The 72,089-nt window shown below is 37.7% G+C and overlaps 1 protein-coding gene across 3 annotated transcripts; it reads left to right on the plus strand.

Annotated features, from left to right (window-relative positions):
• Positions 1-15,983: 15,983 nt before the first annotated feature.
• On the plus strand, positions 15,984-59,043 carry Pwwp3b (PWWP domain containing 3B). 3 transcript variants are annotated; one of them, XR_007830179.1, is made up of 4 exons: positions 15,984-16,142; positions 33,394-33,522; positions 35,750-35,888; positions 58,898-59,043. XR_007830179.1 is itself a non-coding variant. In XM_051141603.1 (4 exons), the coding sequence occupies exon 4, from the start codon at positions 36,739-36,741 to the stop codon at positions 38,746-38,748; it is 2,010 nt and encodes a 669-aa protein (XP_050997560.1). In that variant the 5' UTR covers positions 15,984-16,142; positions 33,394-33,522; positions 35,750-35,888; positions 36,521-36,738; the 3' UTR covers positions 38,749-40,234. The 3 variants fall into 3 exon arrangements, 2 of the variants coding, with proteins under 2 accessions (XP_050997560.1, XP_050997561.1); XM_051141603.1 differs by lacking the exon at positions 58,898-59,043 and adding an exon at positions 36,521-40,234; XM_051141604.1 differs by lacking the exons at positions 15,984-16,142; positions 58,898-59,043 and adding exons at positions 19,945-20,018; positions 36,521-40,234.
• The last annotated feature ends 13,046 nt before the right edge of the window (positions 59,044-72,089 follow it).

Raw genomic sequence — 72,089 nt, forward strand, 5'->3', positions numbered from 1 at the left:
GCTGGAACCTGAGGATTAAAATGGTTGCCAAATGCGAGGGTTCCTGTGGTTAAAGCCCAGAGTAATAAACCTCCAACCTTCTTGCCTAGAGTCGTAAATCCCTGCCTGCTAAAGCCTAGAACAACAGGCCCCAGGATCTCCTTGCTTGGAGCCGTAAATAATTAGACTTTGTGTACTCAAAAGCCTGGGATTGCCAACACTAGAAGAGCTTGTCCTCGCTTACTTGTGATTGCTATCACAGGTGAGCAGAAGGACTCCAGCCAGCTGACTTCTCATTCCATTGTTTCTGGTGCTTTCCATTTTTATCTCAGCCTTCTATATTGTAAGTGACAAAGACTGCCTTGCGCGGCTTGCCAGGTCTATGTTAGCTTATTTTAATGGGAGATTTTAATCATTAAGAGCTTGGAAGTTGGCAGAAAGAGAAAAGCTAGTATTTCTGCTTTACTTCCATCCTTCTCTTCCTGTCTTTTTCTGTCTGTCTGTCTTTCCCTGTAGTCTTCTCATCTTTCAATGATTTTTTTTTTTTTTAGAACTGTGGCAGCAGGGATCAGGAAGAATTGGCTCTTCAGCAGAGTGTGATTTCCTCTGTGAAAACATGATCTCCTGTGTCCCTACTCAGAGAGAAAGGCACTCGCTGTGATGGGAAGTCACACATGCGTTGGCATCTGCATAGTCCTGACTCCCAGAGAAGCAGTGGAAGTTCACTGTTTATATTCCCACAGCTTTAGGATACTTGTCAGCTTTGGAGGACAGTAATATCTGTATTTCCTCACACGTGTGACTGTAGATGTATGTGTGCACATGTCTTAAAACATATTAGCAATAAGGAGACTACCTTGGACTTAGGGTATACCCCTCACAGCTCCTTTTTAAGCACAGTCTGAATTTGGGGTCTGTATAATCCTGTTCTTTTCTAAGTATTGTCGTTTGTACTGCATTCTCCCTGACCATTCCCTCCTTTAACATACAGCATTGTTTTGTGAGTTCTTCCTTTGCGCTTTACTCTGACATCTTCAAGTAGTGAGCATTCAAAATTCCATGTTTTAGGATGAAAAGATGAGGTAACTTCTGATGAGATTGAAAAGTAAGGAATAAACCAAAAGGCATTATGAAAAATACTCTGCTTTAGTAGAGAATTAGGAATTCAAACCAGACCAATGATACAAGGATTACACCAGATTGAAGATTGAATGGGGAAAAAGAAAAGAAAAGAAACAGAAATGAAAAAGAACATGGCTGGCCCTAGGTTCTGGCATCAGATGAATGGAAAAGAAGCAATAAAAAGAAATGGACACTGCTGCTCCTAGGTATGGTGGGGGAGAAAGTTTATTATAGATGTGGTGGAGAGCATAGGCAGAGGCAAGGATGCCTGGGAGAGTCCAGAGCAGACATGACCCTGAGCCATGGGAGGAGATATAGGAAGGGGAAGGGAGAAGGGAGAGAGGGGAAACAGGTGGAACAACCAGGAGACCCAAAAAAGAGTAGATGAAAATGCCAGCTAACCAAAATGGCTGGATTATATAGGGAAGGGCATCTGGGGGAAAGGAAGCCCCACCCTGGGCTGGATAAGTTTAGGGTAGGGGCAGAATATGCCAGCCAGGAGGAACCTGTAACAGGTAGGGACTGAGGAATGATGAGAGAACCTGGCGGCCAGCATCAGCTTTGATACATTAAATACACACCCCAGCCATTTGTCCCAGGTTTGAAACCTAACATACACACCAGTGGGCCATGACCAATCTCAAATTACCTAATGATTTATTTGGGCTTCATTATCTTTTTCTCCCATCTGTGCAAAGCCTTCAGTAGTTTCTTGTACATACCTAAGTAAGTTAGTAGTCCATACCCCTTTTAAATGTCTTTTAAGCATGACTTCATATATGGTAGAATTAGTTCTCTTAGATGTCCTTTGCAGAAGTTTCCTTGACATTCATACATGACTGATTTTTATGTATTAATTGCTCTGTCAACTCTAAGAAATGTGTTAAGGTGAGTCACGCATTAAAGAGGATGAAAACTTAAGACTGTAAATCTCATGGACCTTAAGCTGTTACAAGTAGGGTCAGAGTGAGAAGTTGTGACGGTAAGATTGTGTGTCATATGAAGGAGAGCATGTATGTAATATCTAAATAGAAGGCCTTATGAAAAGGGTCTTATACATCCTCACCAGAAAATAATGGCTGCGTCTATTCAAAGAAAGAAAGAAAATAAATGCTGTAGACTGCCTGCCCCTTCTGTTATGAGTCCTCTAGGGAATAGCATATGGTTCCTTCTTACTTTAGAATCTCCAAGATGAGCAACATGGCATGCTATGTACCTGTCAGTCCCAGGAAGAGCTGTTTGCCACTGTCTGTGATGTTGCACTTGTTAGTTTTTCAGCACTGTTAATTATATTTAACATAAAATTTATGCTATATAATAGTACCTCAGAAAGCCTAAGTCAAAGGAGTACTTATTATTGGTAGTGTCTGAGTTTTAGCATCACTGTAGGAGAGCAAAACTACCAAATGTGACAAATTCAAACTTGTAATCCAATGAACCATGTGTTGGAGGATTCTCCAGGGAACACATCTGTCTTCAGTGGGAGAACTAGTCCCCTCTCCGCCTGCTCATACCTATTTGACAGAGATTTATGTGCCCTATTTGGCCCTGGAAGTGATGCACTAACCAATTGAGTTTTCTTGGTTGCTTTTCTCTGTTTCCAAGAGCTCAGTTGCACAAGCTTTCCTTCTTTTTGCACTTAAAGGGAGCTCGCATCTAGCCAGTGTACACTCTCATGGTCCTATTCTTTGTTTAGAGGCAGCACTGGATATTGGTTATGGCTGTGACATAAAGTTTGTTATAACACCTGATAAAGTTTTGCTTTAGATAAATTAACCTCTAGCAGTGTCATATTTTATTATGTCAGCAGCATGGGAACACACACATGCATGTACAAATTTCAAAGAGTATTCCAGGAAGGAAAGGATATTGAAATATTGAAATGACAGGACTAGAAAGTTGAGGACTAGGAATGCTTACTACAACACACACACACACACACACACACACACACACACACACACACACACACACACACACACACATGCCCTTGCATTAAAAGGTAGATTTTTTGTAGTAATCAAGAAATCATCCCCTCACAGAGTCATGAACACATAGTGTTCTTGGCAGCTGTGACTAGAGAAGATTGGACAGTACAGTACATGCTGACTATCAGATAAAAACACAGCAACCAAGTAGCAAATGGTAAGGATTGAGATAAAAATTTTCATCCACAAGAATACTGTGTAATGGGAACACCTAAGAAGAAAGCATGAAACAAAATAGAAGGTTAGAGGCAGAGCCTGGGGTTGTGGGGGGACTTATTTTCAGAGATGTAGAATACAAGGCCTGCACATTCCTTAGCTGAGCCACCATTTTCTTTTCATCTCTTTCCCTAAACAAGCATTTTAAGTTATTGTTTGATTGAACATTTAAAAATTAAACATATGGGGTTACGTAGACATAGGCTTATTCTTTTATTATTATGAGAGCTATGATTCCTTCAAAGGTTGTACTTACTTGTTCCTCAGTGCTCAACATCTAGAACAAATTGTCAAGTAAAATGACCTAGTAGAACAATCCTGTTTGATTCTGGTCTCTTTACGGTACCCAGGCTAGCCTATAACTCTGTGTGGCCCAGGGTGATGTCATTCTCTCTCTCTGTCTCTCTGTGTCTCTCTTTCTCTCTCTCTCTCTCTCTCTCTCTCTCTCTCTCTCTCTCTCTCTCTCTCTCTCTCTCTCTCTGTCTCTGTCTCTCTCTCTGTCTCTCTGTCTCTCTCTCTCTGTCTCTCTCTCTCTCTCTCTCTCTCTCTCTGTCTCTCTCTCTCTCTCTCTCTCTCTCTCTGTGTGTGTGTGTGTGTGTGTGTGTGTGTGTGTGTGTGTGTGTGTTGAGAGAGTATTTTGCTACTTAGCTCAGTGTGATCTGGAACTTACTATGAAGTCCTTGTCTTGGAATTCAACGTACTCTTGCTTCAACCTCTTGAATACTGATATTAGAAATGTGCCACTATATCTGACTAGTAAATCAATATCACTGATAACAAAGTAATTTTCCCACTAATCTAGGCATTTAAAGTATGCTCTTTTCCTATATATCCTGGATGAAATATGCAATAATAGCATGTTATTAAATATATACAAGCCTTCTTGTTGTAGTATTACTAACACTTTTATTGTGATTTAACAGTCCAATATTATTGTTTGTATTTTTATTTTAAAATGTTCATTTAAGTATCACATAAAGTATGGTGCTTATGGCATCTATATCTATAAATCTATATTTTATGTTAGTTGATCTTAATTCTTTCTCTATCTCCCTGTACCTCTTGTCTCCACTTGTACCATTTCACCCCCAATACTCCCTCCTCCACCCGTACATACCATGTATTCTATTACCCTTGCCACTCCCACTTAAAACCTCTTGTTTTCCCCTCATAGTTTCCTGGGCTTTATTCACACTCATTCCCACATAAATACACATATGCAAATATTACCAGCTAGGAAATGCGTATGTGAGAAAGCATGTTGTATTTGACTTTCTGAGCCCTTACTGGATGTATGTAGGCAAATAAACTGACACAGCACATGGAAATCAATGTGGAGGTTTCTCAAGAAATTGAAAATAGTATTGTCACAGTACCTAACTCTACCACTCCTCAGAATATACATAAGACGATCTCCTTACACAGATAGACTGGCACATATATTTTTATTGGTGCTCAAGCCACAACAACAAAGCAATGAAATCAGCTTAGAGACCCATCAACTGAAGTATGGATAATGAAAATGTGATACATATGCTGGTTGGGATTTTATCCAGCCATAGTGAAAAATGAATGTTTCAGGAACATTGCTGGAACTGATAAAATATATTATTATATCAGGTAAATTTTTTGAGACAGAATCTAATGTAGTCCAGGCTCCATCATGCTTGTCATGTATCCAAGGACAGACTTGAACATCTAATCCTACTGTTTAGTCTCCTAGGTGCTTGGAGTGCAGGTGTGTGCCATAATGCCCACATGTCAATATTTGTTCTTATAGAAAGATTGTGAAAATAATCCAAATAGCTGTTTTAAACGAACCTTATTGAGTTGGGTGTGGTGGAGCACATCTTTAATTCCAGTACTCGGGAGGCAGAGGCAGGTAGGATCGCTGTGAGTTCGAGGTCAGCCTGGTCCACAAAGTGAGTCCAGGACAGCCAAGGCTACACATGGAAACCATGTCTCAAACAAACAAACAAAAAACCCAAACCAAAACAAAAAAAAACCTTATTATTCCAAACATGTTTTGTATCATTTCTATTAGCTTTTCCTACTCCAAAGCAAGAAAACAAAAATCAAGGAATTTACTTCATCTGTTTTCTATGTTTATTATGGTGATAAGGAAATTCCATATTTTTTTTGAGCTTTCAGAGTCTTTTCATCTCCCACATATGAAATATTCAGCAGGAAGACAAAGTCACATTCTGTGGGCCCGGCTGGTCTACAACACAGCTGGCCTTAAACTCATGGTAATGACACTTATCTTTACCTCCTGAGTGCTGGGATTGCAGATGGGAGCAACTCACTGGTTTAAGAAATACATTTTGATTCCCATAACACAGAGTAAATAGGCCAAAATAATAGTTTCCTGGGAGACCTTTTGATAAACATTATCAAATACAGTTCTTATTTTGGATAGAAAGTGTGTTAATTTGGACTGAGTAATTTTAGCTTTAATATAGTCTTTGCTTTTTTATTTATTTTTTATTGTGATGATTATACTTTCTTTTAAAAATTTTATTAATTCATTCAGATTACAACTCAATTGCCATCACATCACTTGTATCCTCCCATTCCTCTCTCCCTCCGGCTTTCACCCTATTCCCCTCCCCTAGGTCTATGACTGAGGGGACCTCCTCCCCCACTATATGTTCATAGGCTATCAAGTCTCATCTTGGTAGCCTGCTTATTCTTTCTTTGAGTGCCACCAGGCCTCCCCACCAAAGGAAGGTAGTCAAATATGGGGCATCAGAGTTCATGTCAAAGTCAGTCCCAGCTCTCCACACAACTGTGGAGAATGTCCTGTCCATTGGCTAGATCAGAGTAGGGAGGGGTTCGATGTTTACTATTGTATTGTCCTTGGTTAGTGCAATACTTTGAGTAGACCCCTGGTCCCCGATCCACCCATCATGGTGTTCTTCTTGTAGGTTTCTAGGACCCTCTGGGTTCTTCTATTTCCCCATCTCCTATATTTTTCTTATCTAGAGTCTCAGTAGGATGTCCTCATATCTATCCCAATCTCCTGGTAAGTGAAGACTTTCTTTAGTCATCAGAGAAATGCAAATCAAAACGACTCTGAGATTCCATCTTACACCCATTAGAATAGCTAAGATCAAAGATTCAAGTGACACCACATGCTGGCGAGATGTGGAGGAAGAGAAACACTTCTTTGTTGCTGGTGGGAGTGCAAACTTGTACAACCACTTTGGAAATATATCTGGCACTATCTCAGAAAACTGGGAATAGGGCTTCCTCAAGACCCAGCTATTCCACTCCTTGGAATATACCCCGAAAATGCTCCACCACACAACAAGGACATATGCTCAACCATGTTCATAGCAGCCTTATTCATAATAGCCAGAACCTAGAAACAGCCTAAATGCCCTTCAGTTGAAGAGTGGATAAAGAAACTGTGGTACATTTACGCTATGAACTACTACTTAGCTATTAAAAACAAGGAATTCCCGAAATTTGTGGACAAATGGATGGGACTAGAGATGGTCATACTGAGTGAGTTAACCCAGAAGCAGAAAGATTCACATGGTGTATACTCACTTATAATTGGGCACTAGCCCAAAAAGCATTCCCCACAAAAGTCTTCATTTGCCAGGAGACTGGGATAGATGTGAGGACAGCCTTTGCTTAAAAAAAAAAAAAAAAAAAAAGATTTATTTATTTATTATGTATGTATAGTGTTCTGCCTGCATGTACACCTGCAGGCCAGAAGAGGGTACCATATCTCATTACACATGGTTGTAATTCACCATGTGGTTGCTGGGAATTGAACTCAGGACCTCTGGAAGTGCAGCCAGTGCTCTTAACCACTGAACCATATTTCCAGTCCTCTTTTTTTTTTTCAGGAAGTACTATCTATTGACTTCCTTGCATGTATTAAATACAGCATTTATTAAAAGAGACAGTTCCATTTCTTATGTAAGTATTATATGAGTAAAATCAGACATCAAATAAAATTGCAATAGAGTGGAATAAATTACACCAAATGGCCCACAGCCTGACAAAGGATTTATTACCCAGAATATATAAAGAACTTCTACTGGGCGTGGTGGTGCATGCCTGTAATTCCAGCACTCAGGGAGACAGAGGCAGGCGTATCTCTGTGAGTTCGAGACCAGCCTGGTCTACAAAGTGAGTCCAGGACAGCCAGGGCTGCACAGAGAAACCTTGTCTCAAAAAACAAACAAATAAACAAAAGCAACAAACAACAACAGAACTCCTACACATGAACCAATAGAAGCACTGGCAAATAGACCAATGGCTAACTTTTTCAAATGTAAAGAAAAATGGGCAGTAAGCAAAGGCAAGTATACACCTGTCTCTCTCATTTGTAAGCAGGGAATTGCAGATTAAAACCCTGAAATGCCATTTCACACCCATCAGCTTGGCAACAATTTTAAAGTTTGACATTAGCAAGTGTTGAGGATGTGGAACATGTGGGGACTCTCACATAACACAAGCAACTGTGACTTAGCACGATGTATTTGAAAACCCATTGGGCCGTCCTCAGCAATGCTGCCCATCTCTATGCCCTGAGCCCAGCAACTCCACACCTGAGTACTTACCCCGAAGTTTACTTTCATATGAGGGAATGGGCTTCATTATTTTTTAAATATCTCTAATGTTCCATTTATTTTTCCTTTTATTGAAAATAGATATTTTTTCTCATACAATACATCCTAATTATGGTTTACCCTACCTCGAGTCCTCCTGGTTCCTTCCCAGCTTCCCCCGTCTAGATCCACCCCATTTCTGTCTCTCATTAGCAAACAAACAGGCTTCCAATATAATATAATACAATACAAACTACCATGACAGAATGGGACAAGACAAACATACAGAAGAAAAAGAGATGAAGGAAAGGCACACAAACCAGATATAGATATGGAGACCCACGTATATAGCCTTTCTAAGCCAGGTTATTGGTTCACATTTGTAATCCCAGCATTTTAGAACCTCAGTTAAGAGGATTGCTGTGACTTGTAAACTAGCCTGTGCTACATAGTATTTTCCAAGGTAGCCTAGCTTACATAGAAAAGCATATATAGGTACATATGATAATGTATGTGGTAACAGCAAATAAGTTTGATTTCATATATTGTTTTGAATATTTTTAACTCTTAAGGTAGGTATGACATCTACACGTATTTTATTAATAAATGAACTAAGGCGTATGATAATTAAGTAATCATTTAAAACTGGACAATGAAAAAGTGGTAGAGCTGAGAAACAAATTTGTGTTGGTTAAAATGTTTGTTGCATTTACAGTTCTCAAATATGTAACCTTCCTCTCGTATGATTCACTGGCAACATAAAAAAAAGTAATGGATAGTCTCGTATATACTTAGTCATCATTATTAAGTTTTCTATTCCCCTGAAATTTTATATTTAAAATTTTTCTTACATTAAAATTCACTAATGTGAGAAAAATTTGATTCTGGATTTTGATGGGCTAAAAATAGCATAATAGTTGAGGGGTTTAGTCTGTATCTTAATATTTAGTTAATTGAGCCATACAATATTCTTTCCATAGAATTTGGGGTAATTACTTGAATTTCAGACAACTTAAATAGTAAGACATTTTGATTCTCCATGATTCTTGAGAGCTAGAATAAAAAGAACAACGGGAAAGGGGAAGTTCTAAGATAAAAACTTGTACTCAAACGTCAGTGTAGAGATATCACATACAAAATGCAAAACATTCCAGGATGTTTCGTCAGCACTGCAAGGTTATCATTCCTTTCATTCGGCTCTCCCTTCGTCTCAAGTAACTAATTCTTCTTCCATTTATCTTGAAATTCACAAAGGACTCCACTGCAATAGTCTGGGAAAATCTATATTTCAGAAACTTTGTTTAATCCGTTTCGTTGTAAGTCTCCTTTACGTCTTTTTTTCCAGAATGCCAGCCCTTGTCCTGCAGATTGTGACAGGTACCTCAAAACCATGCAGGTACATGCCAGATAGACATGCACACGTTCCCTTCTAAAAGTGATTAAGTATGCGAGAAAGGATGAGAATTGACTGCCTTGTTGGATATAAGACAAAAACATATGGGTCTAGCCATGACCTTTTATTAAGTGACTAGGCAATAAGTGTCAAAATTAAACATCAGAACATTTTTATGGGTTCTGCTAACAAATCTCTAAGGAGTTTAAAGATATTCCCCTAAGGTGTAGTCATAATTATAATTATCAAAGAATAATATTCCCTTAAAATGAAATCTTAGATGTCTATTTGCAAAATTTAGTGTAACCTTCTGTTCTGAATAAGAATGTGTTTTTAATCTATCCTAACAAATATAGCCAGTCACTGAAACATATACATGTATACTATATATGATACCCACATACATATATATACATATAGATATACCAATAATCCTTTGGCTATACAAAATTAATCTAGGACAAAGTGATTTTCTTTTTGATTTGATCTTTTCCTATAACATATAGAAAAACAGATAGGAGCACTTTAATAATTTGAACAGTAAATTCAGTATATAGAAAATTTAGATTATTCTTTTTGTGATAATAATCTCAACCCTTACAAATGCAGGAGAATACAAGTGAGAAGGCAGATGTGGACTGTAAGGCTTATGTTTTCACACATTTATTTTGCACCATTCTAAAGAATTTTGACACTCATCCTCAAATAATTTGACTTCTATCAAGCATACAATTTTATAAGAAACAGTAGTAATATTTTATTATATAAATTTAAACAGTTGCAAATTGAGGTTTATAAAAAACCAATTAAGAGAAAAGAATCTCAGAGTGTGTATTCCCTATGCTCTCTATATGATGATTTTATGTACTTTCTGGAAGTGCAAGAGCCTTAGTGGAGGCTATTTCTTCACTGTCATATACAAATGTCCTTTGTCTTCTCAACTCTTTAACCTCTTTTTCGTTTACCTGCCTCTGAGATTTTTGCCTTTGGCAATGGTGTCAAATCACTTTCAGAAATGTTAGTCTTAGCTTAGGTGACGCCTGTCACCATTGTGTGAACCTGACGTTTTTTCCCTTACCAATATTTGTGCTTGCGGTATTATATATTCTGCCACATTTACTTAGTTTTTAAAACACCTTTTCTTTAAAAGAAAAAATTTCAACAACAGCTTTAAAACAAGGCAGCTCTTTAGAAGAGAACCCCTTTGTTCTAAATTGTAGGTCTTCTTCAAGGTCGTGTGATTTTCAAAACCAAAGTTTATCAGGTCTCTGCTCTCAGTCAACAATGCTTCTTAGCATTGTGTCCTTGATACACATTTGGAAGACTACTTTGACAATTTTCCAGATTCCCATGAAGGGAACCATTTCTTAAAATGTATTATGCTTCTATTTATTTATTTTGGGGTCAAGGAAAAGGATGTCACTTTATGCATGTGGAGGTCAGAGGATAACTTGCAGGAATCAGTTCTCTCCTTTCATGACGTGGATCTTGGGGCAGAGGCAGGAGGATGGATGTGAGATCCAGGCAAGGCTGATCTACAAAGGAAGTCCAGGACAGCCAAGGTTACACAGAGAAACCCTGTCTGGAAAAACCACAGGGGGAGAGAGAGAGAGAGAGAGAGAGAGAGAGAGAGAGAGAGAGAGAGAGAGAGAGAGAGAGAGAGAGAGAGAGAAATACTAAAAAACAAAACATAACAAAAAACCAAACCAAAACCAAACCAAACCAAACAAAAAACCAAAACCCAGAAATGTAAAAAAGAGTATGAGAGTATTTTTGTTTATTTGATGATTTGCATTAAAAAGCATATCTCTGCTTCTGGGTAATTGTTGAATTTGGCTTCCTATGTTCTTGCTATTTCTGTTTGTTCTTTTGAAAGTGTTTCTCTGTGTAGCCATGGTTGGCCTCCCTATTGAAATGACTGATTACAAGATATATACCTCCATGCCTCAGGGAGTCTTATTATTTTTTTATATTTTTACTGAAAATACATTTTTCATATAATATATTCTGATCACAGTTTGCTCTCTCCCAACTCCTCTCAGATCCTCTCCAACTCCCCACCCAGCCAACTCTATGCTCTTTTTTTTCTCTCTCCCTTTAGAGAAAAATAAAAGGCTTTTATCCCTACTGACTAGTATTATTGTTAATGGGTAAATTTCTTTCTAATTTCAGTATAATCAAACATGGAAAAATTTTCTATAGAAATTACCCAATTAACTAATGGAGTCACCTGTAAACTCAATCTCAAACTGTTATACAAGAGAAAAATGAGAGCGGGAGGAAAGAGAAGGAGAGAGGAAGAGGGAGAGGGGGAAGAGAAAGAACTGCAAGAGGTGGCCATTGAAACATCAATGGAAAAACGAACAAACAAAAACACGGTAAGGGGGGAGAGCGGGCAGATGGACTTGGTGGAGCAGGACTCTGGGAGGCAGAAGCAGAGGCAGGTGGATCTCTGTGAGTGCCTAGTCAGCCTGGACTACATGTGAGTCCAGGCCAGCCAAGGCTACAGAGGGAAACCCTGTCTCAGAAAACCAAAAACCAAAAACCAAGATCCCAACTCTGCTCCCCGCAACAAAAACCAACCAACCAACCAGACAAAAAGCACCATAAGGACTATTTCAACAGCATCTTTTTTGTTTTTGTTTTTGTTTATTTTTGTTTTTAGAGACAGGGTTTCTCTGTGTAGCCTTGGCTGTCCTAGACACACTATATAGACCAGGCTGGCCTCGAACTCACAGAGACTTGCTTGCCTCTGCCTCCCAAGTGAGTACTGGGATTAAAGGCGCATGCGCCACCACTGCCCTGTTAAATGTCATCTTTATTGTGCGCAAAAAATAACGGCTGCCTCTTTATTTTTTTCCTTTTTTTCCTTCAGGAGTCACTGAATCTTGGCCCACACTTTACAAAGTTCTTTAAAAGAACATTTTCTTCCCTTGAGGTGTACATTGGTTTTACTTGTATCCTTTTATTCCCAGTGTGGAGCGACCTCCGCTTGTCCAGCCCCGCCATCAAGGAAAGGGGCGGAGCATCCTTGGGAGGAGCGGAAGGCGGGAACTCCTGGAGGCTGAGGGGGGCGGAGCCGCTCTTATAGGGCTTCGGAGAGTCCCGCCCACCAGTTGCTGGCGGCTCTCGTCGGAGAGCGCCAGGAGCGGCCTGGTAGCGGTACGGCCTTGCGCCTCAGCAGCTTGGCGGAGCCTTGAGGCGCGGCGTGGAGGAGCCTTGAGGCGCGGCGCGGCGAGGCGGGGCGGCGGAGCGGCGGTTGCGGAGGCCACGGCCTTGGCTGTCGGCGAAGTCGGTGTTTTCGGCGATTCATAGAAGAATTGGAGTGAGAAAGGTGAGAAAAGTCGGGGCTGGCGGTTTAAAGTAAGGAAAAAAAGTACTGTCCGTTGGTGCCGTCGGTTGGTGCCGTCGTTGTTGAGAGAAATGATAAGTGAGCTTTGTATTCCAGATTTTTTTTGGTACAAGTCCAACAGGAGAGAGGTGCTGATCTTATTACACGTGAGGAAAATAATTTTTATGAGGTTATAAACACTAAATTTTGAATGGGTCATTAGATGGTTCAGTCAAAACGATGTGTTGGCGATGGGAAATGTTTAGAAAAAAATCTTGACAAATTAATCTTTATTTTGAAAAAATGTTTTGATGTCATAAATGAAAATATAAAATGTTCGGAATGCTGGCTTTCATTTTACTTTCTATATGATGATTGTATTTCCCACAGATACTAATGTTTTGGTGAATTCTGTATACTAGTATGTAGCAAAGTATAATTTGTAGACTCAAGTGCCGCAGCTAGCTGGAAATGTGATTATTTGTCAAGGCATAGATACTCAGTGGTTTTTTTTTTTTAAATGTATTTTTAAATAATATGCCAACGATGACCTTTCTCTACATCTCTACTTATATATCAAGAGATAAGTCCTGAATGATATTAAAATATAAAAAGTAAGAGTGAGGCATGGGGGTGGCAAAAGCCTGGAATCCCAGTACTTGGGAGGACCAGACAAGATAGCCAGGAGTTAAAAGCCAGCTTCTGAAGCTTAGTGGACGTTATAACAGGCCTTTATGAAAACCAAAATCTAAGAGATCATAAAAACAAGAAACAAATATCATTATAGTAAACAGAATAAATAATGCATCTAATAATAAGGACGTCTATTTTTTTTTTTTTTTTTTTTTTTTGGTTTTTCGAGACAGGGTCTCTCTGTGTAGCCTTGGCCATCCTGGACTCACTTTGTAGACCAGGCTGGCCTCGAACTCACAGCGATCCACCTGCCTCTGCCTCCCGAGTGCTGGGATTAAAGGCGTGCGCCACCACACCCGGCTGTTAAAGAACATCAAAGGGAATTTCCATGTTCCACTGAGCATGTAGTACCTACATCAGCATAAACTAAAATTTAAACGGGGGGGGGGCGCTGTTTGTGAGCTATATATGAGGATTGAATAAATGTAATTTCAAGAAGTGCATTCAAGTGTACATGTGATGAAATAATAAATTCAAAGTAGTAAATATCTTGGGTGGTGGTGTACTAAAGATGTGGGGGCTTTGTTTTAGAATTTATGTACTTTGGCACTCAGAAATAAAAATGGAGCTGAAAAGGAATAATTTGTTTTGTTACAGGTGCTTGAGCAGATGCCCACACACATTCCATTGTCTTAAGTGCAGCTGGATTTTCCTGTGGATCTAGAAGGCTGGTTACCCAATTACTTGTGTTTCCTTAAAATTCACCTAGTCACGTTAGAGTTCAGACTCTTGTTCAAAGAGAAGATATTTATGTACTCTTGTGAAAGCATTCAGAAAATGTGGGGCAGTATGTAGGAGACAATATGCAGGCTAGCAAAGCCATATCATTGAATACTATTTAGTTGTAAAAAAGAATAAAGTAGCTATGGAGTGGTCAGATGGCTCAGTGGGGAAATGCACTTGCTATTCAAGGCTACTGACCAGAGTCTCTAGAACCCACGTTAAGATGGAAGCAGAGGAAGAACTCTACAGAGTTCCTCTGACCTCCACATGCATGGTAGGGCATGCATACTGCTACTCCTCAACCTGATACATGCACACACACACAGAATAAAAAAAAAGTAAAGAATGAACTAACTCTTAGAGAATAGGTTTAGTTTGTATTCTAAAACTAAGCAACTTCCAGAAACTTCTCAAATTGTTTATAAAAATGAGAATTGTACATTAGTAGAATAAGTATAAGAGAAAAATGAATATGTAAATGGTAACTTTAAAAATGCTAATATGAGTGGAGTTGGAGAGAAAAATATTTCAACTTAGGCATCTCTTCAGTTTAAAAATAGCATATTTGAGTTGTTTTCATTAAGAGAAAACTTAAAATTTACAGATATGGAAAAATCTTTAAAATGGTTCACAAAGTGATAATGTAGAAATTATTGATATGGAAATATCAAGTACATTATTGAGGCATAAACAGTCTAATTTAGAAAACATTCAAATTGGGCCTGGAGAGATGGCTCAGAGGTTAAGAGCTCTGGTTACTCTTCCAGAGGTCCTGAGTTCAATTCCCAGCAACCACATGGTGGCTCACAACCATCTATAATGTGATCTGGTGCCGCCTTCTGCAGATAAAGCACTCATATGCAATAAATAAAATAAACAAAAAGAGTTTAAAATTATATTTTAAAAACATTCAAATTACAAGTATATAAATGTATAGTAATATATTTAGCAAACTAGCATATTTTGATTACTATTATATTGTAAATCCAAAATGATAGAAAATAAGCATTAGATATTTTATAGCCCAAATCCTAAAATGGGGAGTTTATGATCCTGTTGTTGTTATTGTTGGGTTTTTTTTTTTGTTGTTGTTGGTTTTATTTTTAGTTGTTTTTTTTTTTTTTTTTTTTTTTGAGACAGGTTTTCTCTGTATAACATCTCTAGCTGTCCTGAAACTCTGTCTGTAGACCAGGCTGACCTCGAACTGACAGAGATCCCCCTGCCTCTGCCTCCCAAGTGCTGCAATTAAAAGCATGCACCACCACCGCCCAGCTTTATTTTGGTTTTTTCATAACACACACAGACAGAGACACACATATACAAACTGAGAGGGAGGGAGGGAGGGAGGGAGGGATTGAGGGAGGGAAGGAGGAGAAGAAACTGTTAAGCTGAGAATGAGCAAATCTGGAAACTTGAGAAAACTGATTATTGCTCCCACTTTTCCCCAACTGATTATGTCCAGTTCTGCTTTTGGTCAAAAGATAGTGCTTACCAGGTTTTCTAAATGTTTTCCAGGCAATTATTTTTATAAAGCACAAGAACAAATGATAAATTCTATTTTGCTTTAGCATACTGTAAGAATTTGCATAGGGTGTGGTAGAAAAATATCTGTTGTATAGAACTAGAAAACTCCACACAAAGAGTAAGTGACGTGAGAGTTTACAAATTATCAAAACCACCACCCCCAACAAAGAACCCAAGGTAGTTTTACAGAATTTGGCTGATAGTACAAGGAAGGCAGTTGTTGGTTCCCTTCTTGGAGTCTGTACCTCTTAATTTTCTGAATGGAGATTATTTCAGCATGAAACAAACACAGAGCTGTCTTTAAAACATATTAACTTACATGCATAAGAAGGAAAATCAGCACATCATAAGACTGGCAGGGCTGCGATTTTACCTCATTCCTATGCCTAGAGTTTGGGCAGGTAGTTTTTTTTTTTTTTTGCATTTTCTTTTCATTATGCTGATTCAATTTTCTGGATTCCTTTTGCCTAGCCTCTGTTAATACCAGCCTTGCAAGTGACGTGGGGGAAATCTGCTTGTGATACCACTTGTGACCAGAAAGGCTGGAGTGTGAATCCAAACAGCTGGATCATAGTGTCAGACTGCCAAAGTGCATGTGACAGAGGGTAAGCCTCTTCTGATTTCATTAAACGTCTTACATTTAAAAACATTTTGAGATGGCAAAGATTCTTTTATATATATATTTTTTTTGATCCATAGCATTGTAAATTTAAAACTAGCGTTTGTACCAAAGTGGGTTTCAGTTGAATGTTTGGGGTACACTTTATTTGGCTTCCTTTTCTGAAGCCAGAGGAAGTGGAATTAAATGCCACAGTTTTGAGAAAGACCTTGTTTTAAATAGAAGTCATGCTACTGGCTGTCCAGAATTGGCCTATGAACCGGACTGTCAAGTCCTTGAGAACTGATCTAGGTTGTCATCACCACATACCACACAGCACAGTCACTAAGGTTTCTTAGGATCTGCTTAAAGACCCCAAGGCTTTCCTTAGGAGGAAATCTAGGTGCTTTCTTGAACAGTAGTCATAGTGCTCTGATGCACTCACATTTTTCCTGGCAACCATCACCCAACTCTGACTCCAAAGTTTGTGCTGTGGTGTTGAAACTGAGTCCTCCAGTCTTTTGTCCACGAGATTTTCTTTCAATTAATCCTAAGTAAACAGGGCCACAGTAGCAGCTCAGAAACCTTTAAAACCCCCGCATTCCTCAGTATAGCCCAGAGAAGTCCAAAAGTCTCCAGTCATCCAGGAACACAGATACTGTCTCCGACACTGCCAAAGAACCCTCCTGCGCAAGTCTTTCTTCTTTCACAACAGACAACAAAATAAAGATAGGGTATCTGGTTCGTGTTGTCTTAGTATTTCTCTGGTTGTGTCCACCCCGTCTTCTGTCTGATTCTGTTTGCTTTTCTGACCTGCACCTTGTCTCCACTCCCATTGTCTAGCTACCTTCCCGCTTGTCAAGGTAAGCTTTGTATCTAGTCCCCTTTCTTTGGGGCTGTGTTTTAATCTAACCCAGTTATCTCTCACTAAAAATATTTTCTTCAAGCTACCTCATGACTTTTCAGGGGAATGAAGAGAGGCTAATAGAAAAGAAGAGCCATTGTTTTGTCTCTTTCACCTAGCAGAAGGCATCTTGGAAAATACTGCAGGGGTCTGCTTTTGTTTTTTGTTTTTTATCACATCATGAATTTGTAGTTTTACTATTTGATATTGTACAACTTAGGCTAGCATTAGAAATCCACGTGACGCATTCATCTTTGTTAAATAGGCTGTCCTGTCCGGGATGTAGAGATGACAACCTAGATTTTTGTGAAAAGGGGTAATAAAGGTTTCGAACCCACAACTATCTATTTAACTTCCGATCTGAAAAATAGAACTTTAATGTCCTGACTGCAGCATTATAAATTCTAACATGTATCCTATCAACAGAGACCCAGACCTCACCAACAAATCCTGGATGCCCCTTTCAGAGTGGTTAGAGATTCATTTTGACTTGCTTAAAATCTCTGAAAGAATGATGGCTTGTTTCTGTAGAATTCCTAATGCAAGCTGTTTTTTTTTTTTTTTTTCCATTTGTTTATTGCAGGAAGAAAGCTTTGCTAACAGTCCAGCTCTGTTTCTCTTTTCTTGGTTGTGAAAAATGAGCAGATTATTCATGTTACGTGTTCACTGTGTTAACTGATTGAATTGTTTAACATCTTATAATTTTTGCTTTTAGACTTAGTATAACATTATCTCAAGAGATGTAAACCTCAGAATTCTTATCCACAGGCAGTGTGTAAGATACAGCCCCCCCTAGGAACTAATATGTCAGTAGTTGAAGAAAAAAATTCTAAATTTCAGTCTTAATTTCTTGGGTGCTTTTGAATTAAAAAAAAAGTTTAACAAAGGATGACAGTGATACAGCTTTCCCATATGGATCTGGCTGTTAAAACCATAAGAGTCCAGAAGAAAGGATGGCTAATCATTAATAAAGTGGAGGGACTTGGGCACTTCAGTGCATTAGATCATGACAGTGCTATCACAGGAACAGGCATATCTGAAAGGGAACTGACCACCAAGCTTCAGCAGCAGAGAAGGACTTGCCAGAAGGCTAGGGGGATGCAAACATGCTGATTATGGCCAACAGAAAGGAACAGTACACCAAAAAATGTGAAGAGGGGAAGAGTATGTGGAAAAGAGTAGGAAATGCTATGAATGGCATCAGCTTGCCAGTGTGTCAACCACCAGGGCTGCCCTGCTGAACTGCACTCAGTTTTGGATTACAGTCACTGATTTCTACTCCATCTGGGAGTAAATAACATCACCCATCATTATAGCAATCTGGCAAGATTCTAAGCCCCAGAGGCAATGAATGCTGGTGGGGAGAGGGTATAAAATTTAGGCAGACAGACTTATTTTGGCTTTTTTTTTTTTTTTTTTTTTTTGGTCCCTTTCCCAGGTTGTAGTAGGCAGGAATGAGTTTTTGAGATTTGAATTTCCATATATATTCTTTGCTACTTTTCAGCCACACTGAGCTTTTAAAAAGTGATAGTTACATTTGCATCTCTTTGATTCTCCAAGTAGGTGGATATCTTTTATATATTGCTCTGGTTTCATTCTGAACATTTGGGTTTTAAGGAATTCCATTAAAAATTACTTCCCTTTCTCCACTGAATAAATTGATATAAAATGGGGTTGTACTGGGAAGCCAAAGTGTAAGCTTTAGTACAATGGTATGTTAAAGAACACTGAAAATTGTAAAACTCAAGTGGACTTTATAACAGAGCAACAAATTTAACTATGTACTGCCAAACAGGTATGAGGCTTGTAGCAGTAATTACATGAACAGAGGTATTTAGAGTTGCTCTGCTTGAGCCTGCTTACAAGGAAGCAAAGTTTTCCTTTAGAATTTCATAAACTATTCATATCCTCTTGTCCTTTGCCTATTTATTTTTATTCTGCTATTTATTTCTAATTAACATGTAAGAGCTATTTTAGGCTGCCCACCACATTTTATTTTTTGGTGGGTTTAGTTTTTGAGATAGGCTCTTACTCTGTAGTCCAGATTTTCACTTTGTAGCTTAAACTCCCTTCAACCTCACCCTAAGCGTCCTGCCTCAGTTTCCCCAGTGTTGGGATTACAGGCAAAAAGGCACCACACCCACCTAAGAGCTTCTTTAGAACAGAGATATTTTTGCACTGAAAACAGTTGTACCACATTTGTTGAGTTTTCTTTCCACTTTGGGTTAAAGTGTTTTATTATAAGATTTCCCTCCTTAACTTCAGTATATTCAGATACATATTTCTTTAGAGAATTTTAATTCGTGTTTCATATTTACAAATGACTAAAATGTGTGAACGTGTTAGAAGGATGAATAAGACCTGATTAAGTGCACACACACACACACACACACACACACACACACACACACACACAAGCACACAGAGCAAGTGTGGGGGGAGGGAGCACATATCTCAGGACCAGGAAAATTAATCTTGCAAAGACTTAATTCTTCCCCCAAATAAGGTATTATTAATTCACCCCACTCACAAACAATGACCTGGTGAATATTTTTTAATACATTTTCAGCAGCTGGACCTTAATATAGTTTACAAAAATAATATGGCAGAGAAGGCAAAAAAAAAACCCTATATTTTTATCTAGGTCTTTAATATCTGATAAAGGCATTTCTGCATTATATTTTTCCTGGAGGGATCATCCACCCTTGGTGCTTTGACTGCAAAGTAAAGGACACATGTTGCCGTTCTGCTTTCCAGTTAAAAAAAAAAGCACCACTTTTTTTCCTTCAGATTGAATCAAGTCTGGGTGTGAGTTGGCGGCTTCCCTGGCTCCCTGAGGGGCTCTCCTGGGCCGCCCCTAGCACAAGAAGGGGCGGAGCTTCTGTCGGCTTGTGGGAAGCTTGCAGCGGCGCCCAGGCGCCTGTCCTGGGGGAGGGGCTGCACTTCTCTCGGCAGCAGCGGCGGACGGGGAGCTAGGAGGTAATGGCTGTCTTAAAGCCCGCTATTTTCTGGCAATTTCTTCGTGCTTCAGTGAAAAGGTGGAAAAAGAAAGTACAGATTATTGCCTGGGAGAGGTGGGAGTGAAATAATGTTGTGGTAGATTGGTTGTAACTCGGGTGGAATTAATGCTCCGGAATTTGGGGTTTTCTGGTAATTTGAAAGTCCATAGTGTGAGGAGAAGTGGTCAGATTGTAGCTTCTAAATTAAGACTTAAGTGAGACATGCCATTCGTGTTCATTTTCTTACGTGGCATTCCATGTTTTTGTCTCTGGTATAGTTTTTTTAAATCGGATTTTGTTTTAAACATTTCCATTCTGACAAAAAAAAAGCTGGCAGAAAATGTAAACATAAAATGAATGGCATAGAAAGGTACTTGAGCTTGGAACGATTGTTGAGTGATTCCATTTGTAAAAAAATGCGCGTTTTCCTCACTGGGGGGGGGGGCGGGAAACTAGACTCCTTGTGCTCCAGTGTTTGAATATACTTAGTAGTGGCCGAGGTGAGGCATAATCTGTTTTTTAAACTGCTTTCAGCATTTTCAGAATTGCTTTATTCCCTGGTAATTATTATAATTAGAAAAGGAAAATGGTGCAGAGAGATAGCATACCTATTTTATTTCAAACACACACACACACACACACACACACACACACACACACACACACACACACATCCACACAGAGATACGTCCTCTCACGGCCCTTTTCTTTGGCAGAAAAAGGATTTTTTTCTTCTGGACCCGGTCAAGCAAGGAGCCAAGTTGTGTATCCTACATCCCTGAGTGTATCCTGCTTCTGAGGACTCCTGTCAGGCCGCTGGTAAAACAGTAATCAGCAAGGACCATTGTTTTTCCCTATTATCTCAGTTTAAAAGTGAGATAGGGAACTCGGTTTATTTCTCTAGGCAGTTTTCAAAAGTATTATGCAGCATGACACTTCAATCCTATGGAATATTATATAGTTGCCAAATAAAAGTATGGAAGCTATGGTGATTTGAAAAAGCTGTCTGAAAAGTAGAAGCCTGTTAAAAAAAAAAAAGAAGGGGGCGAGTTTGGAATGGCATCAGTCTTTTAAGTTATTTAAGGAGAAAAAACCATGATTAACAAAATGTGTGTCACCAAATAAGAAAAGAGGTGTTAATCTACTAATGGCATTTTTATGTGATAGAGTAGAAGCAGTCTTACTGTCTCTGTTTTAAAGTAGCCTCTTTTTTGTTTTTGTTTTGTTTTTTGAGACAGGCTCTCTACAGACCAGGCTCACCTGGAACTCTGTAGTCCAGGCTGACTTTGTGACAATGCTCATGCCTTAGCCTATTGAGTAATGAGAATACAGGCATGAGCAAACATGCTGACTTTAAAATAACCTTTCATTTGTATTTAGTTGTTTTCTAATGATATCAGAAAAAAACTTGAAATAAAGTGTTTCAAAGTTAGAGGGAAATAGAATTTGAAACAGTGCATTAATGAACTGAACTGGCCACAAAGCATGGCGCTTTACACTGGAATCCAAACATTCAAGAGTCTAAGGCAAGAGGATTTCCTTCAGTTTTAAAGTTAGCTTGAGATAGCTTAGTGATTTCCAGATCAGCCTTGGTTGCAGAGCAGTCCCTTGATTCAAAGAACCAAAACAAGCAACAAAGCTGGCTTATAACAGTATGAATTCATGTGTGTATATAAAAAATAAGACATACAGGCAATTATTAGTAGAGTTATCTTTCCAAAATTAAACTTTTGTAACTTTCACATATTTGATACTTTTAGTACGCATGAAATTTATTTTACAGTGCATATATTTGGAGGTGAAGCCATTTGGAACCCACCTTTTGTGCAATGCATAACAAAGCTCTGATTTCCAGCCTGGTATATTCTAGAAGCCAGAGAAAACTGCTGGCAAGATGTAGTTCCCACCCTTCTCCAAGGATATGGTAGTGACAGTCCTGCTTCTGGACACAAGATGGCGCTTGCCAGATAGCCTAATTTTTCTCCAGACAAGTGTTTTTATGAAGTGAGCAAGCAAAACAATGAAACATATTTTGTATTAAAAAAGTATAGGACTGCATGTAGTATATAATTTAAATTCTGAGTGTGTGTGTGTGTGTGTGAGAGAGAGAGAGAGAGAGAGAGAGAGAGAGAGAGAGAGAGAGAGAGAGAGAGAGAGAGAGAGAGAGAGCGCCCCAGACAAGACTGATGTGAGGAGTCTCAAAACATTTTAAATGGAGTTCATACAGTCTGGCTCATAGTAGACAGCTCTGCTGTTGCCATTCTCTTGAGTCTCTACCTGTTTTCTCTTAGCTAAATGGCATACCTACAAGAAGTTTGGTAGGGACATTTATTTACACTCTAACCCATTTTATTGGTTTGAGTCTCCGTTCCTTTTTTGCCCAGCCTCAGTTAATATCACATTTGCAAGTGATGTATGCAGTGTACCTGTGATCCATTTGAGCCCTAGAAATGTAATATGAATGCAGCAGTGCCCAGCAGAGTAAAGGCCAAGGTTCTTTTTATTTGGTTGCTTGTTTGTTTATTTTGTATGTATGAGGCTTGTCTATGTGACATATTTGTGTAAAGCCCTTGAAGACAAAAGAGGGTGATGAATCCTGGCACAAGAGTTATATATAAATGGTGTGTGAACCACCATGTGCTTGCTGGGATTTAGCCCAGGTCCTCTGGAAAAGCAGCCAGGGCATTTAAACACTGAGCAATTCCTCCAGCCTCCTGTGGTTTGTTTTTTTGAGATAAGATCTCAGTTTATAGTCCAAGCTTGCCTAGATTAGCCTAGAATTTGCAGCAGCCGTCTTCCCATCTCTGCCTCCCTAGTGCTGGAATTATATGGAAGCATAGCCATCTCTACTAGTGACTCTGGTGTGTGTGTGTGTGTGTGTGTGTGTGTGTGTGTGTGTGTGTCTGTGTGTGTCTGTCTTTGTATCCTAGTGTATCCACAGAACCACTCAAATGCAGTTTAACTGTGATATTTTCAAGTTATAATGAGTTTCTGTTAATATGACTTTAAGTTGAGGAAATATATATGTGTTAAAGCTCTATAATGAAATGTTCACAATGATAGCTACTTTAGGAAGACTATCATATCCAAGCCAACTATATGACTCACAAGAGACCCTTGGAAAGCATCATGATAATAAGTAACCATGTCAGTCATTCCAATCCTCTGACTGTCATCCTCTTAATGATAAGTTATTATATTATCTGGGCCAGTGGAGGAGACATAGCCCCTGCATTCTATCTGGCTGATGTGGGTAGATAAGCAGGGTATGCAGCACTGTTAACTTATATAAGCTAAAAAAAAGGAATCTTTAGACTAAACTTTTAAAGCTCTCAAGAGTACCAGAATAATAATGGAAATGGTACCCCTGATGTACTCCTTGTTCTCCTTGTCTATCTCACATTTATCACCAGCATACATACTCATTCCATTTATACAGTGGCTACAGTAAGGACTATGTACTAGGACATTATTTTTAAAAAGTACCTTTTAAAAGTAATTTAGATAATTATACTAACCACAATTTTATGTCTTGACCTAGTGCCAAGTATTTTTCCTTGTTTTTAAAAGGTGTGTGTGTGTGTGTGTGTGTGTGTGTGTGCACGCGTGTGCACACATGCTGGTGTCTATGGGTAGCCATTGAGGCCAAAAAAGGGATGTTTTTCTCCTGAAACTGGAGCCTTCTTTTAAAATAAATGGTTATCTTATAGTGTCATATATTCAAATTATTTATTCAAGTTTTTTTCTTTTATTGGATTATGTATATGTTCATGGGGTGGCACATGCTTGTGTGTATTTATGTATGTGCATGCCAAAGGTCTTTATTGGGTATCTTCCTTAGTTACTCTACACATTTTTTTGAGACAAGATATATTGAACCTGGAGTTCCCTTGACTTGGCTAGAGTGGCTAGCAAATTCTAGGGGGTCTCACATCTACCTTCCCAGAACTGGGATTGCAAGCACATTACTGACTGAGATAGTTCCCCAACTTTACTTAAACTTACAAGGTTTCAGAAGCACCTAAGGAGAGACCTCTACAGTGATTGCTTTTCTGGTTAAGCCAGGTAGTCAGACATAAGCCACTGTGACCTAACGACTTTTCTGGATGATTAAAAGCTCACTGACTGGTTTCTTGCCTAAATCTAGATGTACTAATGAATCATGTCCATATTTAGACTATCTGTGATTCATACTCAGCTTATACTTTAATACTTTCTACCCTGATGCTGATCTCCAAGAGATACTTATCACTTGGAATATGTTGTAATGCCAGGTGGTATAAATTGCCCATTCAGTCGGCTAGTATAGTTAGAACTGAGTTCCAAAACCCACCTCTTTATACATTATATCAGAGAACCTTGCTACAACACCTGCCTGAGAAAATTGGTATTGTAAGTACTTGATCTTTATCAGCCTCTCTTATGGTCTGGATAATAATAAGTTTGGTCGCTGCTGGGCATGGTAACACACACCTATAATCCCAGCACTCAGGAAGGCAGAGGCAGGCAGATCACAATGAGTTTGAGGCCAGTCTGGTCTACAAAGCTAGTCCAGGACAGCCAAGACTGCACAGAGAAACCCTGTCTCAAAAAACAAAACAAAACAGCAAACAAGCAAACAAAAAGAATAAGTTAGGCCATGCCTAGATTTTTTTCCTATGGATGCCTTAGAGAATGGCAGGTGTTGTAGGAGCATTCTTTTTCTTTAAATTTCCAGTAGTGGGCCCTAGACAGGTCATTCTCTTTGTTACTTCAGTGAAGAACAGCACAACTTTATAGTAGACTTTTGTTTGTGTATGTGTTGTGAGGATGCATTGTGAGGCCCTTGTCTCTTTGTCTCTGATTTTATTCTTTATTGACAGCCCTCTGAGAGGCCCCACCCAGCAGCTGATCAAATCAGATGCTGAGACCCATAGCTAAGCACTAGGCGGAGCTCAGGGAGTCCTGTGGAAGAGTAGGAGAGGCTAGAAGGACCCAGAAGGGACAGGGATGTAACAAGAGATCCAACAGAGTCAACTAACCTAGACCCATGGGGGCTTACAGAGATGGAAGCACCAACCAAACAGCATACATGGACTGGACCAATGCCTCCTACACATATGAAACTAATAGGCAGTTTGATCTTCATGTGGCGCTGTCTATAACATGGACTCTGGTGTCTGCTTTCGATCACTTCACCCTTAAGGGGCTGCCTTGCCTCACCTGAGTGGATGAGGAGGAGTTGGGTCCTGATGTGACTTGATGTGCTGGGCTGGGGGTGGGCTCCCCTTTTCTGAGGACAAGGGTAGGGCAGATAGGGGGAAGAAGGTGCTAGGGAGGGACTGGGAAGAGAGGAGGGACGGGGCTATGATTGGGATGTAAAGTTAATGAATAAATTAAAAATAAATTTAAAAGAAGAAAAAAAGTTTCACATTACGCAATCTGTAACCTTAAGTTTCAGTAGTCTTATCTGTTGGTATTCCATAGATTTTTTTTTTTTAATAGTAATGGAGAAATGCAGAACTGTTTGGAGTTTTTTGTTCTCTTTTTTAAAAAGCTTTTGTGTCATATCACAAGTATTTGACCAAAGATTATGGAGTCTTGTTCTCCCTGGCAATGACATACTGCAGTTTGCCATTCATTCCATCTGGGATACTCTGTTTATTGTCAAGTTCATTTGCTATTGTACCTCTGTTTTAAGGGTCACTGAATAGTTCACATGTCTATTTAATGTCTTAGATTATTTTAACAGCATCTTTAACAGTATCCATGGATCCCCAGTGATCTTTGAGAACATTTTTGCTAGACAACTCCTGTTCTTATGAACCTAATGCACAAAAGATACTTAGATTTATTCTGTAGCCAATCTATGTCTTCTGTGTTACGAAGCTGCTCTTTAATAGGAGCACGTTAGTAACCAGCTTTCCCATCTTGAGATGTAGAATTTGGCTACTCTTTTTCCAAGGCCTTCTTTCTTATCTCTTCCCTTGCCTTACATCTATATATTTGACAGACATGGGAGGCCTTCAGTGTGATTAAATCTGTCCCAAAGAGAATAAATTTCATAAGCTATACAATTCTAGAATCATTTCTTGACATTTGCCTTTTGCTAACTCAGTGAAAGAGCTAGTCAGTAAAACATGAACTCTTACAGAAGAGTTAGGTAATCATATCAAAATCTGTATGTCTTAGAAGCCTCTCAAATGCTTTAAAACAAATTAACATAGTAATATATTATAGAGAATTAAAATAATTTTCTGTATTTAGAAGGATATACTTACTTCTGGTACACAGAACTTTCTTTGGTAGTCAGTTAATCCAAAGAAAAATTCAAATTCTGTGTATTCCCATTACTATCATAGTTTCTTATGAGTTATATTCTGGTTGGTTGATGCCCTTGTTTTTTTGTTTGTTTGTTTGTTTTGTTTGTTTGTTTGTTTTTAAACTAATTTATTGAGGCATAATTTGCATAGCATTAAATTTACTCTTTTTTAAACTGTACATATTGATGAGCTTTGATGAACTTAAAACAATAAAGTTGGATGATAGAATGTTTTCTTAACTTCAAAATAGGACATTCAGACCTAACTGTATTCAGTAAACTGTCCCTATTCCACTGCCCCTATAAATTTTCTGTTTATAAGATGTCATGTACACGAAATCATAAAGTAGCCTTTTGAACCAGCAGTTTCTCTGTATTGATCTATAGCTATTCAGCAATATTTTTGCATGTATAGCTAGTTCATTCCTTAATGTAGCTGAGTATTATATGATATGGATGTCCTATGATTTGTGTAAACACTAATCAATAGTTTTTGTAGGTTTTGATGATTATGATTAAAGCAGTTAAAGAATTCAAAGCAAAGTTGCGCAGTGATAGCATACACCTTTATTCCCAGCACTCCAGAGGCAGAGGCAGAGACAGATGGATTTCTGTGAGTTTGAGGCCAGCCTGGTCTACAACACTAGTCCAGCACAGCCCGGGCTACAGAGAGAAACTGTGTCTCGAAAGCAGATCTTTGTCTGTCTGTCTGTCTGTCTGTCTGTCTGTCTGTCTGTCTGTCTGTGTGTGTGTGTGTGTGTGTGTGTGTGTGTGTGTGTGTGCATGCCTACTACTTCTCTTGAGTAAATATGAAATTACTGGCTTTGAATGATTAAGAATACTTCTGGGCTGTTTCTAAAGTATGTTTGTTGTAGTACGGGATAGTTACTCTGCATCATTTTCTGAAATCTATCCTGTCAAAGTTTTGGTTTTTCTCTTTAATATTATTTTAATTATTTTAATCTTCTTTTATTTAATATTATTATTATAAAGGTGTTAGCAATGCCTCATTTGCTTTCACTTGTATATACTTACTAATGGTGTTGAACATTGTTTCATGCCTTCAACTACAAATCATATATATTTTTTAATTGAGATATTGGTCTTACTAAATTCTAAGAACACTTTATGATTCTGGATACAAGTCCTATAAAGTATATGTTTTACACAAATTTTCACCAACTCTGAATTTTCTTTTTAGTTTTGAAAAATTCCAAGCCCAATTTTATTATATTTTATGGTTTATGTTTTTTATGCCTTTGATTTTAATAGACCTTTGGTTTGTCCAAGTTCTCAAAGACAGTCTTCCAATATTTTATAGATTTTGGCTTTACATATAGGCCCATGACACATTTTGAATGATTTTTGTTCATAGTCGTAGCTAAGGGGTCAAGACAAAAAGAAAGTTGTTTAATATGTTCCAGTACCATTTATCAAAGGAACTTTAAAAAAAATTTAGTAGGCATTATTTGCTAGTTTGTGATATGTTGACCTGTAGTCAATCTTATGTCAATAATATATAATATTGATTACCATGGTCTTAAAATCAGATAATGCGAATCTTCAACCTTTTATATTTCCTTTCCAGTATCATCATTTTGATTCTTCTGCTCCCAGTGCTTTACCAAACATATTTTAGAGTTATACTTTCAACTTCCACAAAAAGCCTGCTGAAATTTTTTATTGAACTTACAGTAATGATAGATATATATGGAAAGTTTTTGTACCCTAAAATGAGTGTTTCTGTCAATCCATATGCCATATATCCCTATTTATTTATATCTTTAATTATTTGCCTCAGCATGTTAAAGTTTCTAACGTATTAACCTCACACTTAACTTTTTTTTTTTTTTTTTTTTGAGATTTGCTCTGAAACTTGCCAAGTGAGTAGGCCTGACTGGCCAGCAAGCTCTGGGGGAATTCATCTGTCTCTGCCATCCAAGTACTGGATTACAAGCACTAACCACAACACCTGGTTTTTAAAATATGGGTCATAGGGATCCAAATCAGATCTTTGTGCTTGCAATGTAAATACTTCTCCAACAGAGCTGCTGCCCAGCCTTGCTTCTTGTATTTTTAAAATAAAATTATACATGGAATTTTAAAACTTGAATTTTAAATCTTTGTTGTATTGAAATGCAGAGAACTCTAGATTGGTTGATGCATTAGAATCCTCTTTATGATCATTCATGTTATCTACAAATGCAGTTTTACTTTTACCTTTCCAGAACAGACACAATTTATTGAATTTTCAGGTCTTATTTTATTCACAGGGGCCTCCAATCCTATTTTGATTGGAAATGGTAAAAGTAAACATTCTTAGTGTGTTCCTAGTTTTAGCAGAAAGGCATTCCATGTATTACCACTAAGTATAATGGTAACTATAGTGTTTTTATAGATGTTGGTGATTAGATTGAGGAAGATTGTTTTATAATGTGCTAATGTGCTCAGTGTTTCTATCCTACATGTTTGTGAAATGTTGTTAGATACTATGTCTGCCTCAGTTACTATTATTTTTCATCATTTTCCATCCTCTAGTGTGGTAAGCTGAATTGGTGGATTTGGGGATGTTCCCAAGTATGAATTTCATTTGCTTATGATATATCTTTTATCGGTATTCGTGTTTTGAACAACAGCATTTGGTGAGAATTTCTACATCTATGTGTATAAGAGATAATAGTCTATGGTTTTCTGTACTTTTTATTGGTATTGGGTAAATGTTGGTGTCATAAAAAATATGTATGTGCACTAAAAGACTTTTTTCTCCACAATTCCTTACCCTATATTTAGGGTAAGTCCCTAAATACTTGTTCTATCAGAGGAAGTCTGTCTATCTTCATTATCTTCCCATTTTGCCACTGTTAGTATTAGATACTAGGTTCCAATAATGCAGGAAGCATTGCTCAGGGTAGCCTAAATGTTTGTGGGTACCTTTGGACATGGACCTTGAAAGTTAGAGCTTTCTCAGTGGTCTTTCCTGTCTCAGTAGTGGGAAATCTTCAATTTGAATCTCTGAATGATCTTTGGAAGGCAGCTATGCTCACCTGCAACACACACACAGGAGGGGCGGGAGGAAGGAGGGAGATAGAAGCTTAAAGCCTATTCCCAAAACAATTCCACTCCCTGGTAACTAAGCATTTGTATATATTAGCCTGTGGGGGCCATTCTTAATCATACTACCAGAGTTCATTACCCTTTGATACTTAAATTAATATAGGTATATGATAGACTGGGAACCCTAGGACTTCATAAGATATCTAGAGATTAGTCATTCTTAAATTTGTTGTTACTGGCATTCTCTTATGCCTTTTTATATCTTAAAAGAAAGTACTTCTGGTGCTTTGTAGTAATGCGTGCATATGTTATTCTTGCTGTTTATACTAAATATACCATAGAAAGTGGTGATTCCTAAAGTGTACTTATAGAGTTGATTTTTGCATAATGGCTATTATTATATGTTGTTTAAATCTCTATTCTTTGTATTATTATAGATTAAAATTGTGTTTTAAAGAAACATACATTATACTTGAACCTTATTGTATGGATTCCTCTGTGTTTTAACATGTATTTAGGTTCTTATACCCCACCCATGATTTTCTTGTGCTATCTCTTTATATACAGTTATATTCTCTCCCATCTGGATCATCAGCAATGATGATCTTTTCACTATTACTATTGTTCTATTTATTTTGGAAAGTCATAGTATTAAATCATATAGTGTTGTGGTGGACAGGTTCTAAGTGACTCACCCACTCCCTTATGAAGTATCTTCCCCTTGTGTGCATGATTTGCCAAAGATGATGTGATGTCTCTTACTACCATGATTATCTGAGACTGTCTTAGCCAAATGGAGGAGAAATAGGAGAGGATGGGAGAGGAGCAAGGAGTGTGGCAGGCTAGATGCAGAATCGGGTATAATATTCTCTTTTAAGTTTCAGTGATTCCTGGCACATAATGCTTTAAAGTAATTATATTACTCAGCTGTTCATCTCTCACACACGTATAGAACTTTTTTTTATTCTCAACAAGGGATTTGCAATGTATCTTGGTTATTATAAACATAAACTCAGGAGTCAGGGTATCCAAATGTGTGCCAAATGCACTGTGGACATTTTTTGTACACGTTCCTTAATTTCTCTATTGCCTCATTTTAAAAATGAGAACGCTTAAAATGCTCATTGCTTTAGTATATTTGTGCTATTGTAACAGTATTTGAGACCAAGAAATTTCTTCACAATGGCAAATATTTGGCTCATAGTTCTGCAGGCTGAACTAAGAACTGAGAGGCCATATCTGCCAGGGATCTTATTATTGTATCATAAGGTCACAAAAAGTAGCATATAATGACAGAGCAGAGAAAGAGAGAGGAAACCAAGTTCATCAGCTTTTTAACTGGGACCCATTCCCACAGTAACTAAAGCACTCCTGCTATATGGCATTAATGGGTTCATTGGAGTTTTAATCAACTCATAAAGGTCTCTTATCTCTCAACACTTATGCACTGAGAATTTAAAATTTGAAAACATGAACTTTGAGGGATGTGTTCAAGCTGTAGAGCCTTTGTAACAATGTTTAATGTATGTAGTATGTAGTTGATTTAACAGACTGCCTGGCATGTCATAAGAAATCACTGGCATGTATCCTCAATACTAACACTAATAATGTTTATGTAGAATGAAATGAGTTACTATCCAGTTATTAGTTAGTTACAAGACATGTAAAAATTATAGGTATTATATATTATTTTACATGATCTACTTCATAAAATAGCACTAGTATAATTTTAGCATTTATTATTACTAGTTATCACTCTTCTTATCCTTCTACAAAACAGTAAAGTACAAATATCCAAGGAATTGGTATAATATTGACTAATTTGTCAACACTATGGAAAATAGACAAGAAAGTATAATTTTGAAGTATAATAACTATTTTTATTGCGCAAGTGTTTAAATCAATAGGTAGAAAATATTATAAAGTATATAAGCAGGTAATCCTCTTCATTTAAATAAAGTCAAATATAATATACCAGCCTAGTAACCCTTTACAGATTAAATAATATTTAGTGTTCTATAAGAATGATTCATTTCTGTTGGTGATTATAAAATCAACTATTTTAGTGCTGCTATTCAAAAGACAGACTGGGAAATACAGGGACATAGTTAAGATACAAGTTATTGCATACATTGATATCAGAATGTGGTAGTCCTGTTAGAGGCTTAGGATCATCCATCTCTAGTGATTACATCATTTTTCTAGTTCACTTCTTAGTTCATACATACTAGCTTTCCAGATTGCATCCATTTATTGAGGTCAATTCTACTGGATCTAGAAAATATTGAAAGTGTGGTATAAAGCCCAGGTTAGCAGTTGATCCACTTTTGGTGGCAGTGCCTTTAGAATCTTCACAGATAATGCAGTTAGACAAATAAAAGGCATCAGTAAATATGAAAGAAAAAACCTTCCTGTGGCAGAGAGTGCTATGTTTTCGCCAAACTCTTCATTTTCCTCCTAAATCACCAGGAGACTACATTCTCTAGGCTCTAGTGTAGTTTGCGCTCTATTCTTGAGTTCTGATTAAAGGACAGAGGCCAGCAGTGATATTTGCCAGGCATAGCACTTAAAACTGCCCACAAGACTGTCCACCTTCCCTTTTTCTTAGATATCTAGCCAGACAAAATAATGTACTAAAGGATTTCCAGGCCCAAAGCAGATGGTAAAGCAGTAGGGTAGAAGAAGTTTGTGTCCTTGTGAAACAGAGCACCCTCCCCTATCTGGCCACTCGACGACCTAAATTAAATACTTTGGGGGAGTGAACTTGTGAGATTTGTGAATATCACAAACATTGCATAATATATTTATTAGAGACACCACCAACATCCAAGCCTAGAGATAGCCTTTATTAATCTATTAGTATTTATTATCCTAATAATAAAGATTATATAAATGTGATTTTTTAAAAAAAACTTGCCCTTAAAACTTGTACCATATGAATAATGTCATATAGTGTGTTAGAGTGAAGAAAATAAAACACTGTATTTCTCAAGTTACCAATTATAATTCAAGGATAATTATATTTAAATTGGCTTTCTAACTTAAAATTACCATAGAGATATTCTGATGAACAAAAGGCACGTAAATTAAAAACAAGTTCTCCCTTCATTGAATTCCCCAAGTGTGAAACAGTGAAGAATTAGAAGCAACTTCCTATTATAGAAAAGGATGTACAGAAATGGCTAACTTCTTCCAAACAAATGATTTTTTCACCTTCTAGTCAGAAGTAAACATGTATATGAAGCAATCTCTGAGACTTTCCTGAAGATTGTAAGAAAGTCCTGTGTCAAAGCAGAGACATACCATATTTTGGAGAGTGTAAAGGAAGAAAATATTATCGAAAATAATGTAAAGTTGTGTAATCCTAATCATTATCTTTCTCATTGTACTTTAAAAGATGTTGACCAGCATGTTTTTCAGTTCACCTATAAATATATTTGGTTTGCAAGTATGTTACAGAGAAATTTTGTGTCTATGTTCATCTAGGAATTTGGTATATAGTTTTCTTCTTTTGCTATGCTCTTATTCTAAGTGGAGTGTGAGGGGTATGGGTGTACTGGGTGTGCAAGTGTAAAGAGGTGTGCTTGGGAAGAGGAAAGTGGCCAGTCAGAATGGAAAGTGTGAACAAGAAAGGGCAATGAAGGGTAAATAAGCAAAGTACATGATATACGTATATTAAAAAGTTCAAATTGAAGCCCATCATGTCACAAGGAAGACATAGTGAAAAAGAAAGAAGGAAGGAAGGAAAGAAAAGCATCACCTATAGAGAGGATACCAGAGAAGGCTAGTTAAAATATGTAAGCAGTATTTAAACTGGGGCTTTCTTACTATGAGATAAAGTATTTTGCAATCTCCTTAAGAAATCATCCACCCTCAGGGTTTAAATCGAAATTAGACAGACCCTTGTTGCTATCACACTGTAAACTTCTTTAAAGGGGAACATTTCCAATTCTCAACACTTCAGCGGTTTTTCTTGGCAATTATGTCTCCTGTAATTCAGGGAGTGGCCTTCTGCTCTGCATCACTCTGGGGGTGGAGCCTTCTCTGAGCAGTGCCTGTGAATTCTGTCCTGCCAGTCTTGGGGGAGGAGCTGCATTTTACCAGGCTGCAGCTGACAAGAAGCTTCAAGGTAATGTCTGACTTAATTTATTTTCTAGTAAATTCTCAGAGCTGGAGCGTAAAAGTAAGAAAAGAGGAGGGATGATCTTGGAGAGGAAGGATCGGGTTGTGATTTTTAGAGAATTTCTGGCATTTTGAGGGTATTAATCCTCTGGAACTTTTGTGTCTCCCAAGGTTTTTTAAATCCACAGAGGGGAAAGGGCGATCAGATTACAGCCTCTAAATTAAGGCTTCAGTGCAGCATGGCCGTCCATGCTAATTTCCTAACTTGGCAAACCCTGTTGATGTTACGAGGCATTCTGTTATTCTATGAAGTTTCAAACATGTATTCATTTACACAGAAATAAAACAGACAGAAGTATTCGACAACAGTATATTCATACATCTGGTAATTGAGATACACAGAAAAGAATGTATATGTTACATGCATATGAGTACATGAAAGTGGATCAAATGTACAACTGAGTGAAGACATGAATACATAATATATGCATGTATATGTGTATGGTTGGAAAAAAGTGACAAACTCCTATGTTAGCATTCAGAATTTCTCGTAGCCAAGTTGCTATTTTTAATATGTTTAACCCATTTTAATATCATAAAAGAATAGAATACCTCGTGATTATTTGTGTAACTGTGAGAGAAAAATGAAGCTCAAACAGCATACCTATTTTCTTTTAGACACAAACGTTCAAAAACATACATTTATACTTCCACAACCACACTTATTGTTTTCCAATAGCCAAAAAATTTTTCTTGGTTGCTGTTCTGATTATAACTTTATGTGTGGCCTCCTTGCAGTTCATTATTTCAGGTCACAGGTAGAGCCCTGGTTGCTAAAAATCAATTTTATGCATCATCTAAGTGTACAGATAAAACACAATATTTGATTTCTTCCTATAAGCTATTTAAAGAATATTATATGGCACGATACATGCATACTCTGTAGTATTATGTATCTGGTAATTTGAAAACATTAGCCTCCACATGAAGTAATTTGGAAGTTTCTGAGAAATAGTACAGGATAAAGAGAAAATTATTGAACAGTAATTACGTATGCTATCTCAATATATACGTATGTTTCTATAATGTATACTAGCAAATCTGAAAAGTACATCTCTATCAAAAATATACATGATCTATATAGGTAGAGAATCAGGGATGGCTTTCCCACTCTATATTTTTAAAATACTAATTCATTTTTATTTTGGCTTTTTTATATCTTCAGGTAAATATTGAGATAAAATGTTACATATTTGGGACAAACCTTATTTAATAAGTTATGTTAAATTATGTGAAAAACAGTTATTCATATAGAATAATGTTCAAATGATACTCTTGAGCGGGGTTCGTGAACTTGGTTTGAAATGGGCATTCATTCGTCTATATAAAAAATTTCTAGAAAGAGAATATTCTGGTGGATATGTGTGCCAAGTTGCACTTAACTTTTATTATATGTGTATGTATTTTGTATCATTTCAATCTTAATAAACTTCTGGATCAATAGAAATACTATGGTGAAAACATCACCCTGTTTCTATTCCTGTACTGCAAATCCTTAAATGTCCTTTAAGGTTTTTAAATCTTTATGTGATACTAGGAATTCAACCCAGGATCATAAAGGTGCCAGGCAAACACTCTAACACTGAGCCATATCCCCAACCCTAAAGGATTCTGAAAGCGCAAGAGGTCTCCTGAGTGGCCAGTGCAGTTTCTATCCATCTTGTGTTAAGGGCCTGCCTATATATCACCAACAGGCTGGATATCTGGTACTGGTCACAAGATGGCATAAGCACCAGAAATCCTGAATTTCCTTCAGGCAACCATTTTTATGAAGCAGGCAAAACAAACAAACAAACAAAAAACAGTAAAACTATGAGACAGAGTTTGCAATGTAACTGTGATTACATTGAAAGCAACTGCAAGTTTAAATAAGAAATCCATATGATGATTAATGGGAAGATTCAATCAGAACCTCCATGCTGTTCCTAGTAGGCACAAGATAATTTGTTACCTCCCTCCCCTCATGTCTCACTTCATACTTTTCTAGAGTGAGATCCATTTCAGGATGAATGGTAATGAACCATTTCATCTTGAAAAAACACAGGGGAAAACAGATATGGCACCTACATTAAATGATGAGAATTCATCTCATCTCTCTGTTACTTTTTGGTAGGCAGGATTTTATTACACTTCTTTCCTTTCATTGATTTATTCTCTGTCTTCCTTTTGTACAGCCTTAGTTAATATCAGATGTGGGAAGTCTGCATGTGACTCAACTTGAGCCCAGAAAAGCCTGCTTGGAAATCAGCTGGCGTGAGGATCAAGATAGTTGGATCACACACTGCAAGACCACCACCATCCACACGACAGAAGGTAAGGCTCTTCCCATTTCAGGAGATACTTCCCATTTGAATATGCAGTGAGGTCTTAAAGAATATTTGATTTTGCCTCTTGCTTTGCATCTGTAGCATTTTAAATTTAAAAGCAACTTTTATATTAACGTAATTCAGTAAATGTTTGGGGTAAAGCCATGTGCACAGCCTTTTGGTGTTAATGAAACACTAAGAGCATTTAAGAACATAGAATTATAATTTTATGCCAATCTAGAACTTTTGAATAAGACTTTGAGAATGGAGCTTAACATTCCGTGAGGCCCTCCATATGATCCTCATGAATACTAAATTTGAAGAATCACTATCATAGGTATAATACTAGGAATACTAAAGTACCAATGTATCTGATGACATAGATTCCCTAGCATACAGCTGCAGTTCTTCTAGCTATACTAATGCATATTCTTTAGCAAAAAAGGAAGAGTTCTTGAGTTGGAGTTATTGTACAAGTCTATTTCCAGGGGTTATCTCCCTATCCATTAAGCTGCATTTTTGTCTGTCTGGTCTGTTGTTGAACACAGCTCCTTTTAGTTTATCTCTTTTGCTCACACTTGCTTGCCTTGTACTTTGGCAAGATAGTTTTATTTGTTAATATCATTTTCCCTATTTCAGTATTTTCCAGAGTACTCTTATTCAAACAACATGTTCAAGTATCCTGGGGACATATTTGTGGAAGAAAACAGTGCACATAAGCCATAAACTCTTTGTGGTTCTACATCAAAAGAAACTTTAATAAGACTTGTTTTGATAGCATTTGTATTTGCGGCCACAAGGCCAGCCAATCTCTTTGTCTGTAATACTAACCACTTGGCACACTAATCTAAATCATAATGGATGACGAATATGTTCTATGTAATTGGAAAGACCAACTATGGCCAGCAAAGGTTTTATATAGGTTTGAAACTTTGGCAAGCAGTGAGAGGCAAATGACATTTTCCCTACAAGTTCAAATACTTTCACTTGATGAGACCATTACCGTGGAAAGCAAAGATACAAGAGTCCTAACTGAATCTGAAGTTAAAGCCATTGTGTCCTCATTAGCAGTACAGTCAGGGGCCAAACTTCTACCTAGGGAGGAGACAACCTATGAAAGATCACTGAAAATGGCACTGGAAATCATGAAAGGAAGAACAAAGCAGAGCCCCGAAAGCATGTCAGGTGGAGCACATTCCACTACAACATCTGAAGATGACCCGAATCAGCCATCTCAGTTACCTCCTCCTAAGAAGATGCGGAAACTTAACAGCAACCGCAAGGAAGACTCAGCTTCTGTGATACTGTGCTTAGAGAGTGATGATTCCCTGTGTGAGGATAACCTGCCGGTGCAAACAACCAGTGCGAGTACCCCAAGTGAAATGGAAGCCAAGTCATCACAAAACGATGATGATGATGACGACGACGATGATGATAAAGAAGAAAAGAAGGTTGACATCTCAGACATCATGTCTGTGAATTTGTCACTTAAAGAGGATGATGACTATATTAAAGAAGAGAAGTTCATCTCATCATCAGAAGATCTTGTTGTACCCAAAAAGGAGTCCCAAAACATCTCCCCAGATGCCCCAGCTGATTCTTCTACCTCAGAGAATAACCTGGAGGATCCTGGAGAGGGCCCATCAAATCAGAATCCACGTTTCTATGCCAGCCAAAGTCAGTCTTCTGTGGAATCAGAAATAGGTGCTGAAACATCCACTGCAGGGTGTTCAGGGGAATATCAGGTTTCTCTGCCTTCCTATAATACAGTCAACAGTGATCTACTAATTCAGAGACTGGAATTAGAAGATTTTGAAGAAGAAGCCCGGGCTTCTGGCAAGCTGTTGTCTCTAAATCCTGCTAGGGAAGCTGCATTATATAATGATGATGGTGATGATGATGAAGACCTCCCACGCTTCATTCTCTGTTATGAGACACGTGGATTTGAAACCGGCATGATAGTGTGGTTTAAATATCAAAAATACCCATTTTGGCCTGCAGTGATAAAAAGTATTAGGCGAAAAGAAAGGAAGGCAAGTGTGCTTTTGGTTGAGGCAAACATGAGTCCTCAAAAGAGGGGTGTTAGAGTATCTTTCAGAAGATTAAAAAAATATGACTGTAAAGAGAAACAAGCACTAGTGGAGAAAGCCAGGGAGGAGTACCCTGAGAGTATTGATTGGTGCGTGTCACTGATTTGTGACTACAGAGTTAGACTAGGTTGTGGCTCTTTTACAGGCTCATTCTTTGAGTATTTTGCTGCTGACATCAGTTATCCAGTAAGGAAAATAATCAAACAAGATACCCTCAGAAATATTTTTCCAAAGTTATACGATGAAGATGCGGGACAGCAAATGTCTGTGACATCTCACACCAAGAGACTCTCTTTCCAGAAAATTCTTCCTGACCGGATGAAGCCTGCTCGCGACCGAGCTAACAAGAACCTGTTGAACTTCATTGTCAATGAAAAAGGAGCAGAGGAGCACCTCCTGGGCATTGTAAATGGTACAAAAAAATCCAAATGGCTGAAAGCATTTTTGAAGGCAAAGACTTTCACACCCTGTATTGAAACATACTTTGAAGATGACGATCAACTGGATGAGATAATGAAATATCTACAAGAAATTTATAAACGAATAAACCAGAAGATGCTAACTCGCATAAGAGATGACAAGATTAAATTTATGATGGAAGTTCTTCTACCAGAAGCAATTATTTGCTCAATTTCTGCTGTTGATGGCTTAGATTATGAGGCTGCTGAGGCAAAGTATCTAAAGGGCCCATCCCTTGGCTGTAGGGAAAGAGAATTATATGATTCCAAAATATTATTTGAGAAGAGACGGAGGTCACTACCAAATGAAGCCCGCTAATTCTGCTGAGAGTCAAAACCACAATGGAAGCTAGATGAAACTTTGGGAAAGTAATCTTCTAAGAGTTCTAACATGTAACCGTTTGCTGAAAATGCAGGGGAAGATCTTTTGGTTATAAGTTTTTTTTTTTTTTTTTTTTGAAGATCTGTATGATCTGCAGATACCACTACATCCATCTTTATTTTCTTGTGCTTCTTCCGAATAAGCTTCATCAATATATTTTTAGTAGTTTGGTTTTCTAATACGTTTTAGAATGTATAATCCTTAGGTGACTTTAAGGGAAACTACTATTTTCTTTTATGATATTTTTGTGTCTTTGATGTATAGGTAAATATGCACATTCAGTTTAATAAAATTGCACTAGCATTAGTTTTTAAGCAAGAAAATTAGAAAAGATGTCTAAAAATATCAGTTATATATTTTTTGCTCAATTTTTATAAAATACTGAGTTTTCTCTTAAAATAGCTGAATTATATTTCCTGCCATGCCTACTTATTTTTGGGAAAAAATATCTGTAAACCCTAGAACCAAAGATAGCTTAAACTTTGCTATATATTATAACTAACCACAATTGCTTTTGCAAGAAAAGAATCTAAAATTAAAAAGTAAATGGGTTATCTGCATGTAATCTCTCTATGTGTGTATATATAACATCTCAGCATGCAGAAAATGATTCTGGCATCCATGAGCAGAATTTTTCATTCTACACTTCTCTGAAATTCCAATTTGAGGAGTGTCTGACCTTCAGTGCTGAATAACTTCTTATAACAGATTAGCTTCTGGCTAGTTTCATAATCATAGGTAGATCTTGTTAATATGGCTATCTGAGCACATTTAAAAGATGGTTAAGTGTATCAACAGTCTGACCATTCTACAGTCCAGGGTTGCTGCTTCAAAGTCCATCTAGTTTGATATAAACTAGGAGAAGCAAGCACTGTGTTCAGAATCCTGTCTTCAAATATAAAGACATTTGTCTCAAACCAAGCAAGCTTTTGCATCTGGCTTATTTATAGAATGGTTCCAATTGGTTCCAATAACATAAATGCCAACTGGTAAATCATTCCAACTACTAGATGGACCAGAATCTGGAAATTTGGGAAAATATTACAGCAAAAGTTCTTACTTGCTACATGTGGCAGTTATTCTGTATATGGTTACGTATACAAACTTAGTTGTTCTTGTAACTTGAAACAAGATTTTTTATGAGACTAAATCTTATAAAAGCTAGTATATTTAAAAAACTTGATGTGAAAAGATGTACTAAGGGCTTAACACGAACCTATCTCCATTTTTACCTCACAGAGTGGGACAACTCTCACTCTTGGGCTCTTTGGTGTTCATCTCACATGGCTATATGTCTATGTACAATTTGCAAAATTTTGGTATTTGATTTATAATGAAATTATTATATCCTTTACCTTAGATATTCATTTCACTTTAGTTGTATAGAAACATTGTGTTGTTCTGTAAATTAATATAAGTACAAGCATATATATATATATATATATATATGCACACACAATTTGTTTAAAACTTGTCATTATTTAGTTCTTGTAAAGAGTTGTCATTCTAAATAAATTCCCATTTTCATGATTGATTTTGTATTATTTTAAAAGAAAACTTTCCCAATTTTGTTTAGCTTGACAAATATTTTTTATTATTTTTTTACACATACACTTATATTATTACACATATATACAATAAACTGCATACAGCAAGAACCACAAAACAATCAGGAAATATATTAATGTTACATTCATAGTATTTTGGTTCAAGTGTTTAGTATTCATGTAAAAATAAGAGCTTAGACCCAACATTTTATCAGGAAATATATTAATGTTACATTCATAGTATTTTGGTTCAAGTGATTAGTATTCATGTAAAAATAAGAGCTTAGACCCAACATTTTTATGTCACATCTGAACCTCATTTGTAATGTCTTACATATTCAGTATAATGACTATATGAACTTGAAGTACATCTTTCATTGGGAGAAGGGAGTAGATTTTCTTTCCCTCCTTCACCTTACAGAAGCCCTCTTTAATGAAAACAAAGTTGTATTTATTATTGAATGAGTGATATTCCATTTTTCTTTTATTTAATACACTTTTGTTTGGAGATGGTAATAGCCAATATAAATAGGCATTAAATAATATAGTACATTATATACATTTATGATGTTGATTTTCAGGAATAATTGTAGATAAGATGTAATCATTTGAATAGGCTCTCTGAAGCTTGACTGAGGAACCCCAATGACAAGGCAATTTATTGAATCAACAAATATGGTGGCAATTTTTTTTTAGTGTTAATTCTTGAAAATACCAGTTCTAATGAAAAAAATACAGTAATAGCTAAGATGATTATAGTTGGATGAGTGGATTTTTAAAAATGTGATACATGAATCATTTAGCAATGGGGTTATGGTTTTGGAAATTGTGAAAACAACAGCATGGGCTTACACAGACTTAGATGCTCTAGAGCTCTATATACCAAGGCTATATGGTGTATCCTATTGCTCACAGGCCATGCATTTCTGCAGCTACTTTACTGATGACAGTAGGAAACTGTAATACAGTGGTAAGTATTCATGTACCTAAACATAGAAAAGACAGAGCAAAACCACAACATGGATGGTTAAATAAATGGAGTCTCTGTAAATAATACCAAGAATGAAGCTTTCAGGATTAGAAATTGCCCTGGATGAGGAAATGAGCCAGTGGTGAGGGAATGTGAAGGAGAGGGAGGGAGGAGACACACACACACACACGGTGGGGGGAGTGTGTTGAGGTTGTACATTTCATTCTCTGTGGCAAATCCTAAAGGACATGCTTTTGACTCCTTCCCTTAGAACATTAGGATTCAATGGAGCCTTTGGTGATATTTGCCAGCAGCATTAAAGAGAAAAAAAACTGCTGATTGATGAAAAAAATAACAGAAATGCAGAGGACCCAGAATTTGATTCCTAGCAGACATGATGGCTTACAGCCATGTGTAACTTCTGTTTCAAGGGATCCAATGCCTTCCTCTGACTTGTGGGGACTTCACACACATGGAATATAGACATATGTGGAGACAAAACACCAATACACATAAAAAATGATTAAAAACCCACAGACTGAGTAAGAACTAGACAAACAGAATAGGGCAGGCATGGGGGAGAGACAGAAGGAGCATCTGGAGAATGAGAAAAGGAAAGTGCTTTTGCTTGTTACACCTGAGAGCCTAGGTTACCCCTTTGCATGAGGCTACATGCAAGCCCTTTCCTTCATTTCCATGGAGGTTTGTTCCACAATACCCTTCCTACTATGACTACCCATACATAAGAAATGTAAACTCTAAGTCAAAACAGCTACCATCTCTTTCTAAGTTAATTCTCAATATCATGTCCAACTGGACATATCCTAGGAATCCAAGGCAGTCCAGCAAAAGAACTTATAAAAACCAATGCAATACACCCTGTAACAGAAGAAAATGAAAAACACATGGTAGTAATTATTGATGTAGGAAAAATGCATTTGATGATTTCCAACACCCTTTTGAGATTAAAATAAAACACTCCACAATTCAAGAATATGTACCAATGGGACAGGGATAGTCTATGGAATAAAATATTTGTGAACTATGTATCTGCTAAGGGCTAATTAATATCCAAAACCTGAAAGGAGCTGAAGGGACTTGATCAGAGTACCCATATATGCATTTCTCAAAAGAAGACACAGAAATGGCCAACTGGTATATGGGGCAAAACACTCAATGTGAAAATTTGGGCCCAGGGGTCCTGCTCAAACTAAGGCACCAGCCAAGGACAATACAGGCGGTAAACTTTAAACCCCTACCCAGATCTAGCCAATGGACAGGACATTCTCCACAGTTGAGTGGAGAGTGGGATATGACTTTCTCACGTACTCTGGTGCCTCACATTTGACTATGTCCCCTGGAGGGGGAGACCTGGTGGCACTCAGAAGAAGGACAGCAGGTTGCCAAGAAGAGACTTGATACCCTATGAGCATATAAAAGGGGAGGAAGTCCCCCTCAAGAACAGTCATAGGGGAGGGGAATAAGGGGGAAATGGGAAGGAGGGAAGAATGGGAGGATACAAGGGATGGGATAACCATTGAGCTGTAACAAGAATAAATTAATAAAAAAATTAATTAAAAAAAGAAAAAACTTAACACAAAAATTTTGCAACATATGACATATGTTAGTTACAAGCCAAACGACAAGAGACAATACACACTGAGACTATGAAAGAAAGAAAACCTTCAGCATGGTCACATTGGAAAATGTTATGAGAACCCTAAATAACTGAAAATAGATTACCACATGATCTAGCAAACCTACATCTGGGTATATACCAAGTAAAATAAAATAAATCTCAAGGACATATCTATACACCTACATTCACTGAAGTATGATCTATTATAATAAATGATAAGTAAGTCCCTCAAAGGCTTAAAAATGGCTCAGCTGCTTAGAATATTTATTGCTCTTGCAGAGGACCCAGATTTGATTTCCAGCACCTAAATGGTGGCTTATGACCACCCGTAACTCCAGTTCCAGGGGATCTGATGCCCTCCACTGGCCTCTGCAGGCACCAGATATAGCGGATGCACATGGTGCACATACATGGATACAAGCAAAACATGCATACACAATAAAATAATAATTCTAAAATATTTTAAAGGAGTCTCTCAAAAGATGAGTAGACAGTGAAAATGTGATATAATGCGTGTGTATCATTATACCCATCAACCATAACAAAAAATACTATTTGTCCTTTTGAAAAGGAAGAAGATCTTTTAAAACAACATAGATGAACTATTATACTATGTAAATTAAACCAGGCATGGCAAAAAAATACTGCATGATCTTAACAGTATATGCAGAGAGATTTTTTTTTAAGTTGAACTCAGCAAAAGAGAATGGTGGTTGTCAAAGCTGGAGGCAAGGTATGCCGGTATAAGTTCTTTGTCAAAAGTCACAATTTTTCAGGTATGCAGGATTAATACATTCTGAAAATTCACTGTATAACATGGTAAATATTGTGTATTATATGCTTTAAAACTGCTAAATACCCAAATCTTAATGTTCTTATAAAGATTAATGAAAATTAGATGCCATGAATAGGTGAGTGTTCATTTAATCATTTATACATGTATAGATTGAAATATGTACAATTTCTACTTTCACACTGGACCTTAAATCTGAAACCAAAAAGAAATCAAAAAGGAGGTCAAAGTTACACAATGTAAGAAAGTTTCCACCTGTTATTTCTGGTTTGAAAATGAATTTAAAAAGAAGCTAAATAATTCAGAAAATGACAGGAAATTGATTCCCCATCTATAGTCTACAAAAGACATAAAATACTGTAATACTTTTATTTAGTACAGTAAAATACATACTTCTGAGATATAGAACTATAATATGATTAACTCACTTTGCTTTAAAAGGCAATATGAGAATTGCAAATAATTTCCTCATTGTGATAAAGAATCTAAGGAGAACCCATGAGTAACATCACAACATTACACAATGATGAAAGACTGAAAAGCTTTCTAAGATCAGAAACCAGCCAGGAATGAGCAAGATGACTCACTAGAATCAAACACTGGCTGTGAAAGCCTTTTGAATTGAGTTCCATCCCTAGATCCCACTGTGGAAAGAGATAAACGACTTGTGAAAGTTGTCTTCTGATCTCTACAGGCATATCATGGCACACACACACATGCCCCTACACATAGAATAACAAATAAACAAATCATATAATTTGCCTGATTTACTGATTCTACCGAACAGTTTATTGGAATGTTTATGCAGAGAAATTAGACAAATATAAATAAGGTAATTCATTCATAAGTAGGTCTTCCTAACTAACCCACAGGTGTCTGCATAATATGGCTCCATAATGAACCCTTGAAATGAAATTTCCCCATCTAAAGTTCACGATTAAGAAATAGTGAAGCTAAAAATGTGTTCATGCACCCAGCTATAATAGATACTATATGTTGCTCTATTGAAATTCCTGAGAAAAGCAATGGGAAGAAGGTTTACTTTTGCTCTTAAAGGATACAATCCATCTTGGCAGAGAAATTATGTCAATAGGAGATTGAGGCAGCTAATCACATTAGGTCTACAGTGAGGAAGAAAAAAGAGGAATTCTGATGCTCAGCCCTCATTGTCCTTTTTATTCAATCTGGACCTCACACCCTGGGAATGGTGGTATCTATAGGGTGGTGGATATCAGTTCACCTAATACAGACAGTCATCCACAGGCATGCCCAGAGATTTATCTCCTATGTGATTCTTGGTCTGTCCGAGCTGACCAGCAATATTAAGCATCACATTTCTTTTCATCAACTATCATATAATTGTTACTATGGGCTTTGTCAACACCTTCTGAGTGTGTTCTGAGGAAATGGTTTGATACAGGACAATTGTCTTAAAATTTGTGAATAGATTTCCTAACACATACCTACTTGACATTTGTTAAATACATTGAATGAAGGAGTAATACACAAACCTAACTTCTTAAGTCCTGCTCTTTATTTTCCTGTAAGAAAGGCAGGCTCATGAGAAAGTTGCCATGTGATAGCTATGATTTCTGAGACTTTGAAATCCCTCTACCAACTCTAGGGAAATGTTTGCCAGAGTAGAGTGACTGAATTAAGTTGATAGAAGCCAAGCATTTGGAGCACTTTGGCAACATTAGATAAAACAACTAAATATGATGTACGCTTTTATGCTTTTAGGGTTTTAATTAAATCTGGCACAAGAGCAAAATTGGATTTTTATTAATTTCCTTGGAATTGGTTCATTTATTTGAAATTTATAAAGGGAAAGGAGTTTTCCTCCACATGGAGCATCTCTCTCTATTGATGCCATTTCATGTGATCTAATATTTTTTAAGAATCTCTCGCACATTATATTGAACAACATAGATAAACATTAAATGATAAGAAATAAAAGTAAACACATGGTGCAATACTAGATCTAAAGACAGCAGGGCTGTGTTTGCAAATGGACATCTGGCTGACGTGTATGTGGGAAACCTAGCTTAGGAGAGAGTGTGGAGGCCAAAGAGTTCACTGACAATTTATTACTTTCCTGCCAGAAAAGGGGCTCAAAATGCAAGCTAAAAAGGTGAAACACACTGAAAGAAAGCTGTCTCCAATAAGATCCAGTGGCCGCATGTAACTACACACTTTCTTTACTTTCAGGTTAACTCATGGTTAAGTCATGTGTTAAAAGATTGAAGGCCTGGAGGAGCATGGAATGGAAAGTATTCGAGATCAAGGGGTTTTCTAACTCTTTGTGAAAGAAAGGTCTGATTTGAAAGTAATAGTCTTGATCTCTCTTTCTCGATAGCCTTCCTGTTCCTCTGTAGGATTGGTGAGCTTTGTAAACTTAGGGAAAACATTAAGTGTGTCTTTATCAGCCCTTTCTATTTCCTTTGGATGTGGTTGTGCACAGTGAAGATTCATTCTGGCTTTCTCTAGGCCATAAATTGATGTAGACCACTCTTTTGCTGGAAGTTGGTGAAAGCATCGATTTTCCAGCAGATTCAAAGTTTTTCTTAGTAAAGCTGTCTACTGTATTTTTCCAGCCATAAGACACACTCCCTTCTCCAACATATGGGAGGATTAGGGTGCGCCTTATGGCCCCATTGCTGTTTTTACTGTTTTTCCTGTTTAACTACTCTAAAAACTGGCTTTGTCTTATGGTTAGGTGCGTCTTATAGTCCAAAAAATGAGGTAGTTCAAAGGCAAGTACTTTAAAGTATTTTGGCTATAGATTACCAAAGATAAAACTGCTCTCACTGTTACTCACATCTTACTTTTCAATGAGTTCTGATTAAAGAAATACAAATATGAGGCACCAGAGTACGTACTCTGGTGCCTCACATTTGACCATGTCCCCTGGAGGGGGAGACCTGGTGGCACTCAGAGGAAGGACAGCAGGTAGCCAAGAAGAGACTTGATACCCTATGAGAATATATAGGGGGACGTAATCCCCCTCAAGAACAGTCATAGGGGAGGGGAATAATGGGAAAATGGGGGGGGGAGGAATGGGAGGATACAAGGGATGGGATAAACATTGAGATGTAACAAGAATAAATTAATAAAAAAAAAAGAAAAAAATGAAAAAAAAATAAATAAATAAAAATAGAAGGCAAAAAAAAAGAAAAAGAAATACAAATAAATAATTAACATATCTTTTACACTAATTTAACAAAGAAGAAAAAAGTTAAAACTAAAACTAGGTATAACAAATAGTTCTCAAAACAAATAGTATGAGAAATGTAAAAAAAATAATTTTTGTGAGTTCTTCCATTTCTGAAACTTTGGAGGATATTTAAATTTTTAAAAATTAAAAATTACTCCAAGCTGGTCATGGTGCGGGACTCAGGAAGCTGAAGCAAGAGGATGGTGAGTTTGAGATCAGCCTGGGCTGTATAGCAAAACTTTGTCTCAAACAAACATATACTAACACTACAAACCCTATGAGTACATTGTTACATCTGTGTCATTTCCCCTGAGAGGCTGGTATCAATTTTGTTCTTTGGTAAGCAATATTAGAAAAACAGCTCTGGGGACAAAGGTTTGGGGTACCTTTAATTAGTAAAGAACTCGCTGTGAATGTGCCATACAAGTATGAAGACCTGAGTCTGATCCCTAGTCTCCAAGTAAAAATGCTGTGTGATGGTGAATACCTGTGATCCTAGTGCTGGGCGGGGGTGGGGGGGGTGGGGAAGGTAGGCATACACAAGAGGATCCCTTGTGACTTGCTGGCTAGTTGTTACCTATCCAAAGCCATGAGTTTCAGGTTCATTGAGAGACCTTGTCTCAAAAATGAAAGTCAAGTGATCAATGTTCGGAGGCCAGAGTGCATGTTAGAAGTAGTCCCTACTCTCCATATTGTGGGACCCACAAGGAGACTGTACTGCCTATATACGACATATGAGCAGAGGGTCTAGGTCCACATCATACATGGACCGTGATTGGCACATCAGTTTCTGTATTATAATGTGGTTCTCCTGTATTAAGTGGCTAATATCCGCTTATGAATGAGTATATACCATGCGTGTCTTTCTGGGTCTGGATTACCCCACTCAGGATGATTGTCTCTAGTTCCATCCATTTGCCTGCAAATGTCAAGATTTCCTTCTTTTTGATAGCTGAATACTATTCCGTTGTGTAAATGAACCATAGTTGATCACTTCCCCCCTGGCTGGGTAGCCTTGCCAGGCCACAGGGGAAGAGGACACAGGTGGTACAAATGAGACTTGATAGATATTAGTGGAGGAAAACTCCCCTTTCTGAGGACTAGGGGAGGAAGGGAGAAGGGATGAGGGAGGGAGGATGAGATTGGGAGGTGATGAGGGAGGTGGGATCAGGAGGGGATGATGGAGGGGGCTACAATCAGGATGTGAAGAATTCAAACTGCAGAGCAAGTAGGTAACTTATATTGCTAATCCCACTAAATAGGAACAACTCTTAAATTGGCTGAGATATGAATGTCTATGCATAGACAAGGCTTCTTGTTGGCTACAGGATCCGTGTGACTTATTATTAGATGCCATTCTTTGTATGGCATGAATAAATATTTGCAGATGTCTTTCTTCTGCTCATACAAAGAGTAGAGAACCAGCCTTAATTGTTCTGTGCAACTTGCACACCTCATACAGTTATAATTTTAGGACTGTATAATGCTTATGAGAAATTGTATGTTCAGAACAAAAGAACCTGACACTGAATCAGACTTGACAGGATTCATTCCTCTCAGCATGTTGGGCGCTGACATCCTGTATCCTTCATGTTCCAGCCCCAGGTGCTTCAGTTGCTGTTGCCCATCAGAACAGGACAGCTCCCAGGAAAGCTTCGAAGAAAGCTTCCAATCCCAATTGGTCCAGCATTACAGACTGTCCCACACAGGACTCTAATTAAGCCTGGGATTTCTCAACATTTAGAAACTGGAACACAACAGCTATTCCTGGCTTGTTTAACCATTTTCTCCAGATTTATTTGGGCCCCTACAAAGGGATTATTTGCCCCAAATCAGACCTATTTTCCCTAAGGGTAGGTTTTTGTTTGTTCTCTTGGACTACAGATGCATACTTTCTTTGGGAGTTGGTTATAAGTTATTATTGGTCTTATTCAGAGAGAAAACAATGTTGGACTCAGGGATGTCTCTCTTTCCCTTTATCTTTTTCTTGTAGGCATGGAGATAGGAGTTGAAAAGAAAAAAGGGGGGATATAGAAATATATAGGGATGATAGAACAAAATGTAGATTATTGAATCTACTCCTCAACTTAAGGCCTTAATTGTTACTCACAAATAAGGTTATTTTTAATTCATTGGTATAGAGATTTGTTTGTATATTGATGCAAAATAAGTCTAATTTTGATACATTGCTATAGAATTCAAATGTAAGATTATTCTTCACACACATTATATATTTTCTACTCTAATATGAGGTATTGTACCCATACATCTCAATTATACTACAAGGCTTACTTCCAATACTTTGAAAGTGGTATTGCAGGCTCTTTAGGATAATTAAGCAACTCAAGATATTTGTTACTTGATCAAATCATGGTCATGTCAATTACTAGTCTATTTTTATCACAATAATATATATTCTAGGTGTAACAGATAGATATGGCTCTATAGAAAGATAAGGCAAAATAGATAAGGTCTTCAAAAACCTCAGAGACCTATAGAATATGGCATTTTAAAATGTTTTTGTTATTTTAAAGCTCCATTGACAATGAGACAGGTTAGCTCCTGGCAACACCCAGCCTACCTCAAAGAGGATGATGAGCATCAAAGAAACTCCTTATGGAGATAGCTTCAAATGAGGCAAGCCAGCCACTAGGCAAAATGAGCTCACTGCCACAGACAGAATTCTGCCTAAAAATGGGCAAGCTTGGAATGCAGGCAGAGTCAATGGCTAAATTCTGCCAAGACAGGGTAAACAAGTCCTCAGTAGTTCCTACCTCACAAATATGTCTGTCAGATATATTGGGCCAGAAGGCTGAAGATGATGCTCCCCCGTTATAGAGAATTTTGGCTGACCGTTCACGCAGTAAACTGCCTTTATCTTTATCTTTTTTTTTTTTTTTTTTTTTTTTTTTTTTTTTTTTTTTTTCATTTTGGAAGCTGCTTATCTGCACTTCCAGTTCACTCAGGTATTTGAGTTACATTCCTTCTTAAGTCTCTGATGGTGTTGAAGACTAGATGGTTTAGCCTTACAATTAAGCTTAGTTGTTTAGGGGTTAAGACGTTTTTAGGTCTGATAGATGTTTTAAGTTGATAATGATGAGATATGATGGACATTGATTTACATTCAAAATTTTACTTTTTAATATATTTTTTTATTTATTCATATTACATCTCAATTGTTATCCCATCCTTTGTATCCTCTCATTCCTCCCTCCCTTCCATTTTCCCCTTACTTTCCTCCCCTGTGACTGTGACTGAGGGGGACCTCCTTCCCCTGTATATGCTCATAGAGTATCAAGTCTCTTCTTGGTAGCCTGCTATACTTCCTCTGAGTGCCACTAGGTCTCCCCATCCAGGGGACATGGTCAAATATGAGGCACCAGCGTATGTGTAAAAGTCAGTCCCCACTCTCCACTCAACTGTGGAGAATGTCCTGTCCATTGGCTAGATCTGGGTAGGGGTTCGAAGTTTAGAGAATATGCTCCAGCACACAACAAGGACCTATGCTCAACCATGTTCATTGCGGCCTTATTCATAATAGCCAGAACATGGAAACAGCCTGTGTCCCTCAGTAGAAGAATGGATAAAGAAACTGTGGTACATTTATACTATGGACTATTACTCAGCTACTAAAAACAAGGAATTCCCGAAATTTGTGGACAAATAGATTGAACTAGAAATGATCATAATGAGTGAGTTAACCCAGAAGCAGAAAGAGTCAAATGGTATATACTCACTTATATCTGCATACTAGCCCACGGGGCATGTCCCACGAAAGCCTTCACTTACCAGGAAACTGGGACAGAGGGGAAGGCATCCTATTGGGACTCTAAATGAGAGACGCATGGGAGAATAGCAAAATAAAAGGATCCAGAGGGTCCTAGAAGCCTACAAGAAGAACACTGGGACAGGCAGATCCGGGCCCAGGGGTCCTTCTCAAACTATGGCACCAGCCAAGGACAATATGTTCAGTAAACTTCGAACCCCTTCATTCAGATTTTTAGACTCACCAAGATACAAAAAGATGTTTTCTTCAAGGCTGCCAAATACAAATAGCCAAAACACTATGAATGTAACATGAATGTAATTCCTGATTGTTTCATGGTTCTTGCTCTATGTAGTTTATTCATGTGAAATAATATAAAAAATGAAATATAATAAAAATTTTAAAAATGAAGGTAAAGAATAATTGAAGAAGATATCCTAATTCTGCCTCTAGTTTCCACAAGTACAAACCCCCCATTTCCTCCCCCACCACATACACATATATACACCTAAGAGTAAATAATGAGTGATTTCACCCATATGTAGAAAAGAAGAATAATTAATCTCATAGCCATAGAGAAGAAGAAAGCAGCTCCGGAGGCTGTGGTGTTTAGAGGAGAGAGAAGACAGGAAAAGTTGGGCAAAAGATAAGCTGTTCCTTGGAAATCTATCTGTTGCTATCTCAGAAAACTGGGAATAGGGCTTCCTCAAAATCCAGCTATTCCACTCTTTGGAATATACCCAGAAGATGCTCCAGCACACAACAAGAAAATTTGCTCAACCCTGTTCATAGCAGCCTTATTCATAATAGCCAGATCATGGAAACAGCCTATGTGTCCCTCAGTAGAAGAATGGATAAAGAAACTGTGGTACATATACACTATGGAATACTGCTCAGCTATTAAAAACAAGGAATTCCCGAAATTTGTGGACAAATGGATTGAGCTAGAAATGATCATAATGAGTGAGTTAACTCAGAAGCAGAAAGAGTCAAATGGTATATACTCACTTATATCTGCATACTAGCCCAAGGGGCATGTCCCATGAAAGTCTTCTCTTACCAGGAAACTGGGACAGAGGGGAGGACATCCTATTGGGACTCTAGATGAGAGAAGCATGGAAGAATAGCAAAGTAGAAGGATCCAGAGGGTCCTAGAAGCCTACAAGAAGAACATTATGATAGGCAGATTTGGGCCCAGGGGTCCCACTCAAACTATGACACCAGCCAAGTACAATACGGGCCGGAAACTTCAAACCCCTACCCAGATCTAGCCAATGGACAGGACATTCTCCACAGTTGAGTGGAGAGTGGGGTATGACTTTCACACAAACTCTGGTGCCTCATATTTGACCATGTCCCCTGAGTAGGGAGACCTGGTGGCACTCAGAGGAAGGATAGCAGGCTACCAAGAAGAGACTTGACACCCTATGAGCATATACAGGGGGAGGAGGTCCCCCTCAGTCACAGTCATAGGGGAGGGGAGTAAGGGAAAAGTGGGAGGGAGGGAAGAATGGGAGGATACAAGGGATGGGATAACCATTGAGATGTAACAAGAATAAATTTTTTTAAAACTTCAAAAAAAAAAAAAAAGAAAAGAAAATTATTACAATAAATAAATAAATTATTTTTAAAAAGATAAGCTGTTCCTGTGGAACTCCTAACAGTAGAGTGTCAGTCACAATAGAGGGGTGTCGCTGGCTTCCTGTGTCTGCTCTTGGGATCCTTTCCCTCCTACTAGGTTGTGTCACCTAGCCTTGATATGAGGGCTGATTCCTAGTCTTATTGTATCAGTTGATGTCACTGAAAGGCATCTATTTCCTGAACAGGAAAACAGAGGAGGAATGTATCTGAAAGAGAGAGAGAGAGAGAGAGAGAGAGAGAGAGAGAGAGAGAGAAGGTGGAAGGAGGACTGTGAGAAGGTGATTGAGGGAAAACTGTGATCGGAATATAATTATGATATAATAATAATAATAATAATAATAATAATAATAATAATAATAATACATAGAGATAAAAAGTGCTTCATGGATCTATAGGAGGATAGTACACAAAAAGAAACATGTGACTGACTATGAATGACTATAAAATTTTATTTTTATACTTAAAAGTTGATAGTAGTGATGGCTGTGAAACTATGAATAAATTAAAAATCACAGCATTGAATACTTCTAAGGGATAAAATATATATTAATAGACCCCATCTGACCTTCAGATGCATTTATATGTCATTTTAAAATAAATATCCCAATATATTATAAGGAAGCTGTCTTAGTAAGGGCTTCAATTGCTATGATAAAACACCATTGCCAAAAGCAACTTGGAGAAGAAATTGTTTACTTTATTTTGTACTTTGTAGTCCACCATCTAGGAAAGCATGGGCTGTAATTTGAGACAGAAACTGATGCAGCAGCCATGGAGGGGTACTGCTTACCAGCTTGTTCCTCCGGCTTGCCCAGTCTACTTTCTTATATCACCCAGGACCACCTGCCCAGGAATGGCACCACAGCACCCACAATGGGCTGGGCACTCTCACATGGATCACTAAGTAAAAAATACACAACAAGCTTGCCCATGGGCCACTTTGTTGGAAGAATTTTCTCAGCTAAAGACCCATCTCCTAGCTTGTGTCAAGTTCACATAAAACTAGCCAACATGGAAGCACTTCATGTTATTTTTAGTTTCAAGGCACTTTTCCATTTGCTTCTCTATTCCTATAATAAAACCCACAACCAAAAGCAACCTGAGGAAGAACGGATTCATTTTGCTTAAGCTTCCACAAGATTGTCTATTCATGTAAGGAAACAAAACAGGAATTCAAGGTAGGAACCTGGAGAGAGGAACTACTGGGTGAGTGCTGAGTACTGTATTACTCTCCGTGGCTGGCTCAGCTTGCTTGCTTTCTGTCTCTTTTTAGACAAAATTTTCTAAATTTTCTAAAACTATGTAGACAAGGTTAGCCTTGAAATCACAGGACATTCCTTACCTCTGCCTCTTGAGTGCTGAGATTAAAAGCATGTGCTATCATGACTGGTCATCTTGCTTTCTTTGACAAGCTGGGGCCACCACGGTGGCACTGTGCCCATAGTTGGCAACACCATCCCATATCCACCGTAGATCAAGCAGATGGCCCCACAGACATTCACATAGACTAATATGACAGAGGTGTTTCCTCAATTAAGGTTCAATCGCCCCAGGTAACTCTACTTTATAGAAAGTTGGCAAAACTAACCAGCACAAACACAAGGAGATTTTATGCAAACTAACGTTTGGAAATCCTCTTTTAAAATTAGGATGTGAGATGGTTATTTTATAGAGTTATATGAAACAAAAATATTTGCTTACCTAGGTTGAGAGTCCAACTGACAAATAATATAAATGAACTATGTAGTATCGTATGTGTGAGGGTATTTATTTTCAAACAAATGAGATTTTGGCATGACAAATTTTTGAGAAGCTGAATTCTTCCACTGTATAAAACCAGCATGCATGGGGATTGTTCCCTGGATAATGAATAATATTTTATACATCTTTACTCAGCACAATTTCTGGCATCTTGTAGCAGCCATAGTTATTTGCTTTCAGGGACAAACACAGAAGTTCAGTTCTAGTAAAAGTGGAGTTGGTTTGTGTGTCATGTGTAAGTTTGCAAGGTTCTAGGAAATATGAAATAATCAGTTTTCCTCAACTCTGCCACTTCCTGTGAATGTTGAGCAAAATTCATAGGGCAGTTAAATACAGACTGAAATGTACATTTTGGGCAAATTGAGAAAATTTCATAACTTTGCCAAATGTTGTATAATTTAAGGGCCAACATTTAATTTCATAATGCTTTTTAATAAAATGTTGTATGTGATATGATGTATAACAATAAGAAAAAGGAAAATGTCTGTGTTCTCTCAGAATGCTGGGCATTCCCTTCTCCTTGAGCCAGAACTTGAGGGCTTTCCCTTTCAAACACCAAGTATGTAATCTCTTAACTTGTTATTTTATCTTTTTAGTGTCTCAGGAAGACTCTACACTTAATAATTTTATTGTTGTGACTTCAGGTTGTTGTATTTTATCAGACATCACCTGAAAATTATTTCTATAACCACTCATTGTGTCCAAACTGCTATTGTATATAGTTTTTATATCTAACACTTAGAAAATCTATTCGTGTGTTTTGTTTATTTTTCTTTTGAGCTTAGTTGATAAAGTACTTACTTAGAATATAAAAATCCCTGTGTAAAACATATGTGAAAGCACACACTTATAACCCCAGTACGAAGAAGGCAGAGGGAGGAGGATCACAAGTTCAAGGGTATTCTTGGTTAAATTAGTGATTTTTTTAGAACATCCTGAGATATACGACACCCTATCTCGAAAGACAATTTTCTTTGAGGTCTGGTATGGAGACATGTATATGTTATCTAAGGACTGAGTACAATGAGGTAAGATAAATCCACATTCCGGACTAGGCTGGGCAAATAGAAAAAAAAATATATCTCTAAACAAAAGTTTCTCTAGGGTTCCAAATTTTTCTTTCCATCATTGTTTTTGTCTCCTTTCGCTCCTATCAATTTCACTTGCTAAACTGAAGCTATGTTGTTTCCTAAGTAAATTTACATGACTGATTGATTGGATCAGTCTGAAGCAGCCCTTCAAGAATTTCCAAGAGTTAATTGTTCTTAATTAGTGTTTGGGGATCTCTCCCTGGAAACCCTCTGGGCCCATTGACCAGGAAATCAGGTAGGTGATTTTCATTCTCTTTAGCATTCTTCAAGTCTAATTCCCTGGTCTTATCTCCAGCTTGTTAGCAGACCACTTAATGTAGCTTCTTCTTCCTTTCTGCTCCCATTCCAAAGGGACTAAACATATCTTCTCCTACAGCCTGCCTTCTTCACCCTATCCCTTTGTGTCACTGGCCAATACCCAGATATTATTTCCCTGGAAACTAGATAGGCACAGGAGCCAGGGAATCATATTCTAGTGGCAGACCTAGCTTTCCTCCCTCTAGTGGATGTTCTCATCCCCCTGCCCTTCTATAGCTCATCCCCATTCTTGAGTGCCACCTCCAAATACCTAGAAACTAGTTCTACATAGGATCCCCAGGATTCATGCCTGGCAGGGAATCAGAAGCACTCTTTAACAAGCATCCCACAGTTATCACATGTTCCTAAGACCCAGAAAGTGCTATAGAAATCAAGGAATGGAAAAATCCAACCAACAAAGATAAGACCAGAAATCAACACCTAGAATTATAATCATTCTAAATGCAAATGGCTAGACACCGATGTAAAATCACAACCAATAACAACCAAGACCATATGTCTCCACTAGAGCCCAGCAACCCAACTACAATAGGCCCTGAGGGATGCAATATAGCTGAAGTACAAGACAAGGACTTCAAATAGATATGATGAATATGATCAAGGTCCCTAGGAGGATATTAATAAATCCATTAATTTAATTATTACTGTAAATGTGTAATATTTATATTTATTTATTTACTTATTTACAGTTTTAAAAAAGAATAGAAGGAGGAGAAGAAATACAGGTGGGTCAAAAGAAAATACTTTTGGCAAAATCACAGAAGAAATTTTCCCTAACCTAAAGAAGGAAGTGCCTAGTTTGGTACAAGATGTATGCAGAATACCCAATACACTGGACCAGAAAAGAAATTCCCTACAACACATAATATCAAATGCTAAACATACAGAAAAAGGAAAGAATATTAAATGCTGCAAGGGAAAAAGGTAAAGTGACATTTAAAGGCAGACCTATTAGAATAATAACTGACTTTTCAGTGGCGACTCTAAAACCCAAAAGGACCATCCAGCTTACTATACTCAGCAAAATTTCAATCAAGATAGCTGGAGAAACAAATACATTCCATAGTAAAACCAAATTTAAGCAGTGTCACTATGTATGACACTAGAATAAAGACTTCAACCTGAAGAGGTTAGTTACACTCAAGAAAACACAAGGAATAAATAATCTCAGACCAACAATCAAAAGAGGGAGTGAAACACACGTCACAACAAAAAAATATTGGGAATCAACAAAAACTGCTCACTGATCTCTCAATATCAGTGGTCTTAATTCCATGAATAAAAATATAGCAACTAACAGAATGAATGCAAAAATAGGAGCCATCTTTCTGTTGTGCCTAAGAAACACACCTTAACATCAAGGATAGACATCACCTCAGGGTAAAGAGTAGAAAAAGATATTGCAAGCAAATGAACCTAAGAAACATATGTTGTAGCAATTTTTGTATCTGACAAAATAGACTTCAAAACAGAACTAATCCAGAGATAGGAAAAGGACATTATATACACATCAAATTCACCAAGAAGGTACTGCAACTCTAAACTTTGTTCACCAAATACAAGTGCACCAAGTTCATAAAAAGCAACATTACTACAGCTTAAACCATATGCTGACCCTCACACAATAATAGTGGGAAACTTCAATAACCCACTCTCACCAGTAGACAGGTCACCCAGTAAAACACTAAGCAAAGAAATGCTGGAGCTAAATGATATCATAAACTAAATGGAGTTTGTATATATATATATATATATATATATATATATATATATATATATATATATATATATATATATATATATATCATTCCATCCAAGTACAAAATAGTATACTTTTTCTCAGCAGCTTATAGAACTTTCCATAGACTTGACCACATACTTGGATACAAAGCAAGTCACAACAGATACAAGAAAACTGAAATAACACTCTGCATCTGATCTGACCAAAACAGATTAGAACTGGATATTGGCAATAAAAGAAATGACAGAAAATTTACAAGCTCATGGAAACTGAACAACTCACTACAGAATGAAAAATGGATTAAGAGAAATTAAAAGCTTCCTAGAACTGATCAAAAATGCAAACACAAAGTACCCAACCTTATGTGACACAAAGAAGGGGGTTCTAAGAGGCAAGTTCATAGCACAAAGTATCTACATAAAGTAATTGGAAAGATCTCAAATTTGTAACAGCAGCACACCTGAAAGCTCTAGAAAAAGAAGAAATAATACTCAAAAGAAGTAAATGACAAAAATAATAAAACTCATGGATGAAATCAATAAAACAGAAACAAAAATTTATAAAGAATCAATGCAACTAAGTTTGGTTTTTGAGAACATCACTATGATTGACATACCCTTGACCAAATTAACTAAAAGGCAAAGGGGGAGGGGAGATCCAAATTAACAAGATTAGAAATGAAAGGGAGCATAGCAACAGATGCTCAGAAAGAAGTCCAGAGAATCATAAGGACATGCTTTAAAAGCCTATACTCCACCAAATTGAAATTTTTAATAGAAATGAATACTTTCCTCAACATGTACTACTTAACAAAGTTAAATCAAGACCAGCAAGCAATTTAAACAGATGTATAACCCCCAGTGAAATAGAAACAGTCATTAAAGGTCTCCTAAAAAAAATAGCTCAAGGCCAGGTGGTTTTATCTCAGAATTCTACCAGACTTTCAAAGAATAGTTAATGTCAAGACTCCTCAAATTACTCCACAAAAAAATTGAAACAGAAGGAACATTGACCAATTCATTTTATGAGGCCACAGTTACCCTGATACCCAAGCCACATAAAGACTCGACAAAGAGAGAGAATTACAGACCAATTTCCCCTGTGAGCACAGATGCAAAAATTCTCATATATAGCACATATAATTGGTAAGAAGGGGACAAACAGATTAAGAGTAATGAGAAGAGCGTTTAGGGACCAAACATGATGAAATGTCATCATGAAGTCAAATATTTTGAATGCCAACTAAAAAAGTAAAAAGGGATTAAAAAATTTAGCAGTGAAAATATTTATTCAAACTGCACATAACATTATTATTAACTGTGGTAAGTATTCTGTAAGTAGACCTTCAGAACTTATTTATGTTGTAGCTGAAAGCTTGACCTACATCTCTTCATTTCCACCAACCTGACCTGTGCTATTTCTATTCTGTTTCTGTATGTTTAAGTATTTTTTAGCTCTTACATAAATTTTAGAATACATATTATTTGCTTTGGTTGTATTTCATGAGTTTTACTTAAGACAATGTCATATAAGCTCATTTACATTGTCATAAGTCAGTATTTCCTCCTTCCTAAGACTGAATCCTATACCTTCTGTTTCCTGTAGCCATGCACCTGATTTTTATAAAGAAGCCAGAAATACACACTGAGGAAAAAAGACAGCATCTTCAACAAATAGTGTTGGTCAAACAGGATGGCTGCATGTAGAAGATCCATGCTTATCACCCTGCACCAAATTCAACTCCAAGTGAATAAAGACCTCAACATAAAACCTGATAGACGAGAGAGTATGGAAGAGCCCTAAACTCACTGGCACAGGAAATAACTGCCTGAACAGAACACCAACAGCAGAGGCACAAAGGCCAACAATCAATAAATGGGATCTCATGAAATTGAAAAGCTTCTGTATAGCAAAGGACACTATCATCCAGACAAAACAGGCTACAGAATGGAAAAGATTTTTTACTTTCTACTTTCAATAGAGAGCTAATATCTAAAATATATAATGAACATAAGAATGTATATCAAGAAAACAAATAACCCTAATTAAGAAATGAAGTACATATCTAAGCAGAGTAGTTTCAAAAGAGGTAACAGAAATGTCTGGGAAACACTTAAAAGTGCTCAACATCATTAGTTATCAGGAAAATGCAAATAAAAACTACTTTGAGATTTCACCTTACACTGGTCAGAATGGACAAGATCAGTAAATCAAAACAGCTCATGTCAGCAGGGATGTGAAGTAAGAGGAACAGTTTTCCATTACTGGTTGGAGTTCAAAGTTGTATAGCCACTTTGGAAATCAGTGTGGTTGTTTCTCAGGAAGCTAAGTAAATAGATGTACCTCAAGATCAAGCTACTCCACTCTTAGACATATATCCAAAGGATTCTATAACCTACCACAGAGACATTTGCTCAATTATGTTCATTGCAGCTCTGTTCATAATAGACTGAAATTGTAACCAGCTTAAATGTCCTTCAGAAGATGTATGGATAAAGAAAATGTGGTACATTTACACAATGGAATGTTATTCAGCTATTAGAAAATGAAATCATAAATATTTCAGGTAAATGGATAGAGCTAGAAAAAAATCCTGAGTTAGGTAACTTAGACTCAAAAAGACAAATATGGTATGTATTCATTTATATGTGGATGTTAATTTTTAAGCCTTCTATAATCAAGCTACAGTCCATATAACTGTAGAGGTTAGGTATGAAGTAAGTGGCTCTGGTGGAAGGATTGGGACCACCTAGGAAGAGGACATAAATAATTGCAGATGGATGGGGAACCAACTGGAATGAGAGGATCAGATGAGGAGGGCCACAGAGAAGGTAGTGAAGGATGGAATATGAGAGGGACAGCTAAAACTAAGAGCCACTTGTGAGGGTGTATAGAAACCTAATACAGAAAAGGCTTCCTAAAATATACACATATATGATGGTGATCTAAATAGAATCACCAAATAATGGAGGAGATGGAGCCCTAACTGAACGGCTCTTGTCACCAAATGAAGACTTCTGTTCTGAGAATGGTTTACATCTAATTGAATTTTTGGCCAAAGAAGGTTCATAGGAACCCATTAGCTTTTGCCAAGGCTACTGGTTCCTCTCTACAAATTGATGATAAGTCATGATTGCTGAAGACAGCACCTACACAACTCACTAAACGGAGAAGTCAAGCTGGTGCCTCCCAAGAGATTCCCTTCTACTGCCTAGTGTTCAGGATACTAGAAGGTACTCTGCAGGCTTTCAAAGGAAAAGGTATTTGCCAACCCAGCTACAAAATGTCCAATCTACAATGGTGACCAGCATACAAGATGTGCTATTGCAATAGTGGCATGAAGCCTATAGATGAACCAACCAACATCTGAGTGGATTTAACACCCAAACCACAAGATGAAATTTACCATTGACAACTGCTCACGTGGCCAAGAACCTGATACTAGATAGACCATGGACCTAAGGGAAACCCAAATATTAGTGTTTCCTAATGATATTATGCTGTACTCAGAGACCAGTGTCTTTCTCAACAGTAATCTAAGAAAGGTTCCTTCTGCAACATATTGTAATAAACACAGAGATCCACAGCTGGACAATGTGCAGAGAGTGAGAGACCTTGGAATACTTGGTCCTAAATTGGATGTGCCCATCAAATCCATCCCCTCACAGCACAGGGAACCCTGCAAAAGAAGAGGCAATAAGACTGTAAAACCCAGAGGAAATGGATGCAAACAGGAACTTCTAAACACAGCAGATCCAAAGCACATATGAGCTCACAGAGACTGTGACAGCATGCACCAGGACTGCAAGCCAGATGGGGTCCCACTGCTAAGAGCAGGAGTTGGTACTACCTAATGCTTAACCCAGAAGTTATCTCCAATGGATAACTACTCCTCACAAAAGGAAATTTAATTTTCTCCAAATGAGTCTCACTGGGTATACAAACTGCTCTTTTGGCCAGGCCCAATGCCCATCACTGGATGCCCAACACAAAATGAAGCCAAGGCATTTTTTGTTATTTTTGTTGTTGTTTGTTACCCTATAGGCCTTTGCTTATATATTATGGTTTCCATTTTTGTGTTTTTATGGGATTTGTGTATTTTCTAATGTGAGTGTCTCCATATCTATATGTTGTTTCTTAGACATTAAAAAAAAACCTTTTTGATTTCTGTTCATTTTTTTGTTCTATTGAGACTTATTTTTATTTTCTCTTATTTTATTTCCTTCTGTTTTTTAGATGTCAAGGAAGAATATGGATTTGGATGGGTAGAGAGCTGAGAACAGACTTGTAGGACTTGGGGGAAGAGGAACTACAATCAGAATATATTATATCAACAAAAATCTATATTTTTTAAATTAATATTTGATTTGGTATAACATATTATAGTTCTGGGCTATTTATTTAGTTATATCCAATATCACTTCGTATCTTCAAATAGACACTGAAAGTAATATTTAGATGCCTATATGAACCCAATTCTTAATATGAATTATAATTAATATGTGAAAGATAATTTTTAATATCAACATCCACAGTATTTCTCTATTTGTCATAAAATACCTACCCCCCCCCCACACACACATGCATGCATGCACAAAGGTTTTAGATTAGGAATTGGCTCACACAGAATTATTGAGAGGGAGAATTCCAAAAGAAGCCAGAAACCTAGGAAATTTGTTGATATAACTGAGGTCAGTGTCCCAAAGCCTGAAAACCTGAAAAAACAATGGTGTGGCATTCCCACTAGTGTCCAAGCCTGAAGGCAAAACCAGTGCTCCAGCTTACATACAGTGGGGCCATGAATTTGTTATTATTTAATGTTTTGTGCTATTTAGTTCTTCAGTGAATTGAAGGAGGACCAACTGTGTAAGGGAGTGGATTCTGCTTTACACACGCTTCCTTATCATATTGTAAATAGAAGTCTGAGTTCCTGAGGTATGGAGAGATAGCTCAGAAACCAAGAATAGTGGCTGTTCTTCCAGAGGACCCATGTGCAATTTGAAGCACCAACATAGAGTATCCAAATTTTAAAAAATCAGAAATGAAACAGACACTGAAGAGATCCAGAGAATCATGAGGGAGAGTCACAGAGGGATAGATCACCTTTGTACATCAAAGGGGGAGAGCCTTTGGTAGGTTGCCCTGTTATGGTTAAAGACCTTTCTCCCATATGTATATGGACAGCACTAATCTGATTCAATGGGCTATTATAAAATGAGGGAATAAAGTTGTATTGGGGATGCTGAGGAGGGTTGGAGTCGGGGTAGATATGACTAAGTTACATTGTATGAAATCATGAATTTTTATATCAAAAGGACATTTATTAGAGTAGCTTATAGGCTGTCATCCAGGGTGTCAAGCATTGGCTGCCTCCTGACAAAAAAGGCCAAAATATAGTAGTGTTTCAGTCCATAAGACTGGATGTTCCAGCAATCCCAAGCTAATGCTGGAGTCCCAGGGAATTCCTAGACAGCTGCCAACTTGCAGTCCTCACTGGAATCCCAAAACACAGCCGCTTCTAATACACATGAATGAGTGATCAGCAACAGGGTAGCCATCAAATATGAAGGCAAATAGGCAAAATTCCAATCAGAGTTTTAAAGAATAATTTGTAAAATAAAATGGTTATCCAAGGAGGATGGCATGGCTTTGCTTCAAAATCTTAAGGGCCTGTGCTGCAGTCTACCTGGAACGACCTGCCAGAGGCTCCACATGACATTCGTATCTAGGTCTGGCACTTGAGTAACTACTGAACAAGGTGCACCATATGGATCCATTGACAGAGCAGCTGACAAGCAATCTTGAAGCTGTTTCAGAGACTTCCTTTATTCTGGGGCCACTCAAAGCTAGCAGAATTTCAGATCAATGAGTCAATGAACCACAGTAACAATCTATATGAGGAATGTGTTGCCTCTAAAAGCCAATGAAGCTTCCTAGACGCACCTCCTTTTTGGATGCAGCAAGAGCCAGAGGAAACAATTTATCCATCACCAGAAAAAGGGTAACTTAACATTTTCTCTTTTTATTTTTTGTGTTTCATTTGGCTGGTTCATAAATTTAATGGGTGTAATTTAGTATAAAGGCTATGAGATGTTCTTGCTAGAGTCTTTGGATTCTAATTAGGCTTAATGGGGTGACTGCCATAGATTATGGTCATCACTTTACAGAGCAAAATGTGATACATGATTAGATTCTGAAGGCAAATGGATGGAACTAGAAACTATCCTTCTGAGTGAGGTAACCCAGACCCAGAAAGACATGCATGGTGTATACTTACTTATAAGAGAATATTAGCCATATAATACAGGATAGCCACACTATAATCCACAGACCGAAAAAAGCTAAGTAACAAGGAGGACCCTAGGGAGAATGTTTAATTCTCATTCAGAAGGACAATAGAATAGACACCGGAAGCAGTTAAAGAGAAGGAACAGGAAAGGATCCTACCATAGAGGTCCTCTGAAAGACTCCACCCAGCAGGAGATTCAAGCAGATGATGAGACTCACAGCCAATCTCCAGGGTGGAGTTCAGAGAATCTCATGGAAGAGTTGGGGAATAGAAGAAGCTGGAGTGTTCAAGAGCTCCACAAGGAGACCAATGGAGCCAACAAATCCAGGTGGAGAAGTGGGATGCTGCAGAGACTAATTCACCAACCAAGGATCATGCATGGTGAGAACCTAAGACCCTCTGCTCAGTTGTAGTAGCTAGGCAGCATAGCCTCCTTGTGGGTCCCATAATGTGGAGAGCAGGGACTACTTCTGCCATGGACTCTGGTGTCCACTCATTGATCACTTCCCGCTGGTGGGGAGGCCTTACCAGGCCACAGAGGAAGAGGATACAGGCAGTCCAGATGAGACTTGATAGGCTGAGGTCAGATGTTAGGAAAGGAGGGTTCCCCTTTCTGAGGACTGGGGGAGGGGGGAAGGAGGGAGTATGAGGGAAGGAGGCTGGAATCAGGAGGTGAATAGGGAAAAAGCTACAATGGGGATGTAAAGTGACCAAATTAAAAATAAAAAATTTTAAAACGAAAGGTTAAAAACAGATGGATTTTGTATAGGGGGACTGAGGATGTCACTTACTTGGTAGTATGCTTGAATCACATATACTAGACCCTAGGTTAAAGTCTCAGCACCACATAAACCGAGTGTGGAAGTACACATCTGCAATCCCAGCACTCAGTCAGGAAATGGAGTTAGGATGTTTGAGGTCATTTGGGGGCACGCTATCTGAATAAGTGTAGAAGAGAAGGTAAGGGTATTGCTGAAGCCTTGAGTGGGAGTACCCTTTTGCGTTTGCCTACAGGTATAGGCATGTGACTGCTGTCACCGTTTGTGGCTTCCTGGTACAATCCTTTGTTATAGAGCTGTTATTTATATGCCTTTATCCATGTGTTGTAGATCCTCTCCTACTAAAACCAGGGAAAGGGTATTGTTCCTACCCTCACAGAAAATGTTAGTTATAGACTAAAGAAGGACCATTCTGCCTCACTGTCACGTAATCAGGAGCAGCCACTGAGCGAAGCCCTACGTCAGCACCAGTGATGCAATAGCAAGTCCTGGTAAGGACACAGTAGACACCTACCACCACATGGGTGTTCAAAGTAAAGAACAACTATGGAGGAAACTGACACCTAGGGACAGGGGGTTGACATATATATTTTTTAATAAATCCTTGTGCATAAGCAAATGTACACATGTGCCTGTAACCATGCATGTGGGCACATACACTCACCTGATACCAAGTGTCTCAGATGCAGGCAGAAAATACTCATTCTCCTGCATGTGAGTCTGCTGGCATTGCATCTTAGCTTTTTCTTTCTCTTTTTTTGGAAGTGTTACTTTGCCTCTAGCTTCCCATATATCCTCAGGGAAGAGCAAAAGGTATTCTTCTGTAAACAGACAGGATCTGCTAACGGATATGAGCTCCCTCTTCTGTTGCTTTTGGCTTGTTTGACTGATGGATGGATTTCTTGTTTTTTAATTATTCATTGATATTTCACATAGATATATACTGTAGTTTAGTCATTTCGCCCCCATTACTCTCTCATGTTCCTCTCCAACAACTGAACCCCTTCTCTATCTCAACAAGTCTCCCTCTTATTTTCATGGTTGGTTGGTTTGCTTCCCTGATTTGTGTGTGTTTTTTTAACCCACTGAGGTTAACGTGTGTTGAGGGCTATTTATTGGAGCAGAGACAATTTAAGAGTGGGTGTACCACTGGGGAACACACCACCCTGCCCCCCCGTCATAAACAGTTAATGCTCAATGGTGCTTTGGGGAATTACGGAGCCTTGTGAGTCTGTCTCTCATCCATGCTGAAATAGTGAAGGTCTCCTCCACCTGTGCAGGTCTTGTGTAGGTAGTTAAAACTGCTGAGTATTTCACAGCACTCATCCCCATCTTCCAGTTCTTACGTTCTCTTCTGTGGTATTCTGTTTGTTAGAGAGAGGGGACACACACACATGCATGCATGCATGCACACATGCACACGTGCACACACATGTACATATACACATATATTTAGAGATGAGTGCTCTTTTACCATTAAGGATACTAGAAATTTCACTGAGATAAATCATTCCTAAATTTTTGTCATGTGTATTTCTGATCTTTTTTATGTGATATATTTACTGTAAATGTGTAATATTTGCTGATGTGTAGTGGGTATAAACATGTTTTCGTTCTGATCCCAAGTGTGGGATGGGGAACAGACTTGGGAGAGATCATATGTTTATCCACTAAAAGACAAACAACCTTGTGCAGGGCTTGGTTTTTTGACAGCTAAAACACATCTTAGTACAGACTCTGAGAGGATATGTGTGTGTGTCTGTGTGCGTGTGTGTGCGTGCACATGTGTGTGCGTGTGCGTGTGCGTGTGTGTGTTTCCAAAGCAGGAGGCAGAGATTTTTGGTCTTGGTATTCTTTAGCTGTTCATTACTCCACTTTGAGACGCCCAGGGCTTCGGGTTCTGACTGCTGTTTCTGCTGGTCTGCTGAAATCCTGCGGACTATCCCAGGGGAATCGCTCCCAGGAACTAAGTCCATAAAGGTCTACTTCTATTCCCATTAGCCTCTTTTCTCTCCTATCTAGGGTATGTGTGTTGGAAGGGAGGCACAAGCATTAAAGAACCCCAAATAAAGTAGGTTTGGAAAAGGTCTAAGCCTACACCGATGCTTTAATCATTAGGTACAATGAACATAAGATTACCAATAATGGAGTTGTATGATATCATGAAAAAGAAAAGGGTGTTCATGATTCTTGTGAAATAAATAAGGTACAAGGCTGTATCAGAGAAAATCAAGCTTCTTGTGATGTTTACTAATAGGTAGCAAAAAATTAGGCATTTAGTACATTAATAAATATATGTCAGGTAACAAAAGATATGATCATTTACTCAAACATGGAAACCAGATCTGTCCAACAACTGATATTGCACTCAACACATCTTTCCTTATAGGATTGTCACCTGTCATCCTCACAGACGCATCTGTCAACTGGGTGTGGTGCTACACACCTTTACTCCCAGCACTCGAGAGGCAGAGGCAGGCAGATCGCTGTGAGTTTGAGGCCAGTCTGGTCTACAACGCGAGTCCAGGACACCCAAGGCTACACAGAGAAACCCTGTCTTGAAAAAGCAATTAAAAAATATTAAAGATGCATCTGTTGTCTTACAATGCTAAATAAGGAGGTTGATGTCAATAAGGTAGAAATCACTACCTCTGCATTTCCAAATCTTTGATAATGATACTAATTGCACTCAAATTTACTATTTCCTTAGGCAAAGGCAATTCTAGTTACTTTAAGTTGGTCTTTTCCACCACAGTGATCTTCATTCTACAGTTCAAGTAATATGGACAGTATGTCTACTTTGGCCTGGTCCTATTCCAATTATGCATCCTAGAATAAGAAAACTTCCAGAAAATGGATTAGGGAAGCTGAGCTACAATTCCACTAATCCCCTGAGCTTCAGAATACCCTCCTCTGATTGATGGACCATAGTAATATTCTTGAGTCTTCTGGAATTGTTGTCAGGTAAGCTCCATTGTCTTTTGGTGCTCAAAGGTTGTGCTTCTACAATTTCTGCAAAGTCTGGCTAGTCTAAGAAAAGGTCACAGATATCTAGAAGGAGACTAGGGGGAAGGATAAAATCATATGGCTTTGGCAGTACACTAGGCTTCTTTCTCCAGGGGATTTTCTATCCCTTTTACTCAAGGAGTTCTAAATCTCTAAAATGATTTTACTATGGAAATTTAATTGAGGGACTATTATTTTCTATTGCCATAAATCAAGTTAGACTTTTATTTGCTTGAAATATAAACTTTCTGTTTATGTAGATCGAGCAATAATTTTATAGTCTACCTATTTCACCTCTAAGAACATCATGATGATGTAGTAAATGTCACAGGTCTGTATAAGTCATATTACTTATTCTGGGTGCTTATTCAGTACTGCTGTTAATGAAAGTAACCATGCCTACAATTATGTTTTGTGGTCGAGTGCTAACTCTTGGCTCCTGCTACTCTCCCGGATCCTATTATTTCCATTGCATTAAACGTTTAAATTGATTTACTTCAGTGCCCATTCTAAGATCTGGCTAGAGCTGAAAAATAATTATTATAGTGTTGCAGAGACTTTGAAATAATAGACTCTAAAAATTTTAATTTCCTTCAAGAACTTCCATGCTGAGAATAGAAGCCTTGGTATCCTGTGAACTATTCCTCCCTAGGAAACTGATAACTTATCTCACAGCTAAATGTCCATGTTTACATTTCCTGGCTTTTACTCATCCATTCTATTAGTTGTAACACTGATACAAGAAATGTGGAGAGATTGAGAAATTTTCTTTACTGAAGTTCTGCCCCCGACTATACATAGACCCTTTCTTCTTTACCAATTCTTGTCTTCCACTTATCTCTTGCAAATAGGTATGCTTCAGGCCTCGGATTCCAGTTTCTAGTAACACAATGACATAGCTCTCTAAGGATACTTGTGTTGAGGCTTTTCTCACTAAGTCACTTCTCAGAGTAAATGATAACAGGCATATCTTATGGACTTCTCCATATGAGTTAGCAATTCTTAAACCACAAATCCACTCTACCATTTAAATCCACCTAAAACATTGAATCATTTTCTCTGCATTATGTCAAGACAAGTCTGGTATGGAATTCACCTACTGTGAGACATTTTTGTGTCCATGTTTCAGCCAACCAAATCAAATGTCAAATTTAGCACTTCCTAAATCCCTAGGCTGCAGGATTAAATACAGAATCTCTCTGCTAAGAAGATGACAACAATTTCAGCCTTATCCAAACTTGTGTTCCATCCACCACTATGCTACATCTTCAATATCAGTCTCTCCACATATTCCCAAGACTTCGGTATATAAAAATTTAAAACTGAAATCAGTGACTTCATGGTGCATAGAGCACACATTTTATCCCACTTTCAGAGACCTGCTGACCTTAGATCTGGTTATAAAACTAGATGCACAGGAGTTGAAATGAATCCTATAGACAATCAGCATAATCTCAAGGATAATCAATACTGTTTTATCAGACAATATACAGTAGTCAGTCTGCTCAGATAGGGCTGGAGAGGCCACTAATATTCAGTGTATAGAGAACTCTCCTATTGATAAAGATGAATCACCAGAAGTTAGTAGCTCACAGTCCCTAGCTTCTTCAGAACCTGTTCACAAATATTCATTTCAAGATACAGGATCCTATTCTTTCACAATCAGTGTCCCTGCAAGTCTGGAAATTCAGATTGCACTTAAGGGCACACATAGAAGCTTTCATATCCTTTATGTGGAACATGTTCTGGGAATCCAAGTCTCTGATCACCTCCTTGTCTTTGAACACTTATCTAAAAAAGATTATATTTCCAAACATTGAAAGAATCCACCAAGACACCTATCTCTGTTTTTCTGTATCTATAGTTGATTAGGAGTTTTCAATTGAGATATATTGATTAAATTTTTGAGACAGGCTCATACTATATAGCCCTGGCTATCCTGAAACTCACTATATATGCCAGGGTTGTTGCTTTGCAATCTCAGAGATCCACATGCTGTCTTTGGCCCTAGAATCCTAGAATTAAAGTCTTGTCTCATCACAGCCAGAATTTTTATTACTTCTATTGCCATAACATGCCATAGATGGCTTGTAACCATTTTACTGGGAAAGACCATGTCCTTAGCCATTTTTGATCCAACCAGATATGTGTGACAGTTCAGAAATTTCATGATTACTTCAGAAATTATATACTCAAAATTCTTTTTCTAGAACCACTCTTTATTCCCAAATCTTGAAAAGCAAAACTTTAGAACTTTAAAGAACTACCTAAATTTCTCTGCCAACCAATATCAAACTGATTGAATATCAATTGCCCTCTGTGGCTATACCAATGAATCATAAACTTTATCTTAAGATGGAAAGGTAATTGAGTAGCTAAAATAATGATGATGCCAGATTGTTATAAGTTGATCTTATAATACAACTTCTTGACTATATTTAAGAAATAGTGTATCCATACATCCTCAGTTTTCCAAATACTATGCCTACAGAATGAATGATTCAGGAACATAGCTTCTAAGTTGTGAAGAGGTTAAACGTTATCAAATTCATTACAAAAATGAATTTTTGCCAATTGGCCTTTGTGTTGCTGGGATTAATCTTATGAAAGATTCTACAGAATTTGATACCTGGACTTTTTTTTTTCTTTCAGATACATGTAAAGCCTCCACTTGGTACAATGGTTAGTTGAATATAGCTCACAAATTTATACTTCATCATTGTATCACTTTCAACAGAAGGACTAAAGCAATTATGTTAGCAATTGTATAATCAGTCAATTTAGTATCTTAAATAACAGATTTCAAAGTACCCACTTACTCCTTGATGATTTGAAATAGTAATGACAGGGAAAGGGGGAAAGAAAGAGTAGCCCCAGGCATTGGGAAACTGACAGGGCACACTCAGAGATAGTTACGTTTCCTTTTCTGATTTAAAAAGACTCTCATCACTCATGGCACTATGTATGTATAGCTAACAGTTAGAAGAATAAAAGAAGAGACTATTGAGAAATAGAAGCAGGGAAGGAGAACAGGAAGGAGGAAAGAAGGGATTGAAAAGAAAATTAAGAAGGAAGGAGGAAGGGACATAGAGAAGACTACTCCTCCCTCTGGATTTCTTCATAATTTATTCCCTTCAAGAAACTCCAAGGTTCTGAAGTATGTCTACCAAGAAAGCTGTGGGCAGAAGCCATTAAGATCACCCTTCCTCAGAAGGCTGGCTCAACATGGATGAGATGTAGAACCCTCCTCTGAGATTGCAAGGCACGCTAGACATGAAGTTCCATGCTAAACAGAAAGGTTTGGCTTTAATTTAACTGCTCTAAGGCCCTCTAGGAAGAACCAGGGGGAAGCCACCGCCCCCCACTCCTTCCTTGGAGTACTAAGCATTATCTCTGAAGGGCAAAATTACCCTCCAAGAGTACTTAACACACCATAATCTTCCCTTAGCTGTCCCTGATTTGGGAATAAAGCATTTCACTTTTCCCTGTCTCTCAAAGTGTAGTCTCTTCTGTGTGACTATTTGGGTACTCCCAGGCTGTTTAACCAAGTCCCTACATTTACCATCTCTTACTAATTGTGTGTGGTCTCTGCTTGCCTTACAGTATTCTGACTGACACACTAGTGTTTCTGAGGGTGTCTTACGTAACACTGCATTTTTTATTCCTACTATACTTATTCAGGATTATTCTTGACTATACAATAACATGTCTTGAATGTGTTGCTTGACATTCTGCATCAATTTTAGAAGAAAATTGGAGCCATTTCCTTTTCACTATGATTGTTATTTCCTCCTCAATTTCTTTTGCACTGTGTGCTGGGAATTTCTTATTCTTCAATTTTGCAAGAGAACAAGTTATCTCTCTATTGTCTTTTAAAGATTTTTTTTAAATTGTGTGCATATAAGGGATGGAGTGTTAGTATTTGTGAGAGACTGTGTCTATTGAGCCCAGAAGAGTGCATCAGATACCCTGAAGCTGGTGTTATAGGAGATTACAAACTACTGGGAACAAAACTTAGGTCATCTGTAAAAGCAGTATGCACTCTTACCTGCTGAGCCATTTCACTAGCCCTCTCTGTTTCTGTTAGCATATTTTTTCTAGAATCCATTTCTACATTTACTTGATTTAATTTGTTATTTTCAAACTCTCAACTGTTGAGTGTGGTGGCACACAGTTGAAATCCCAGCACTCGGGGAGGCAGAGGCAGGTGGATTGCTGTGAGTGTGAAGCCAGCCTGGTCTACAACGTGAGTCCAGGACAGCCAAGGCTACACAGAGAAACCCTGTCTAGAAAAGCTAAACAAACAAACAAGTATAAAAATAAAAACTCTCAATTTCTGTATTTTACACTTCAGTGCATTTTGAGTTGAATTTATTTTTATCTCTGTGTACTTCTATTAGTTTTGAGCTTTTTATTTGACCTATATTTTTAGCTATGTTTGATTTCTCAAGGAATAGCTGATCCATGTAAAATGTGCTTTTTAAAAGATTTATTTCATTTCTGTGATTATACTGTAATGGCATCATTTCTCCCTTCTCTTTCTTTCCCTTCAAGCCTTCCCCTATACCTCTCTTTGCTCTCGTTCATTTCCTTTTTTGTCGATAGATTGCTGTTACATGCATGTATGTATATGTGTACACATACATATTCCTGTACTGGCTAGTATTTTTTAATATTCTTATTTAATTTTAATTTATGTGCATTGGTGTGAGGGTGTCTGATC

This window comes from Acomys russatus, chromosome X, assembly GCF_903995435.1.
Source record: "Acomys russatus chromosome X, mAcoRus1.1, whole genome shotgun sequence".
In the NCBI taxonomy this organism is placed as follows: domain Eukaryota; kingdom Metazoa; phylum Chordata; class Mammalia; order Rodentia; family Muridae; genus Acomys; species Acomys russatus.

Bases quoted from the DNA above. Each gene is read 5' to 3' on its own strand.
- Pwwp3b (XM_051141603.1), top strand. From the start codon at position 36,739: ATGGATGACGAATATGTTCTATGTAATTGGAAAGACCAACTATGGCCA.